General features: G+C 53.0%; 2 protein-coding genes and 1 long non-coding RNA gene across 3 annotated transcripts; 1 reads left to right on the top strand and 2 right to left on the bottom strand.

The window, feature by feature from the left end:
- Positions 1-7,940: 7,940 nt before the first annotated feature.
- LOC105495209 (matrilin 1) lies at positions 7,941-18,256 on the bottom strand. Its single transcript, XM_071097226.1, has 8 exons — positions 18,166-18,256; positions 16,109-16,455; positions 13,479-13,701; positions 11,558-11,683; positions 10,669-11,085; positions 9,930-10,082; positions 9,018-9,096; positions 7,941-8,407 (listed from the first exon to the last, which is right to left on the bottom strand). The coding sequence occupies exons 1-8, from the start codon at positions 18,254-18,256 to the stop codon at positions 8,356-8,358; spliced, it is 1,488 nt and encodes a 495-aa protein (XP_070953327.1). The 3' UTR covers positions 7,941-8,355.
- Positions 14,078-21,455, top strand: LOC139363439 (uncharacterized). Its single transcript, XR_011623829.1, has 4 exons — positions 14,078-15,798; positions 15,992-16,426; positions 20,287-20,768; positions 20,959-21,455. It is a non-coding gene; the product is annotated as an uncharacterized lncRNA (long non-coding RNA).
- Positions 21,456-29,672: 8,217 nt separating this feature from the next.
- Positions 29,673-55,710, bottom strand: LOC105494597 (lysosomal protein transmembrane 5). The gene is made up of 8 exons (XM_011763138.2): positions 55,560-55,710; positions 39,691-39,784; positions 38,875-38,951; positions 37,048-37,176; positions 36,192-36,314; positions 34,865-34,960; positions 32,437-32,529; positions 29,673-31,137 (listed from the first exon to the last, which is right to left on the bottom strand). Exons 1-8 carry the CDS (start codon positions 55,644-55,646, stop codon positions 31,048-31,050), a joined length of 789 nt encoding a protein of 262 aa, XP_011761440.1. The 5' UTR covers positions 55,647-55,710; the 3' UTR covers positions 29,673-31,047.
- Positions 55,711-69,967: the final 14,257 nt, after the last annotated feature.

The following is a 69,967-nucleotide window of genomic DNA, read 5'->3' as shown; positions in this document are numbered from 1 at the left end:
ATGGGACGGAATTCTCACTTTGCACCACTCACAGGAGAGTGGCTGAAAGGCACTTGCAGTCCTCAGGCGAAGGAATTCTGCCAGGAACGAGGTCAGGAGACTGCAAGGGAAAATCTGATACCAAGAAGAAGGGAAAATCCTTCTCGAATTGTGGCAACCTGCCCAAGCAGCCACTGCACCAGCCGTGGGAGGAGGAAGACGGCAGGCAGACAGGCCTCCAGGCAGGAGTGGAGGCTGCCGGACTGGGAAGGGGGTCTGTTCCAGCCTGTTCTGTAGCTGGGACTTGGCCACAGTGCAGCAGATCCACAAATGAAGCCAGCAGGGGCAAGACCCCAACCCGTGAACCAGAGGTGCCCCAGAGAACACCTGAGGCAACAAAGGGGTTTCCCCATGGAGGAAGGAACACCTAGGAGCCATGTGGGGTGGACAGGCCTGGGTCCCAGTGCCAGGCCCGATCTGCTGCTGCAGGTTCATCTGTCCTCTCAGCCTTGCTTTCCCCCACTGTGAACATGGAGTAGTCCTGAAACCAGCCCAATTGTCTGTTAGAACTGATGTTTTTGTTTCTTTTGAATAGACATAGAATTGACTCTCCCAGTCTTAAAACTTGAGAAGGTTACAATTGTCTTATCTAAGTTCCTTTCTCAGGAAACCAACCATCAGGGCCCCCAGATAGTATCAAGGAGCTGAAAGTCACGGATCACTGCATCGGGACAATGAGATGCCAGACCCCTCACCCATCATGATGGTCTCACTGACCACCTGCTTCCTGTTGACCAGTTTCTCTTCCTTATCCCTCCCTAATTCTTATTCTCCTGCATGTAGGTACATTTATTCCCCACTATTGAAACCCTCGACTTTAGTTGGTCGTGACAGATTTGAGACTAATCTCCCATCTCCCATCTCCTTGGCTACAGCACCCAGTTAAAGCCTTCTTCCCCAACGGTACTCATTGTCTCAGTGATTGACTTTCTGCACAGTGAGCAGCAGGACCTAGACCACAGGCATTTCAGTAACAGCCTTACCTCCCGCAAGAGGTGTGAGGAATAGAGGAAGTTGGTCTTTTATTGGAACAATGCTTGGCTCATCATAAGCACTAATACATGTTGGCTGTTTATAAATTTATATTTACTAATTACTAGTTAGGAAATATAATACACCACAAGTATGCTATTATAAAATAACATACATATTTTATATTTATATTTATATTTCTTTTTTTTTTTTTTGAGATGGAGTCTCGCTCTGTCTCCCAGGCTGGAGTGCAGTGGCGCATCTCAGCTCACTGCAACCTCCGACTCCCAGGTTCAAGTGATTCTCCTGCCTGTTTATTCTGTAATATACAAGTATTATATATAAGTATATATACTTGAATAGTATCTACTCTGTAGATACTATACTATAAATCACCACTTATAAATTATTTACTATTACTACCACGGAAGGGCTGTGGGAAGCAAGGAGAGCAGGTTCATGCTTTCCCTCATTCACTCACTACGTATCTTTATCAAGCCCCTGGGGAGCAAAGCTGCCTCAATCTGAGGAGAGGCTAAGTGCGACTCAGCGAACACTGGCTGGCGGAGTTCCCACAGCGGGTGCTGGAGTGTCAGCTCAGTCCACATGGACAAAACGCCTTCTGAGTGCCTGACACAGCCAGCGGTGCCATCAGTGGAACAGAGCTCAGAGAGGGGCAGAGACTTCCTGAGGTCACTCAGGGCCTGAGTTTAGAGCCACATGTCACACCCAGGTCTGGGCACAGTCCCCTGAAGACTCCTTAAATCAGGGGGCTGGGACTTTGCATTCGAAAGCCTCCTCAGGACAGCAGTCTGCACTGGGGAAACACAGAGGGAACTCCAGTTTCCAAGAAGAATCGGTGGCGGGACCTTCAACCTCCCCCGAATCTCTGAAAATCAGGCACCCAGCATGGAGCCAGGAGCTTGGCCCAGCCTCATGGATGGCTCGGCTAGCTGGCCACACAGTGATAATCAGACCCCATGCCCTGTGCTGAATAAGCCTCTCTGCTCCTTGAGTGCCCCCACCCCACCCCAGCTGCTCTCCCGTCCCTGGTCTGGGCGCTGGCACATGCCCACCGCCACCCACCTTCACATCACTCTCTGGACACTCCCTGGACCGTCCCCCGACTCCCCCGACAGCAGACTCCCCATCACCCTCACGGACAGGTGCTTGCACCTCACAAGGAAGGGGAAGGACAGAGAGAAGCCACATGAGACACCCTACACCCTGGAGGGGCGATGGGAAGGGAGACGCTTTGACCTGGTGTAGGTTTTCCAAGAGGGAGGAAAGACAGCTCTGAATTTGGAGGAGAGGCGGCCTCCTTGAAGCCCTGGTGTGAACCTGTGATCTGAGCCTCGAGCCTGGGCCCAGACCCTGCGCTGCTGTCGCCACAAAGGTGCAGCTTCGTCTTGAACAGCGAGGGCGCCCGGCCCGTGCTCGGTGCTTTGCAAACATCCCCTCGGCTCACAGTCTCCCCCAGCGAGGGGAAACCATTCTCGCCATCTCCCAGAGGAGCAAACTGAGCCCCAAAGCTGCAGTCGCATGACCATGGCCACAGGGCACGCCAGGGACGGAGCACACTCATGCCAGGGCTTTGGATGGCAGAGTCCGTGGTCTCTCCAAGGTGCCTGTGGTCTCTCCAAGCTCTCTTCGACACCTCTGTTTGGTGTCTGTAGTATCCCCCTCCCCCACCAGGCTGCAGCTATTTTTGGCTTGAAGACACTTACATTCTGACTTGGGGACAAAGGACTCAGCAATTTGCCCATAGGAATGAGGGAGGGTAGGGCACAGGAAAATACCTCCTTGGTGTGCTCCTGCCTGGCCCCCACTGTACCCCAATGCTCCAGATCTGAGCTGCCACCCCCTGCTCCAGCAAAGCCTCTGGACATGCCCCTCCAGGGCATCTCAGAGTGAGTGATGGGATAGCAAGGCAGGCTGCAGTTGGGGAAGATATAACCGTCCCCATGAGAGAAGTCACCACCCCCTCAGGTGCCTTTGGGAGGGATTTTGGGAAGGGGGGGATTAAAGAGATTAGATTAAGTGCGACAGGTGCCACAGTGACAGGGACTAGCCCAGCTCACAGCAATGAAGCCTGAGCCCCATCCCCCAGCAGGGCCTGGTCACCCCATTCCTGGGCCAATGGTGCCATCCTGTGGCCAGATTCCTCCCTAGCAGCCTCAAAGCCAGCCATTCCAGCCCCATTCAAATCACATAATTCCACTGCAGTCATCATTTCACTAAGTGTATGAAAACATCCCATTGTACACCTTCACTATAGACAAGACAAAATAAAGAAAGAATAAATAAATTTAAAAAATTTTTTTTCAATCTGTAATTCCAAGGTCCAAGGCAGTCCCTGAAATGATTTTGCCCCGTGTCAGGAGTCCATTTCACAGATGGGCAAACAGGCTCAGAAAGTATCAGCCAAGGCACAGTAAAGGGTGAACTTCGGAGTCCAACAGACTCAGCTTCGAATCCCAGTTCCACTATGCCATGACTCAGGTGAGTCTCTTCCCGTCTCCAAGCCTGTGTGTCATCTGTAAAATGGAGCTGATAACCATACTGGCTTCACCTCGTGCTTGTGAACTGTTAAATAGCACGCCGGTCTTTGCCATCATGACTGTGTAGGAATGTCCACCTCTCTGACTCCAGGCTGCACCCCACACTGTGCACAAGCTCAGAATCAAGTCTGAACCAGAGGCCTGGGCCATGTTCACACCGGGCTCCCCCAGGGTGAAGGCCAGGGCACCACCCCCACCACCACCCCACCCCCCTGCCAAATACGGCTTCATTGTATGTTGTTCCTCAGCATTTCTGTGTCTGCAATGCTCCCACACTTCCTTTGCCCCTTCCTTCACAGTCAGGCTCCTGTGAAAAAGCAGGGTCATGATTGCAGAAACAACCTGCTCGTTGCTGGGGCCCTGGGGCCTGAGCCAGTGCCTGGCACAGAGCAGGTGCTCAGTAAATCACTGTTGGATGAGTAAATCAATGAATGATTTACTTTTGGTCCCCGCTTTCACATGCAATTACATCATTGTTCCTTTTTAACATCATATTCAGTTGTCAATGCACGGCTGTATTATGTCAGCTCAGTTAGCACTGTGGCTGAGAGCACCTGACTCAGGAGTCTGTGAGATCTGTTTAGTCCCACTTCTATCACTCACTAGATGGGGCACACTGACATGCTACTGAAACCCTCCATGCCTCAGTTTCCTCATCTGTAAAATGGAACAATAAATAGTAAGTCCTTCATAGGATCACAGTGAGAAGTAATCAAATCTAGGTCTAGTCTATGAAAAGTGCCCAAAGCAGTGCCTGGCACATAGTAGGTGCTCAATAAACACTGGCCCTTATTACTGGTAACTGCATTTGGCCTCGATATCTCCAACTCTTTCCAGCATCTTCCCTCATTTGTGTCTTACCCTGTCTCTTGCTCGTTAGCCCTTCCCCCATCGTAATCACAGAGCAGGGGGAGCTCACTGCAGAAGACGGGGTTCAGCCTCTGAGGCACAACAATCCTCAGTTCAAACCCTGTTTGAGCAGCTTCTTGCTGTGCAGTTTTGGACAATCTATCTGACCTTTCCAAACCTGTTACTCCTCAGTGAGCAAGAACAGCAATGTGCACCCAGTGCAATATTTGCCATCAATAAAGGGAGGCTGTCATTTTATTACTATCATTGCTCAGGTGTTCCAGTCCCATCTGTATCTGTTGCATTGAATAGACCGGAAGCCACTTGAGATCAAGGACAGTAACTAGTTGATCACTGTCTCCCTGTCGTCAGCACATGTCTTGTGCCCTGCACACAGCAGGTTCTCAGGAAGCATTGGGAGAATTAAAAAACCACCTGAGGTTTCTCTATCTGACTTCCATGGCAATGCCTGGGACTCTTGGAGCACCATAGGGTGAGCAAGACCCTAGTGGAAAGATATCTATACCCCCTTACCCTAGTCCTCACCCTGTTTCACAGCCTAGAAAGTGCCATCCTTTCAGGACCTCCAGCCCTGGGAGTTCTATCTTGCACAAGTGACTTTAGCTCTCTGTGCCTGTCTCTCCATCTCCACAATGGGAGTATTGATGGCAATGTCATATAGTTCTACGTTTCTAGAATGCAGCCTCTGTGAGATCACAGTAAGATGAAGTGAGACGGAAGTAAACAGCAGCCAGACCATACAGCACTTAAGGTGTCAGGCTATGTTTGAATTTTATTCAGGAGGCAGTAGGGAGCCGAAGAAGGTTCTTGGGCAGAGGTTCTGATCAGATGGGCACGGTAAGATCATCACTCTGGTATCAGTGTGCAGAATGGACTAAAGAGCAAGAGCCCAAAGGCAGGAAGGCCAGTTAACCAGTGATGGCCCTCCTGTGGAGAAAGGAATAGGGCCCCCTTTCACCATGGTAAGCCTGAACCTCAGAGAGGTCGTGTTCTGGAAAGAGCCCTGATCTGGAAGGCAGAGACTTCAGGGTTTAAATCTCAGCCCAGCCACTTCCTGTCCACGTGACACTTTACAGCTGGCAGCCCTGGTGTCCCCATCTGTGAAATAAGTTTATTAAAAGGATCACTGAGAAGTGCGAATTGGAAATTGTGTATATATATCACCCGGCACATAATCATCCGAAAATGGTAACTCAATAGGTGACCCAAACTTGATTCTGACCCCAAATACTCCAAAGTTGCCAAGCCCCCAAGAGCAGAGTAGTCCCCTCCCCTTGTCAACATACTTTGATGCCAACCAGGGTTGAGTAGCAGGGCGCCCCAACCCCCGGCCTCACAGGCGGCTCTGAAGAGGATGCAGGCCCAGCCACAGGGATCAGGAAGTCCCTGAGCAGCTCCTGTCTACTCCTGGATTAATTGCATTCACATCTGGAACAGATGGAGCACTGGGACTCTTCACCCCCGCCCCCTTTCTTCAAAGAGCACTGGTCCAGGAGAAAACCATGTAATTAAAAGAGGAGAAATGCAAAACAATCCCCTTAGCGGACTATGCCATCTTCTCTCCCTTGTAAATCCATTAATGAACTGTAATTGCAAAGACAAACCCCTTATTGAAACCTGGTAACCAATGCACTACAGGGCCAAGAGACTCCCATTATAGCCCAAGGCCTGAGGAAAGAAAGAAAAGAACAATCCTAATTAGTTTAGTCCTGTTTATTTATACAAAATTCAAAAAAACAAAATTACAGGTTACAAAGTAACTTGCCATCTGTCAGTAGACCACGGCTGCCCGAGGGAGATGCTGGTTTTCGTTTACAACCTTCTGTTAATCAAACCTAGAGCAGAGAGGGGTGTGGGAAGTCCATGGAGAGAATGGATTTCAAAAGGACCTGGAGTAGCCGTGGGGAGAACTGCGATGAGTTACGGGCAAGAGTTTGGGATTGAAAGACCCCAAGAAGCTGGTCCCTGCCTTCCTCAGAGCCTGGTGACAAGGTCCTGCCACTACTCCACCCGCCGGGCAGGGAAGAACGAGGTCCTATTCCCAGGCAGGGCTTCCACCCCATCTGTCTCCACTCATCAGGGACATCTGTTGCTTCTGCCCACCAGCTCCCAGGCCATGGTGTCTGCTAATGAGCCCCTCTTCCTCCTTGGGGACACACTGCTGAGCCTTCTCAGTCCATATCAACATGGCTGCCTTTCCCCCACCCCACCTGTGTGGGGAGAGGGAGTGGATAATCTCAGAAGAAAGGAAGAATGGGCAGAGTCACTCCTACCCCAGGGACAGGCAGAGAGAAAGGGCTTGGTGAACCGTGTAGGAGATGGAGTCAGGTCACAGGGGCGAGGGTGGCTGTGTCCCGTTAAATCACTCTTGTGTAGTTGTGCTGTTGTACTGATGTGGCTCTTGGGTACTGTTCGTGTTGTTATTCTGCCTCTATGAACTGCCTCTGAGGAAGATCTTTCGGTGTGGTCTGAGCTTCTTGTAAAAGCCTTTTAGACATGCTCTCAAGTGTGAATCTAGTAGTAACACTAAAAATGCTCCATTAAACAAGAATAGGTTCAGAAAATCACCAAAGCTGCCCCTCTGAGAGGACAGAGATGGAGATTCCAGAGGGGTAGGTCCAATAGGGGCCTGGGGGAAATGGCCAAGATCTCAGGGTGTGACCTGCAGACCCCTCGTAGGGGCTGGAGGAAGGGAACATAGGGCCAGGAGTCTTTCTCTTATGCAGTCTCTGAGGTGGAGCTGCTGCCATCTGTGTTGGGGATTTTAGGTTGGGGGTGATGCCGCCTGTGCACAGGAAACAAACAACTCCAACAGGGCGTGTTGGGGGCAGGAGTGGAGAAGCACCTAGGGCAGCCCAGGCCCAGGCTGGAGCCCTTCCCATCATCTCATGCACACACTCATCCCGTGGGCTCCCAGGTATCAAGAGGAGGCACAAACCCCTGGTACAACCTAAACCCACTCTCTTTTCCTCTAGCTGGGGTGGGGGTGACATGAACACCCTGCTCAACTGTAAGTCCCTTAGGGCAGGAACTACGTCTGTCTCTTATGCCACCATCCCCCGCCCAGCTGCCGTGTAAGTACATGATACCTGAACGAATGAGTGAACGAACGAATGAATGAACAAATGAGTCCTGTCTGGTGTCATTTCCCTTTTTCTCTGACGCCTTTTTCTTTTGATGTTCTTCAGTCCTAGATTCAAGTCCTGTCTCTCCAGTCGACCCACTGCTGAGCAAGTCATTTTATCATTTAGACTCTCAGCTTTCCCATTGGTAATGGGGATAATTTGAGTCTTTTCTGGGTAGAGTTACTGGAAGTGAAATGAGGTCAAGTAAATGAATATGTAACTGAAAAGGCAGGACAAATACCAGCTGGTTTTGGTGTGGTCACCGTCATCACTGTCACCACCACTGTTACCATCCTTCCAACCATCGCCTCCCACCACATCTTCATCCATCCTTTGCCCTGGTCCCCAAATAACCACACTGCCTCCAGCCCCATTCAGTGCTTAAGTTAAATCACATTTAATTGTTTCTCACCAGAGAATAGAGAAATCAGTAAATAAATTCACAGCACTCAGAGTCAAGAAAGGGTTAACTAAAAAAATGGGAATATATTAAGCTTTTGATTATAAAAATGCAAACGCAGTCTCTCTCACACTCACCCCTGCATTATCACCCTCACACTCGCATTCTGGCTTTCACACTCACGCCCACCCTCAGGCACACGTGCACACGCACACACACACACACGCACACATAAACACACAAGCTCCCAAACACCATTACACACTCCCAATAGGCATACCCAGACACGCCCCCTCCCACTCCCAGGCTGGCTTCCCTCACTAAAATGGCAAAGCTACAGGGGACACGCGCAGGATGCTTGGAGAGGCCACAGTGGCGACAGGCAGCCTTAGACGACTGTGTTCTCCAGGATAGCCAGTCGCTTACTCACAGCTTCCAGTGGACTCAGAGTTAAGGAGAGGAGCAGGTTGGCCAGAGCAGGGCAGGGGTAGGTGTGGCCCTGCACTCAGGCCCCTGCAACACCCCACTACAGCATGCGTTCTCCCCTCTGTCAGAACTTATGCATCCACTGTCCTCAGAATGGTGCTTTCCAAAAAACACAGCCAGTTACTGTGAGCCCTGAGTGCCCAGCCCTGCTCAGTTGCAGGTTTAGCCCTGCTGGGTCCCCCACCTAGTCCTGGCTGAGCCAGGGGAACTGTCTGGGGCCCAGCCCCACCTCTGAGTGGGTACTGGGGTCAGGCATGTCACCATGAACCTGAGAAATGGGGTGTCCACGAGCTGCATGTTCTTCAGAGCATGTCCAGGACTCTGGTGTGTGTCCAGTCCCTAGATCCTGCTTTCTGCTTCAATTTCTCTATTTACCCTTTAGGAGTCTCCACTTTTGACAGGGTCTGCACTATCTTCAGCCTATTCTGCCAGAATGCAGCCCATCAGCAGAAAGCAGGCCAAGAGAAGGCTTCCCAATCGACTACACTTGAACCATGCCCCTGCCTCCCCCAACACTGCCCTGCACCCCTCCCCGGCCCCAGCCACCTCTGGGAAGGGATATGTTTCCTGGTCAGGGCCTGCAGCAGCCCCTCCACTTTGGCCTGGAATGTCACCAGGGACTCACAGGCACACGGATCTTCCTCTGCAGGGGACAGGGAGGAGGAAAAGAGAAAGAAAATCACTGTTGAGTGATTGCCCAGGGGGAGGGGGGACAGTCACTGCCCAGGGCCAGGACTCAGGAGTCTTGGGGGAGTGAGGGGCTCAGGGGACCTGAGAAGGCAGAAAGACATAGATAGTCCTTGAGACAGCACCCTTAGGAGTGATGGAGGGGTGACCCCTGAATGTCTTCCTGGTCCCTTGGAGCCCTGAGAGTGAACTACGAGAGCATCCCTGTACGTGCTGCATGAAGAACACTATTAGGGACCTCTATGTCACCTCAGTGAGTTCACCCCAGCCCTTTGGGTTTGAAGTCATTTATCCCATCTTACAAGTGAAGAATTCAAGAAGTGAAACAACTTGCCCATGGCCAACAGTGTCAGAGCAAAGACACAGGCCCAGGCATGGCTGGCTCTGAAGCCCACATGCCTTACCACTAAGAACCAGCTGGTGAGGTCACCAGGGAAGACCAGAGAGGCAGTAATGTTCAAATCCTGGGTCTCCCAGCTATTAACAGTTGTTCCGCCCCTTTGGCCTTGTTTATCCCATCTATAAAATGGGGGTAATGACATTCTTACCAGATAGGATCTGATGATTTAATATCCGGAGAGCACTGAGAACAGTGCCAGCCACGTAATAAGCATTCAACACGTTTGCTGGTAGTAAGAGCTGTACTTGCCAGCCCACTTTCTGGTTCTGCCAATTCCTAGTGCCACCTCGGCCCCTGCTTTTCCCCACCCACACTGAGTTCCAGGATGGCTCCACTCCCACAGTGCCCCACCTGCACATTCCATCAATGCCAGCCCTGGCCTCACTCACCCACACAGATCTTCTTCTGCAACTTCTTGCCTATCTGGTTGATGGTCTTGAAGTCAGCCGTGTAGAAGTAGTGCTCTGCCACAGGCTCCGAGGCTATTTCCCTCAGCTCATCCTCCACAGCATTGCCCACACCCACAGCAAACATCTTAAAGCCTGCCAGGAGGAACAAGAGAAGTAAGGCTGGACATGGGGACGGGCAACCATATGGCTGAGCCTCCTGGGGAAGGCTTAGGCAGCCAACACCAGACACCTCCTGCTGGCAGCTGCTGGAATTGCAAGCACAATGCCTGGAACAAGGACAATGAGAAATCAACATTTCCTGAGGTTCTACTCTGTGTCAGACCCTATAGTGACTTCCCGTACTGGAAGCTTTGTTCAGCAAGCTTCATTTAACCCTAATAATCATCCACCTGATGGTTATTTTTTCCTCATTTAATAGGTTGCAAAACTGAGACTCGGGCTTGTTCCAAAGTAGAGTTGCCTTCCAACAGTTGATGTGCTCTTGGGAATATCCGGCTGGAAAAGTTCCAAGCCTCACTTACAAAAGGACCATCTTACTTTTCTGGGGCCTCAATTTTGTCATTGGTATGAGAGAATTGGACTAACCAATCCTCCTCATTCAAATTCACCTGGGTTTAAGGCACTAAACAGAAGACAACAAGATAAACTACAGTTGGGCTGTACCCGTGTGTACCCCTGGACATCAGTGGTGTCCAAGGTCCAGGCAGGCAACACCTACCGAGGTCTTTGGCCTTCTTGGCAGCATCATTAATGTAGTCCTGGCTCCGGCCATCAGTGAAGACAATGCCCACCTTCTGGGCCCCAGGCCTAGCCCCACTGGACACAGTGAAGGAATTGTCAATGAGGTACTTGAGAGCAGCCCCCGTCATTGTGCCCTTCTCCATGTAGGACATATTCCGCACAGCCGCCTTGATGTCCTTCTTGGTGTGGAAGCGACCCAGGGGGAACTCCTGGCGCACAGAACTTGAGTACTGCACCAGCCCCACCTGGGCCAGCTTGTCTGACACATCCAGCGTATCCACGATCTGATTGATGAACTTCTTTACCAGCTCAAAGTTCTCTGGCCTCACACTCTTGGATCCATCGATGAGGAAGACCAGGTCAGTGGCCGAGCTGCCACCACCACCACTGCAGACTGGGGAGAGCAGGAAGGCAAGGAGATGAAGCTGAAGGACATAGTCATCCATCCTGTTCCCTGGCTGGGTACCCATCACACACCAAGAATTGTGCTGAGGATCATTCCACTGTGCCCTCAGAACTGCCTCTATAAAGCCAAGGTGACGGGTCCCACTGTACAGTATTGGAAACTGAAACTCCAACAGCTGTGAGATCACACAGCTCAGAAGTGGTAGCACCAGGATTTGATTTTGAGACTATGTGAGTCCTTCTACCACACTAAACCCACCACCTATTGTGTTGAAAACAGGGACAGAAGTCAGGCGAGAACTTCTGCAGATACCAAATTCTAAAAGGCGTCTGTCTGCTTTGAAGATTGGTTCAGAGGTAAGGTGCAGGGAGGCTCGAATGGGTTTCCTGGGGAGTTGCTGAGGCCCCATCACCGCCCCTCCACACCCTCTCCAGGGCGAGCCTGTGTCCACCCCACTCACCATTGCAGGTCTTGCCGTCGCTGTTCAGAGTGAAGCCCTCACGGCAGGCACAGGTGTAGGAACCCGGGGAGCTGATGCACACCTGCTCACAGTCATGGTCCCCTGTGGCGCACAGGTCTGACACCACTGCGGGGACAAGAGATAGCTCAGATCTCACAATCACAATGCCTTGGGCACTACAGACAGGTTGTCCCTCCCTGACTGTGGATACCAGGCCCCATCCAGACTCAGGGAAACTAAGGCCTCCAACGTACTGTGGCCCAGGTCCCTGACTCTCAGCCCAGGTCTGGAATCACTGCACCAGTGCCTAGATACCTGAAGAAGGTTATAATGCTGATGATAAGAATGAAAAGTTCCACTAAAAAGGTAAAGGCCAAGGGTTAGGGCCTTTAGTCTGTTTAGTTCACTGCTGTATCAAGACACCCAAGTGCCTAGAACAGCATACAATGAACACAGCACATATCCGTTAAATACCATAAAATGAGAGTTACACCTTGCATTATCTCACTGGATCCTCGGAATAACGTGCATGCTCGTCCTAGACCCATTTTGCAAATGGGTAAAGCCCCTGCCCTAACCCTGATCCAGTCCTACTGGACACCCCGCCCCTGCAGGTCACATCCCAAAGACCGCCACACACACCTCCCCTCCGAGAAGGGCTCTGAACCTTCTCCTGCCAGTGCCCAGGCCCCCTCAGACTCTCCCGCATCACAGAAAACTCTGGCACCCAAAACTCAAGACACAGAAACATGTGTAGGTTTTGTGGGAGCTCTCCTTCCTGGGCTCCGGGCCCTCCTTGGTCCCTGCCAGGATTCCACCACATAAAAGGGCGTTTTTTTTTTTTTTGAAACGGAGTCTCGCTCTGTCACCCAGGCTGGAGTGCAGTGGCCCGATCTCGGCTCATTGCAAGCTCCACCTCCCGGATTCACGCCATTCTCCTGCCTCAGCCTCCTGAGCAGCTGGGACTACAGGCGTCCGCCACCAAGCCCGGCTAATTTTTTGTATTTTTAGTAGAGACGGGGTTTCCCCATGTTGGCCAGGATGGTCTCGATCTCCTGACCTCGTGATCCGCCCGCCTTGGCCTCTCAAAGTGCTGAGATTACAGGCGTGAGCCACCGCGCCCGGCCATAAAAGGGCTCTTAACATCGCCTCTCCCAAACTGCCTTCACCTGGATCTGGAGACCCTCCTCCGTTATCAGGCTCCGCCCCAGCTACGGCCCCACCCCTGGTGCTGGCACCACCTCAGTCTAATCCAGGTTCCACCCCCAATCCACTTAGGCCCTGTCCCTAGCCCTGACCCCGCCCTGATGTTCCCGTGTAACTCAGTCCCCGCCCTTTTATAGGCTACCGCCCCAGCCAGGCCCCGCCCTCTGATGTGGCCCCGCCCCCGACTCTGAGTTTTTTGTGTGCACCTCCTCCCCGGCCCCGCCCCTAGCCTTGGCCCGCCTCAACGCGGACTCTCTGTCTAGGCGCCTGCCACGGTCTCGTCTCACTTAGCCCTGGCCCCGCCCCTGGCTCTGACTCTCTCCGTCTCCGCCTCCGCCTCCGCCCCGGCCCCGCCCCGGCACTGACTCTCTCGGTCTCCGCCCCTGCCCTGGCCCTGCCCCCAGCCCTGGCCGCGCCCCGCCGCGCTCTCCGTCTCCGCCCCTGCCCTGGCACCACCCTTGCCCCGCCCCGGCGCTGAGTCTCTCCGCCTCCGCCTCCGCCTCCGCCCCGGCTCTTCCCCGGCCCCGCCCAGGCATTGATACTCTCCGTCTCTCTCTCTCGGTCGCCGCCTCTGCCCCCCTGCCCCCGCCCCTTCCCCGCCCCGGCGCTGACTCCGTCTCCGCCTCGCCCTCGGTCCCGCCTCCAGCCCTGGCCCAGCGCCGCAGCTCTCCCCTTCTCCGCCCCGCCCTGGCTCTGCCCCCGCCTGCCAGCGCACCGCAGAAGGCCTCCTGGAACTTCCTGGAGAGCTTCTCGATGACGCTGTAGCTCTCCACGTAGTCGACGTGCTCGTCCTGCGGCTCGCTGGCGATCTGCCGCAGCGTGGCCTTGTCCACGCGGCCCACTCCGATGGCGAACAGCTCGACGCCGCTGGCCCGGGCCCGCGCAGACACGTCCTGCACGCTGTCCTGGGGCCTCCCGTCTGTCACCACGATGACCACCTGCGACACGCGGGGCGGTGTGACAGCGGGCTCCGGGAAGCCCACGGGACTGTTAGGAGAGGAGGCTGAGGCCCGGAGAGGCGGGGGGACTGCCGGGGTTGCACAGCCAGGCGGCACCCGGGGGAAGAGGACCTAGCTGGCCAAAGAGGAGACCCCGTTTCCTCTGACTGAAAGATGTGGCGGAGGGGCTTCCCATCTGCGTCGCCTCCCTCGGGCCCGGAGGGATGCGATGCCCCATCGCCAAACTGGGGCCTCTAAGGTCAGGGCCATGCCTTCCCCTCAGACTGAGGCGGCTGAGGGCAGGATCCTCAGACTGATGGCTGTGGGAGCCGTGCCACGCCCCTCGTGCCCCCGTGAGGCCGGGCCGGGGGTCCCGTGGCTTCACATGGTGCTGTTCTGGGCTTTGGCCACCAGATGGCAGCCGAGGCTAAGGGATGGGGCCACCGCTTCCCGTCCCGCTGTCCTTGTGCCTCTAAGCCCCGGGACCCTGGACCAGGAAACGGAGGGAGGGCCACTCAACCCAAGGAAGATGCCTCCCTTTTCTTCCTCCACTCCCCGGTATGATACATGCCCCTTCCAGAGAGGGAAAGAATCTGCCCGCTCCCCTCCCACTAGGCTCCTCTGGTCTGTACCCTGGAAGGAGAGGCGGCGGATTCTGAGACTCATCTTCGAGACCCCCTGCCTGCACCCGCCCTGAGGCTAGGGCGCTCCCAGCTCTGCCCAGTCTGGGTTAGGCGTCCAGCCCCCGTTTGCTGCTTCTCTGCTTCTGACTTGGGTCTGCATCTGATTCCTGGGTCCCATCCTTAGCCCCAGGCCCTGACCCCCTGTCCTGATGACAGGCAGTTTAGATAGGCCGTGGTTAGAAATGCAGCTCCACAGCCTACAGGTCACCTTCCTGAGCCTCGGTTTCTTCATCTGTAGAAAGGGATTGTGGTGAGGTTGAGTGAGATGACTCGTGGTTAGAAGCCAGAAAAAGCAACTCTTATTTTTACCGTCATTACCCTGGGCTCCCTGGGGAGTGATCTTGCACAATCTCTTCCTCTCCGGGGGCCTGGGCTCCTGGCTTTGAAAATCTAGCTGTGACTATTAGCTGCCATCCAGAGACCCACTGCCTCTTCGAGTCCCTACTCTCCCTGCTACCCGGCTTTCAGATTGTCCACCTTGTTGGGTCCTCCCACAGACGAACTCCAGGCTGAACACCTGGAGTCTGGCACCAGCTCCCCCAATGCCTCTGTGTCACCTGCTGGAGGACCTCACCACCCCAGGTCACCACCCCCATCTCCTTCACCCTCTCCACCACCTCAACCATCAGCTTCATCTGCAGCACCCCATGCTGAAACTAGTAGTTGGCCTCAAGACCGACAGGCTGCCTGATATGTCATTTCTTTGAGGGGTGGTCATGGCTGGGATGATTTGCTGTTGTCTCTGTGAACACTTTTCCCACTTATTGGCTAAGCAAGTTGCTTAAGCTCCCTATGCCTCAGTTTCACCATCTGTAAAATGGGGATACCACCGCTGAACAGGATCGTGCTCATTTATTCACTGCGTGCTACAGAGTGGGATATGAAGGGGGGATAAGAAAGAGAACCTCCCTGGGCTGGGGCCCTGGGCAGGGAAGTGGTGACTGGTGCTAACGAGGGCTGCGGTGGGGAAGCGCTGGAGCCTATGGGTGTGCCGCAGCAACAGAGGACACCTGGCTTAACCTCAGGTTCTGTGCTGAGCCCTGAACATGACAGTGAGGATACAAAGCCTGGGAAATGCTCAGCTCTCTGCCTGGAACCCTCGCTGACAGCGCAGGTGGCCGCACAACCTTTCCATTTCCGAGCCCCTGCCCTCAGAGGATTATGAAATTAAAAATTAGCAAATGCCATGACGAGGCTTATGTGGTGCCAGGCACCGTTTTGAGTGTCTTATGCTTATGAACTCAGTCCTTGTAGCAGCACGTGGGGAAGGTGTTATCATTACTCCCGTTTTACAGGTGAGGAAACCAAGGACCAGTGAGATGACATCACTTGCTCAGGGTGGCGCAGCTTGTATGGTGAAGCAGGGCGTGAAGCCAGACAGGCTGGTGGCGGAGTCCACACCTTCACTCCTCCCGTAAGCATCTGGTCTGTCTGCAATGTCTTCAAGGGGCTCAGACTGGTCGGGGAGCCAAGGTCAACTAAACTGAAATGATTGTGAGCTCCTAGGATGGAAAGGTTGGGTAAAGGTGGCTTCATATCCCACCTCTGTCACTTGCAGCTGGTGACCTCTGTCTAATGACCACCCCACTCTGACCCTGTTTCCCCAGCTATGAAATGGCCACCTCATGGGGCATCGTGGGAATTCAAGTGTCTGCAGGCAAAGCTCGTAACTCTGAGCGGGAGCCTCCAAACAACAGCATCCTAGCAGGGAGGTGTGCACGTACCTTGCTGATGTCAGGGGACCTGGAACGGCCACCCTCTGCATCGCTGAGGGCTTTGGTGATGGCAAACTGGATGGCCAGGCCAGTCATGGTGCCTGTGGACAGCGGCTGGATGCGGCGCACAGCCTGCAGCAGGGCGGCCTTGGAAACGTGAGCCCGCAGAGAGAACTCCTGCTTCACGGTGCTGGCATAGTTGACCATGCCCACCCGGGTGGCATTGGGCCCCACGTCCAGCGACTCAATGACCTGGGACAGGAATACCTTCACCTTCTCAAATTCTACAGGCCGCACACTGCGGGAGCTGTCGACAACAAACACCAGGTCTGTGGGCCGCGTCCGGCAGAGATGGCCTGGGAGTGGGGCAGGAGGGGTAAGCAGAGAGCAGGGACACAGGTCAGGGACTGGGCCTGAAGACACAGAATGCGGCTTCTTAGATCCAGTGCGAGGCCTCAGGCCCGGTAGGCTGCAGACTTCAGCTGGGCTGGCTGAACCCTTTTGTCAACGTGCAGACACCAGCAAGCAACTTGTCACAGGCCCCTGGCTCAGCCCATGGGGAACACAGAGGGCCAAGCCTGGCTTTGGGCCATTCGCTTCACTTCTCTGAGCCTCAGTTTCCTCATCTGAGCAGTAAGCTGGCAATCCTGCCTTACAGAATGTTCTGGGGAGCCAGGAGAGGGCTGGGCATGCAGTGAGTATTCCGGGGGTGGCAAAGGATCCCTTGGCCTTGAAAACATACTTAGGTTTCAGCCCAGACTTGCTGCCAGAAACAAGGGCAGCTATTTCTTCTAGCTGGGCAGGAGGGCACCAAGGATGGGCCCTCCGGGCATGGGTGCAGCCTTGAGAGCCAACGCAGTGCCCGTCAACATGGCCTTTTTCATCTGAGCATCAAAGCAAATCACCAAAGTGGAACCAGTTTCCCTCAGCCTGGCAGCACCTGCTGGCGGGTTGCGGAAGACAGGGGAAAGGAGCAGGAATTCCAGGTGGCCACCTCAGCAGCCTGATCAGGTGCACCCCCAAGACACACCCCCAAGGAGCAGTGTCCTCCAGAGACCCAAGAAGGCAGCGCTATGTGCTGGGAAATATGCAGGGTCAGAGTGAGTTCAGGCCTGGGTTCAAATCCTGGCTCAGCCACTCTGTCGGGCCCTGGGCAGATCATTGCACCTTTCTGAGCCTCAGTAATCTCATGTCCAGTGGCGAGAATGAGGCTACTGCATGACACTGTCACTGGCCTGGGCCTGCAGTCAGGAAGGGCTCACTACAAAGGCCCTTTCCTCCTCATCCCATGTGGAGTCTGAACTGAGCAGAGCCAATCCCAAAGAGGAAAGGAGAAACGTGCAGGGCCGTCCCAACCCCCAAGTCACAGTAACTCACAGTGCCCCAGACTGGAGCTCTGGACATCAGAGTTCCTCAGGAGACCTTAGACATCACCATGCAGCTGGCTCCCTGCTATCTACAAGCTAAGGCTACAAATGGGTGAACTGAGACCCAGAGAGGGAAAGGGAGTTGGCCACATCGTACAGCAGTAGATCAGTAGCTAGAGGCTCTGGGGCTATCTCACTGTGTGGTCTTAGGCCCTCGCTGACCTCAGTTTCCCCATCTGTACAGGAAGAATGGGCATTCCAGGACTCAGTGCCCAAACCTGAAACTCTGGGGGGTGGTGTTGCCCCCAGGGAGCCCACGGCTGGAAGGACCCGCAAAGGGGGAATGAGCTCTTGGCATCCCAGGTGTGCTCTCATCAAAGAGCTGTGGACTCAGCCCTAGGCTTGATGCAGCTCCAGATGTCAGCCAGCTCTGAGTAGCTTCTGCTCCCCAGAGACCTGGAAGACCAAGGTCCTTGCCGCATGCATGGTCCCTGAGGGCTGAGGGGCACCCCTGCCTGACCCTTATCAGCACCATGGTCCCTGTCTGCTCCTGCACCAGCCCACTGCCCACTGCTGCCACCCTGCTCCCTTTCCCAGCCTGGATCCCATTTGCTCCCTGCCATATCAGTACCCAACCCCCAGTGCTGACGGTCAGGGCCCACTCGCTCAGTATCCCCCACCTCACACAGGCCCCCTCACCTCTGGACTGGGGAACGAGGCCGGGGCTGCACGGGGCCTGGAGCAGCAGCAGGCTGCAGAGCACGAGGCTAGTGCCAGAGAGGACCCTCATAGTTCTGGCAGCACGGGCAGTAGCCGGCGCGGTTGTGGGGGCCAGTGGGGTCCAGGTCTTATCAACCTTGCTGCCCGCCCAGCCTCTGGGTCAGGTGGCCCCCAACTGACGACTGATGTGGGGGCAGCCCGCCCTGGCCCCTAGGCCCCCAGGGGCGGGGCTCGGGCTGAATGGAGGTGTGTGTGCCCTGAGAGGGCGGGAGCGCCTGGCCCGGGCTCCGGAGGCCCCTCTGACCACAAGGGCTCCTTTGCCTGCAGAAGCAACCAGAGCCGCAGCTGGAATTTGGGAAATCTCAGGTGGGTGGGGGGTGGCTCCTCCAGGGGCTGGAGCCCACACTGCCTTGAAGCTCCACCCCAAGCCCAGGCATACCTGAGTCCAACGGCCGAGCCCAGCCCTGCCCTGCACCTTCATCCCACACCCAAATCCTTTCCCCACCTACAACCCCAAGTTTCTCATTAAACGCACTTCCCCTTCCCTAGCCTCACTGCACTCTGCTCTCTGCACACACCCTGCTCTCCAGCTACCCCTGGATTCTCCTCGAAGGCCTCCAGGCCATCGCACATGCACAGCCATCTGCCCAGAATCCTTTCCTCTTGCTAACTCTCTGCCTTGCAGTATCTTTCAAGGTCATAATCAGGGCTAACATGTACCTTCACTCAGTATGGGCAGGGCAGTAGAGACCATGGTTAAGAGCACAGACTTGGGAGCCAGGTTACCTGGGTTTGCTATACCAGCAAACCACCTGTGTGACCATGGGCCAGTGACCTCACCTCTCGTGTCTCAGATTCCTCATCTGGAAACTAGGGATGGTAAGAGCGCCTGCCTCCTAGGGTTGACTCAAGGAGCAAAGGAGTTAGGTGTGGTTTCTCAGTTAATCCTCATGACAACTTTGTAAAGCAGCTACTGTTAAAGAACAGAGAGGTAAAGTAACTTGTCTGAAGTAACACAGCTAAGAAGTGTTATTGCCAGGATAGAGCCCCAGGCCCGGCTCTCGGCCATGCTGCTGTCTCAGTGCAGCATGATGGGGGTGCCTTCTCCATGCCCATCTCTTCCCGCTGTGGGTCCCTGCTTGTCCCACCTCACCTGTGAGCCAGTGGATTCAACTCTACATCAGGCCCAGCACAGAGAAGGCAAAGATAAAGCTTTCTAAACAAAGTGAAATCACCAGGAACGATCCCTTTCATTGCATTTGGGTCTAGTAGGTCATGAGATAGAGCGGAAAGAGCATGGGCTTGGCTACCTGAGAGATCCAGGTTCAAAGCCACTTCTGCTCCTATCTGGCTGTGTGACCTGGAGCTGGTGACTTAACCTCTCTGAGCCTCAGCTTGCCATGGTGCAGTGGGAATGGTCGTTCTTGATCTCCCTGCCCCATGTGAGGGGCAAGAGGGGGACAGAAGTGGAGATGGGGTTAAAAGATTGTCATTGCTCCCGGAGGCAGAATCCTAAGACTTGGGACCTATGCCCTTCACTCGGTGTAAATTATCCTTAATAAAAGGAAATGTACAGACAAAAAGTGATTGCCGGGTGCAGCAGACCCAACTCATGGCTACCACGCTCTCTGGCAATTATTATAATGATCCCGTCCACCCTTGACATGGCACAGTTACTCATTCTATCACTCTATCTCCTTTGCTCTCCCAACAAACCTGTGAGGTCAGCAGATCTGAGTGTGTTGGCCCATTTGTCAGATGGAGAAACTGAGGCCCAGAGAGGTTCACTGACTTACCCGAAGCCACCCAGCCAGTTTGGGGCAGAGCCAAGCCTAAAGCTCAGGCCTCACTCGCCTTTGCACCAGTGTTAGGGAAGGAGGATGTTAAGAGCATCGCCTTCTGACTTTCTCCTCTTACATTTTATGTGTGCCTGATTCACGGCCCTCCCCAATTCCAAAAACCACGTGAAGCTGCTGATTCCTTTTTCTGCTACAACTTTGAAGTCGAATTCTCCTCCAGAGGTGCTGCAGGGTGGGGCGATGGTGGTGCCTCTCCCTTCCCAAAATGGTGTAATAAAGATGTTACCTGTCTCCCCCACAGGACATGAGCTCCCGCTGAGCAGGGGACTTGCCTGTCTCAGTCACCACTGAATCCCTGGGACCCAGCGTGATGCCTGGCACAGGATCTCTGGTGAGCAAATGAAGGAAAGAATGAAAAGAACTAACTACGAACCGGTTCCATTTCCCTATAAACCACCCAGGGTCACACAAGGGCCATCGACGGTGACCAGGGATAAGAAATGTACAGTGCTGTCCTCGTGCCATGCTGGAGGTGAACGAGGAGAACGTGAGCTGGGGTGTCCTCGCCAACTACGCACGCCCCCCCCGCAACTCCCCTGATGGCCAGGGCTGTGTCTGGGGCTCAGGGCACAAGGCTCCATTAGCTGGGCAGCAGCTGGCCCATGAAACAGCCCTTTCAGCTCCACCTCTGAATGGCAGTTCTATGGGCTCGTCGGAGGAACACAGGCGCCTTCTCTGTGTCACTTCTGCGCTCATTAGCAGAGCTGTAGAAATACACTACAGGTAGGTTTTCAGGAAGAGAGATGGGTCCCCCACCGACCACCACCAAAAAAAAATAAGGGCAGCTTTGGCATTCTATAGCAGGGGCAAGGCCTGGGGGCGGTGGTGGAGAGGAGATCTGGAAGTTCAGCATATACATTAAGGAAAGAAAATCAATATTTGTGTTTTTTTAATGTGAAACATTTTTCCTTAGGACTCAAAATCGAGAACAGTGTGTCTGGTATGAGCCAGAAGAAAAAAAAAAAATTCACGGAGAGGCCTTCTGCGTAGTTGCTCACAAGGCAAACAGTGAAGGGCTCTGCTGTTCCCTCCTCCTGTTTTCACATCCCTCGGGCTTCCAGAAACTTAAAGCCGTTAGTGTTTAATGCAAGAGAGAGCATTTGTGATCCACGGAGAGGCCCCTGGGCAGTGTGGTTCAGTGGGAAGAACCCAGGACTCCCTCTCCAGTGCTCCCAGGATCAACTCTTTCCCTAAAGAGCAAACTGGTTAACTTGCAATAACCTAGCTAACCAGATGCAACATCAGACGGGGCAGGCTGCCGCCTTCACTCTTCGCTCACCATCATCAGTTTGGCAGTATCCACATACGCCTTTACCAGTACTTATTTAATCTTTTTGTATAATTCACTCTAAACCAACTCACTTCTTAAAAATTTCTCTGCCTTCTAAGAAATAATAGCCATGAAATCACTGGTTTGATGTATGGTTTATTTATTTATTCCAATAAACATTCATTCAATATAAAATTTAAATAAATTCAAAACTAATTAAGTTTAGCTTTTTCATCCACACATCACTGAAAATTTTGTTTTCTGCCGGTGGCATGCACGACAGACTTTGAGGAATGCTGTGAAGTGAAACGGCTTCAGAATCAAGGAGAGCTGGGCTTGAGTCCCCCTCAGCTGTGGCGATTTCCAGTAAATCCCTCCCTTTTCTTCCTGTTTCATGTCTGTAGCATTGGAATCTTAATGCTAATGCCACTGGAAGATTGTAAGGAAGCAATGCAGTGAATGCTACATCAATGCGTATTGGACTTTTTGTTTTAGTTTTTGGCTTTTTTTTGTTTTTTGTTTTTTGTTTTTAAGATGGGGTCTCACTCTGTCACCCAGGCTGGAGTACAGTGGCACAATCACAGCTCATTGCAGCCTCCACCTCTCTGCTTCAGGTGACCTTCCCACCTCAGCCTCCTAAGTAGGGGACTATAGGTGTCCACTACCATGCCCAGCGAATTTTTTTTTTTTTTTTTTTTTGGTAGAGACAGGGTTTCACCGTGTTGCCCAGGCTAGTCTTGAACTCTTGAGCTCAAGTGATCTGCCCACATCAGCCTCCCAAATTGCTGGGATTACAGGCGTGAGCTACCATGATGGGCCAATGCTTATTGTTCTTACAATGCCTTCTTGTATCAGTCAGGCTAGGACAGGCTATGTTGCAATAACAGACACGCCCCCCAAATCACAATGGCTTAATACAGGGTTTGCTTCTCTCTCCTGGCACCGTCCAGGGCGGGGCAGGTGCCCCCCACATAGGCCATCTCCAAAGTTGCCTCCACCATTTCCAAGTCCTTGTCTCTGGCCATGTGGACAAGAGAGAGATAGCAAGGGTCTCTCTTAACTGCCTCAGACAAGGAGTACACATTACCTGACTCTACTTGGATGCCCAGGGCCAGGATATGGCATTTAGTTAGCAATGACAGTCTCTGTCACCACTGCCAGAGGGGTAAGGCTTTGTTAGCCCTGTATCACCTCTAGATGGAAATTCAGACTTAGCTGGCGTTTAAAGTTCTTCACTGTCAGCTTCCTTCCACCTTCTGGGCCATTGTCAGTCTTTCTCTTTCTCCCCCTCTCCTTCCCTCCCGCCGTCTCCCTCTCTTCTCTAGCACAGAATGAGTCACTCCTTCTGTTTTCAGAGCCTCCCAGAGAGACTCCAGTCCTCATACTAACTCCCTATCAGAGTTTGCACTCAATCCATGGTGACCCATTTTATTTGTGGGGAAATGTCAAACCCTGAAGCTCAGGCTGTGAAGGAAACTCAAAGGTTATCTCCACCTGGCCACCCATGCTACTCACCTGTTGTTAAAACTACAAGCTCCACCACTGCTACGTGCCTTCTCGGGGCCAGAGGGTCAGCTGTCACCCCAGGAGCAGCTGTGAGAGCTTCCCAAGCGAATGGTTCCTGCAGTCAATCACAATGGAAGAAGAAATGAGCATCTGGAGGAGCGGGCTCAGATTTAGCACTGGGAACTCTAGCTGGCCCAGTTAATGCCCCGACCCATGGCCCTTCAGCCCACTGTGGGTCCAGCTCACCTACAGCTGCAGCAGGTAGTTCCCAGGGACGTGGGCAGTGGGCCAGGCAGCCTGGGATTTAACATCCCCAGGGGTAACCCACAACCCGTGGGGATCAGAAGACCCCAGCATCCCCATCCCCCACTGGACAGTTCTGAGACACGCTCCTCACCATTCCTCAGAAGGTCCCCAGCAGGAGTGAACCCCAGTTGCCCACAGAGGTGACCAGTTTATTCATGCACATTGTATTGGCTTTTATCCTGTCCCCACCTCACTTCCCCTCACTGTATTTCCTGGGATCACCTCCCAAATAAGCTACCTGCACCCAAGTCCTTTTCTCAGGATACCTGGTCACATCTCCAGGCCTTGGCCCAACTGTTTTCCAGCCTGGCATGTTTCCCCAGCAGGTAGAGCAGAGTAAGCAGCAGGCGAGTGTCCTGTTTGACCATCTAGGCCACTGAGATGGCAGCAAAATTGTTTCTCAGGTGGATGTTGTTTATTTATTTAGAACTGCGGCTCCCTCGTGCCAGCAGCTCTCTGCTGTGCCCACTGACCATCGGAGCGCTCTTCATGGCTGATTAGGGAGGCTTCCTCCCGGAGACCCAGGAGACAGACTGGAATGTGAGCACTGGTTCCCAGAGAGCCCATCCGGGAGGGCAATGGGCAAGGCCTGTGGCTGCAGAGACACACAGTGGCTGCTTCTTACACCCTCCGTGGAGGCCCTGCTGCCACCCAAAGACCCAAGGAGAACCCAAAGATGGGTCCTGCCCCTGACTTCCTTTAACCTGCAACTGCTTTTCTTGACACTTAAACAGTTTCATTGCATATTGGAGACACTGCCAGAGTATCGGATTGGGCATGAATCTCTGGTCTTCCCAAAAGTCAGGCAGAGACGTGGCGGGACCCACAGTCACAGGGCAGGTTCCTCATCTACAAGGTGGCCATGCTCATCCCGGCATCCAGGAGCCTGCAGTGCAGCTAGGCTGCTCCTCCTGCCCAGGCCCCATTCGGACCACAGTCCCCATGATCTGAGATGTCACATGTGGTTCATGACACCTCCCATGTGCTGTCTTGGTCTCAGGCCCCACGCCTGGTCAACCAAACTGGAATCCAGGGTGAGGAGGCATGTGCTTTCATCCGCGGGCCTGTCTGGGGAGGCTACGGTGCAGCAGCGCGTCCTGCTGATGGGTTAACACCTCTGTGAACTTGAGTGACACCCACCCAACCTGACATCCCACCCACACATCCACAAGTAGTGCTCACATCTCAGCCTGCCTCCTTCCTCGCTCTCCTGAACTCCAGACCTAGAGACCCAGCTGCCCCCTGAGCACCTCCCAGTGAATGTCCCCCAAGGTAGTGCAAATCCAGCACCACCGAAACTCGATGCGTCCTTTGCCATCCCCCACTCTGTGTCCTCTGCTCAGAGCTGGGCATCACTATCCAGGGGCCTGCAACATCCAAAAGCTCCCTGCCGCCTCCGAGGCCTCCCTCTTATGCCAGGGCCCTCCCAAGAGGGCTCAGAGCCTGGAATAGGAATTAAGTGAGGGCCTTGTGAGGTGGAAGTTCCCAGAGGAAGGGTGAGGTTACCCAGAAAGGTCTAGAAACACAAGCTCAGGTCCATTTGGGTGGACTGAAGTACAACCAGCTCTGCCCCTTGGCCGATGCATGACTGTGGGCAGAGGCAGCCCCTCCCTGAACCTCAGGAATGATCACCAGCCAGCACCTGCCGTGTGAGGCCACTGGGAGCTTCATGGAGCCAGCACACTGAAGGGCCTGCTCAATTATGGGGACCCTTCCTGCTACCGTTACAGCCCCTGAGAAACCTGAGGTTGCCCCACTTAGCACCCCAGGTTTAATTTTACCAGCTCTTTTTTCCCTCCAAGAGACAGCCACTCTAGGTTGCCCTCACCTGCCCAGGCCTGGGAGCAGCTCCCTCTATCCTGGGGCTGGCTCCTTTCCAGGCATGAAGCTCAAACAGGCGCCGTCAGTGGGTCCAAACCATCGCAGCCCCGTCAAAGGACCCCTGTGTGAGCCTCAAACGGGGCATTGATAGGGCCTGGGTGAGGGCTGCCCAGGCGATCATGGGCTCGCTTGGCTTGGCTGGTCATGCGGACTTCCCCAAACCCAGCTATTTCCTGTCCCTCGGGTGGCCCCCTCCCAGCTGCCTGGCCACAGGGTACAATCCCACTACACAGCTCAGCCTGTTCCTCGGCTCCAGGCCAGAGGTGGGAGCCGGGGAAGGCGGGAAGGACAGGAGAGTCACGCTGGCAAGTTCAGGGCCTCCTGGTCCTTGTGATACAGGCAGCCATGGCCCTTTGGTCTCCTTGTGAAAGGATGCAAGACTGGGCCAATGTCTCTCCTCCTGTGACCTCTGCTCTCAATCCACACTTCCTGGGGCTTCTCAGCAGGCCCTCTTCCCATGGGTCTTTGCAAGAAGCAACAACTCACACAGACTGGGGCTCCAGCCCCTCTAATAGCCTCCACTCGGAGTAGAAAAAAAAAGGTGCTTGGTCTCATCTCTGACCACTGTGTGGCCTCAGGAAAGTCACTTGATGTCTCTGGGTCTCTGCCCTCAAGTGTGAACAGGAGCTCGCTTTCCATTTCTGTGAGTTACACTGCACCGATTGCTTGGGGGTCTGATAAGGAGCAGATAACATCCATGAAGAAATCTGCCATTTCCCCAAAAAACTGACACCACCAGAAGGTTGACAATGCCTCTCAAACTCATCCCCGTCCCTACCTCCCCATAGGACGACTTCCCCAGCCTTTGTAGGAGTCCCTGCACTTGGGCTCTTCCTTCCTAAAACCCAAATCTTGTAACTCCTTGGCCCAAAATCCTTCAACGACACTTGTATCGGGTTAGTCCATGTTCCTCGGTGTGACATTCAAGGCTCTATGAGGGCTCTTTTGGTATTGGTGACAGATTCCAATTCAAACAGCCCTGGTCTCTTTATTAACTTTACTCTCAGGTGAGCCCTCAACAGCTCAGCTACACCAGGGGAGAAAAGATAAGAGATGGAGAAAGAGAAAGAGACATTAATAAAGAGTTGGAGTCCTGGATCCTGCCATACCTGAAGCCGAAAATCCCTGGATTTTTTATTTGTATGAGAGCCAAGAAACATCATGAACCACCTTCTGGTTTTTCATAATAAACTTGGTTCATAAGGCTTCTGTTACTTGCAACCATGTCCCTCCTGTAAATTCCCTCTTGGCTGAACTTAGCCAGGGCGAGCTTGCACCCAAAGAGCCCCACTGTCTGCAAACGCTCTTTCTCACCCAGACCCCCACAGCTGGCCCACAGCTGGCTGGCCTCCTCTCCCTCCCCACCCAACTTGCAGCCACGCTGAGCGTCTCGCCCGGGCTCCTCTCCCCAATGCCACAGAGTCCTTGCACGTCCTGCTACCTAGACCTAGAGCACCCTTCCCACTCTGCTTACTGCTGCCTTCTTATCCTTCAGACTCCACTTGGTGACACCCTTCAAGAGGCTTTCTCTGGCCCTCAGGCCACATCTGAGGTCCCCCAGGCTTTCCCTATTGTGGCAGCCCTTTTGTGGATCTGTCCCTCCTACCCAGACTGGGGGGAACTGGAGGCGAATCCTACCTGTTGAGGTCATCCCGAGTCCAGAGCAGGACCCGGCCCCAGGGGAGTGGAGTGCGCGCCCGATTAGGGAGACGTCAGAGTGCTTCATCTCGGGCTGTGGTTCATGATCAGTCAGCATCGGGTCAGGACCACCTCTCGCTCAGCATGGCTCATGGGAGGAGTTTCTGGATGGAACAACCAGGTGTGTGTGTATTTATGTGGGTGTGTGGAGGTGGGTGTGATTGTGTGAAGGGGTGTGGGGAGTGTGTGTGGGTATGTGGGGGGTGTTTGTAGGTGTGTGGGTGTGTGTGTGTGTGGAGGGGCATGGGGGGTGTGAGTGTGTGGGTATGTGGGGGGTGTGTGGGTGTGTGGGTGTATTTGTGGATATGTGGGTGTATTTGTGGGTGTGTGGAGGTGGGTGTGAGTGTGTGGGTATGTGGTGGGTGTTTGTAGGTGTGGGGGTGGGTGTATGTGGAGGGTTGTGGAGGGGTGTGTGTGGGTATGTGTGGGGTGTGTGGGTGTATTTGTGGGTGTGTGGGGTGGGTGTGAGTGTGTGGAGGGGTGTGGGGGGTGTGAGTGTGGGGTGTGTGCGGGGTGTGGAGGTGTGTTTGTGGGTGTGGTGGTGGGGGTGGGGGTGTGTATGTGGATGTGTGAGGGGGGTGGGGGGTGGGAATGTGTGGGTGTGTGTGGATGTGATTGCTTGATGGGTGTGGCTGTGTGTTGGATGTGTGTGGGTGTGTGGGGGTGTTGGTGTGTATGGTGGTGTGTGTGGGTGTGTGTGGCTCTGGAGAGTATTGTGTGTGGATGTGTCTGGGTGTGTGGAGGGTTGCTGTGTATGTGAGTGTGGGTATGGGAGGTATGTGTGAGTGTGTGGGAGGAGTGTGAGTGCATGGGTGTGTGTGGATGTGAGTGGGTGTGGATGTGTGTATCTGTGTGTGGGAGTTGGTGTGTATGTGGGTGTTTGTGGGTATATGGGTGTGTGGGTGTGGGGGGTGTTAATGTGTGTGGGTGTGTGTGGATGTGGGTTTGGCTGGGTGTGTGGGTGTGTGGGAGGTTGGTGTGTATGTAAGTGTGGGTGTGGGGGTATATGTGTAGGGGTGTGGGGTGGGAGTGTGTGGGTGTAGGTGTGGCTGTGTGTGGATGTGTGTGGGGGTGTGGGGGTGTTGGTGTGCATGTGGGTGTGTGGATGTGTGGCTGTGTGGGTGTTTGGATGTGTAGCTGTATGGGGGAGTGTGAGGGGGTAGGGGTGTGTGTGTGAATGTAGATGTGAGTGCATGGGGGTGTGTGTAGATGTGAGTGTGTGTGGGTGTGTGGAGGGTGTTGATGTGTATGTTTGTGTGAATATGTGTGTGTGGGTGTGAGGGGTGTGAATATGTGTGGATGTGTGTGTGGGTATGGGGCGTTGGTAAGTACATGGGTGTGTAGGTGTCGGTGTGGGGGTGTGGGGGTGAGGGTATGAGTGTGCATGGATGTATATGTGGGTGTAGGTGGGTGTGTGAGTTTAGGTGTGTGGATGTGTGAGGGGGTGGGGTGTGTATGTTGGTGGGTGTGGGTGTGGGGGGTGTGAGTGTGGGGGGCGTGTATGTGGGTGTGTGAGGGGGTAGGGGTGAGGGGGAGGGTGTGGTTGTGGGGTGTGTGTGTGAGGAGTGCATATGTGGATGTGGATGTAGGTGTAGGTGTGTGGGTGTGTGGGGGTGGGGGTGAGGGGTGGGTGTGGTTGTGTGTGGGGGTTGTGGGTATGTTGGTGGGTGTGTGTGCTGGGTGTTGGGATTGTGAGTGTGGGGGTGTGTATGTGTGGGGGGTGGGGGTGAGGGGGTGGGTGTTGGTGTGAGTGTGGGGGGTGGGGGATGTGTATGTTGGTGGGTGTGGTTGTGGGGGGTTTGTGAGAGGTGTGTATGTGGGTGTAGGAGTGGGAGTGGGGGTGAGGGGGTGGGTGTTGGTGTGAGTGTGGGGGCTGTGGGTGTGTACATTGGTCAGTGTGGTTGTGGGGGATGTGTGTGAGGGGTATGTATGTAGGTGTAGGTGTGGGTAGTTGGGGGTGAGGGGGTGGGGTGGGTGTGAGTGTAGGTATGTTGAGTGTGTACGTTGGTGGGTGTGGTTGTGGGGTATGTGTGTGAGGGGTGTGTATGTAGGTGTAGGAGTGGGAGTGGGGGTGGGGGATGAGGGTGGGTGTGAATGTGGGAGTGTGGTGTGTACGTTGGGTGTGGTTGTGGGGTGTGTGTGTGAGGGGTGTGTATGTAGGTGTAGGAGTGGGAGTGGGGGTGGGGGATGAGGGTGGGTGTGAATGTGGGAGTGTGGGTGTGTACATTGGGTGTGGTTGTGGGGAGTGTGTGTGAGGGGTGTGTGTGTAGGTGTAGGTGTGGGGTTGGGGGTGGGGGTGAGGGAGTGGGGGTGGGTGTGAGTGTGTGTATGTTGGGTAAGTTGGTGGGTGTGATTGTGGGGGGTGTGAGTGTGAGTGTGAGGGGTGCATATGTGGGTGTGTATGTAGGTGTAGGAGTGTGGGTGTGTGGGGGTGGGTGTGAGGGGGTGGGTGTGGTTGTGTGTGGGGGTTGCGGGTATGTTGGTGGGTGTGTATGTTGGTGAGTGTGGGTGTTGGGAGCGTGAGTGTGGGGGTGTGTATGTGTGGGGGATTGGGGGTAAGGGGGTGGGGGTGGGTGTGTGTGGGTATGTTGGGTGTGTATGTTGGTGGGTATGGTTGTGGGGGGTGAGTGTGTGACAGGTATCTATGTGGGTGTGTATGTAGGTGTTGGTGGGGTGGGGGTGATGGGGTGGGTGTTGGGGGTGTGAGTGTGGGGGTGTGGGGGTGTACTTTGGTGGGTGTGGTTGGGAGTGTGTGGGGGTGTGTATGTAGGTGTAGGTGTGGGGCTTAAGTGAGGGGGTGGGTGTTGGTGTGAGTGTGGGGGTTGGGTGTGTACGTTGGTGGGTGTGGTTGTGGGGGGTGTGTATGTGGGTGTGGGGGAGTGTGGGTGAGTCCTGGGGGTGGTGGAGGTAGAAGGCTGGTCTCCGCCCTCTCTACACTGTATTTCCAGAAACACATCAGCCAGAGAGAAGCTTGTTGCTGCTTTATTGAAACTTCCTCCCTGTCGCACACAAAGCAATTACACAAGGGGGTATTGCCAGGAAGCTTTTGCAGAGCCTTCTCCCTCTGTAGCCCCCGACAGTCCCCAGAGACCCTGCCTCTGTGGTCTCCACCTCTGAGTCCGCTCCCTGGAGGACCCCGACACACAGGGAAGCAGGCACAGGAGGGCTGTGGGGGCCAAACCTCCCTGGTTGTCACAACCACCATGACCCCAGTGGCAAGGTCTGTGCCCACAAGGGGGTTGCCTGCTTTGACTGAACTAACCGGTGGGTTTAGTCCAACGAACAGATGTGCCCGACTTCAGGGCTGAATTTTTGCTTGATCACAAGCCTCAGGCAGAACTGACTCGTCTATGACTGAATCGACTGAATGGATGGCCAGCAACGGCCTGGCCTGGGAATGGACTGGCAGCTCGTCACTAAAATGACTGTGATTGAGCTGACTCCTTTCATGGAATCAACCACTATGCAGCCACACTGACCACAGAGCAACTGAATAGGTGAGCATTGGACTGTTGATGACAACTCTTCCGCAGAACAATTGTGTGTTTGAAGAGACGGTTTTATGATGAAATAACTGTTATTTCCTGGAGCTAATTATTGAATGACAGTCTGTCAACTGTTTAAATTAATCTCATTTGAATTAACAATTATACAGTCACTCAGAGGTCCTACATTCACCAGAGTTGGCATCCAGTTGATGGGTTCATTTGAATAAAATGGTTTGGAGGCTAACTTGGTTTTTTAAATTGAATTTCGTCACTATTCTATGTATTCTATTTATCACTATTCTAAACGACTCATGGTTGGCTAACTGATTATCATTTAAGCAAGCTAGTTGAAGAAATTGATTACATATATATTTATATATGGGGGTAGCTAATTGATGACTACTTGATTAAATTGCTATGTGAAGTGACAACTATTTATAAATCAATGCAATAGACTGTTGTTTTGACCAAATTATGTTACTGAACTGACAAGTGGGTTTTTGATGCGTCAGTTGCTTGGCTGAACTGATCAAGTCGATAGTTGCTTAACAAACTCACCAACTTTAGAATGACCGATGGTCTAAACAAGTGTCGGAGCTGATTGACATAAACCAAGCATTGTTGGGCTGAATTTTTGAGAGACCTGAGGAGTGATTCAGCCTAAAGCGTTGACCCAATTGTGAGCAGCTCACAGGCCCTGCAGGAGGAGCAGGCCAGCGAGGGAGACACAAGCAGATTGTCCTGCTGGGGGGGGCAGGAGGGTCCACCCAGGCCGCAGGGGCCACCAAAGCAAAAAAGCAAATTATGAGGCAGCTCCACCCCTCCCAGCACTGGGGCTGGGGCCAGGCGAGGGTCACACTTCTGAGTATGGGGGTGGTGCTGGGTCGCCCTCTGGGGTCTTCGATGGCAAAGACAGGGCTTCCTCGTAGGACGGAAGGACCACCTGGGAGAGACACAGAGATGAGGGTTGAGTATGATCAAAAACGACCTGCAATTCCAACCCGGGGTCATGGGACCCAAACCCCCACCTCTGGCAAAATGATGCTGGTGCTGCTGCTGCTGCTGATGATGATGATGATGATAATGACTGGCAGGTCTTGGATGTTTGCTATGTGCTAGACACTGCCTGCATGAGATAGGTGCAGTCCCCAGCCCGGTAGTGGACATACTTGCCTTTGCCTATTCAGCATCAAGTCCCCCTTATTTTGAATACAGTGCACCATTTTCCTTGGGAAAACATTCTCTGTCCATATACCTCCAAAAGAACTCGTCCCATCCCTCAGATCCAGCGGGGTGGCTGGACTTGGCCACTCAAAGTAGAATTCCATCCTCCTGGCTATCGTCCTTGGTTTGGGGATAGGCACGTGGCCCAAGTTGGTCCAATCAGACATACTACTGGGACCTTCTTTTTCTGTTGGGATTACTGAGAGGGTGGGATATCGCCTAGGGGTTTTGGCAGTCATTTTGCCACCACAAGGGACGGGCTTCCTGAAAATGAAGCCAACATCAAGGAAAGTAGAGTCAAGAGATGGAGAGGATGAGATCGTATCCTGATGTCGTAATTCAGCCAGGCCCAAGCCAGACCTACATTTGGCTGCTAAGTTCTATGAGCTAGTAAATTCCTTAAGTCAGATTGAGTTGGGTTTTTGCCACTTGCAACCAAAAATGCCTTAACTAATACAATCTCCACCTTACCGGGGAGGAAAGTAAGTTACCAGGAATTTAAACCATCACTTTCCAATAAGCTACTTCTAAGTACACCCCATCCTCTCTTCCCCGAAAGCCTCCTTCTCCTTTCCCAGCTATCTCATATCCATTGTCCCTCCAAGACCAGTCAACTATCACCTCCTCCAGGAAGCCTTCCCTGATATCCAAAAAGAGGCCAGGTCTTTCCTCTGTGCTTACTGTCCCTGTGCTTCACACCAAGTTGTAATTGTATCTATGTGTCTGAACTATACACTCCTCTAAGGCAGAGGTGGCATCTTAGTTTTCTCTGCGCCCCCTGGGATTGATATGAGACTAGCAAAGAGTGAGAGGTAGTAAATACTGAATAAATGAATGAGTGAGTGAATGAGTGAGTGAATGAATCTTAGACTACCAGAACTGAAAGAGACCACATTTCTTCTGTTCCAACCCTCGTCTTACAAACAGAGAAACCAAGGTCCAGAGAGGGAAGGAGACTTGACCCAAATGGCACAGGCAGTGAATGGCAAGGCTGGCACCCACCTGCAGCCAAACTCACCTTCTGGAACATCTTGGAGTTGCTCCTCTCCTCAATCGAGTTCAAGCACTTGATGAATCTGTAGCACCGCCACACACACTTGAACATGTAGACCTGGAAAAAGGCCCAGGTCAGGCTGTGCTCTGCTGAGCGTCCTTCTCACACTCCAGCAGGCCTAGGACGTATGCCAGGCAGGAGCCACCACTCTCCCCAGAAGCCAGCATCCAGCCGCTCCTGCTCAGACCTCTCATTCTGGTTGGAGGTTCCTCACCAGCCAGTCCAGAATATTCCAGGTACTGCCCTTTTCGTTGCCCCATAGACACCACATAGCAAGCGGATTTTGGTGGCTTCTGGCCCACCCTCCAATTTCCCCGGCAATAGACCCACAGCTCCTGCTTGACTGCCCACACTGACCGGGAGCTCACTACCTCCCGAGACAGCCCTGGCCATCTGGAAACAGAGCTGATGGTGGGACATGTTTTCTTCAAAATTGCTTCTGATATGTTGTTTTCTAAAGCAGATTACAAAACAGCATGTGCAGTATTGGTCCATGTTTATAAAGGAGGAACAATTGGTATATATCCATCAGCTGATGCAAGTTGATGTAAGAATTGGGCAGAAGCTTTCCAGAGTGGGGCGTACAATCCCAAGGGGCGAGCTCAAGAAACAACAGAAAACCCCCAGGATGCCCCCTGAGTAGGAGGAGAGGGTCCTGTATACTGGAAGGTCTTGTTTGATGGATTCCCTGGTTGGGCACATAGGTGGGGCAAGGAGACATGTGGAGGTACTGAGTGACAAAGAATGAGGCATGAAGGCCCAGGGAAAATCAAGTCGGTGGAGGGGGCCAGCAAGGCAGAATGAGGGTCAAAGAGGGAAACCCCTCATTCTGGAAGATCAAAAACAGAAGGGGAGCTGGGGGACGGAGCTGTGTGGTGGGATCTGGGGAGGGGTCCTGCAGTAGAGAGTGCCGTGGAAACCCCACACTGACTTCCCGCATGAAGCCTTTGGAGCGTTCTCACTGCACACTCACTAGTGCTTTTGTGCTAGGTCAGTCCTTGGAGAAGATGTTAAAAGGGGCAAGGTTCTGTTTCTAGGTTGGCATTAGGTGACGGCAGAGACTGCCCAGGGCCTCAGATGGAAGCAGGAGCTGGAGTCCGCAGACGCCCACCCACCAGCACAGAAAGGCTGGGGGGAAATGCCCCAAGTTAGCAGTGATGTTCTCTGTGTGGGGTGGGGATGGTGGAGTGCTTGTCTTCTTTCTACTTATCTGGAGTTTTTTGTTTTTTGTTTGAGAGGGAGATTCTCACTCTGTCGCCCAGGCTGGAGTACAGTGGCACGATTATGGCCCACTGCAGCCTCAACTTCCCAGGCTCAAGCAATCCTTCTGCCTCAGCCTCCCTAGTAGCTGGGACTACAGGCACGTGCCACCACATGCGTCTAATTTTTTTTTTTAATGTTTTGTAGAGACAGAATCTTGCTATGTTGCCCAGGTTGGTTTTGAACTCCTGGTCTCAAGCAATCCTCCCAACTTGGCCTCTCAAAGCACTGAGATTACAGGTGTGAGCCATCACACCCAGCTCACCTGTAGTTTTTTAATTTCTACAATGACCTATGTTACTTTTATGATCAGAAAAGAACACTTCTTAAAAGCCCTTCCTTCTGTTCTGTGGTCATCAGCATCCCTGTGGCTTCAGGCCACAGGCCCCCATTGTGGCCTCTAGGATCCCACAAAATTCCCCACGAGAGTTCTTCAGGTGTTAAGAAACAGCAGTCGTGTCCCCCTTGAGTCCTCTATTTTCCATGCAGAATAGCACTCAGGTCTTCGTTGGGTTTTGTGGGGGGTTTTTTGACTTCCTAAGATGGTATGTTTTCTTGTCTCTTCACATTGCTGGTTGCACTGCTGTGAACACACTCTGGTGCTTCACCATCACTCAGACCTGGGTCCTGAAGCTGGACCCTATCCCTGGGCCTGACCACCCCAGAGAAGAATGAGACCATTCCCCTCCCTCCTTCTCATCAACAAACCTCTATTAACATGATCTCAGGCACATGTGGATGCCTGAATTACACAAAACTGTAACATAGGCAAAGTAAGACTCATGCCCCTGAGGCCCAGAGAGAAGTGACTTGCTGAAGACCAAGCACACAGCTAATGACAGTGGGGCTGGGATTCAAACGCCGGCCAGTCCAAATCTAATTCCGGACAGCTGGAATTAGACATCTGAACGCAGGTGGCCTTCATGGATTCACATCCCCTAAACGGGCTGTCTCGGAAGATCCCAAGTAAAGTCAGAGGAGCTGGCATGGGATAGCAAGAGAAAGGAGCTAAAAGCAGGAGAGGAGGCATGGAGGACACGTGTCCCTGCCTTCTAACAGCTTGGCACGGGCAGGCCTGGGCCCAGCACGCCTCACCACCCCTCCCAGAGCCACAGGGCAGGGGTCCACTCACCTTGAAGATAAGGACAGTGATGAAGGCGATGGAAAAGATGATCATCATCTTGATGAACTGGTTATACGGCATATCCTCCTGGCTGGGGAGGTAATTCTGCAACAGATTTGGGAGCCACATCAATGTCTCTGGACATAAGGAATTCCAACAGCACCCACACATCCAGGACTAATGATCCCACCCTCCACACACACAGGAGCACAGTGTGGCACAGCCGTCACCTTGGTCGACTGCCACAGCAGCCTTAGGAAGCAGGTGCTACCCTCAGCCCCATCCCACTGACGGGCAAACCAAGAAAAGCCAAGTGGCTACTACCTCCAGATCCGCGTCCCAGGCTGGTGCACCCGCCCATCCCCAACTGGCAGGTGTCAGCTGCCCATGGGCCACACCTATGCCCTTCTCTAGAAGATCATTTTGGCCGATAGGGACCACCTAATCCACTAGTACCCGGGAGGTTACATTCGCTCCTCTAGGGGCAGCTTGAAACCAATGACTGATGCAGAGGAACTCGCCCTAGGTGAGACTGCCTCTGTGGTCATTTGCAAATATTACCACACATTCTTTGAGACTCCTCCCTTCTAAAGGTAGTGTTTATTTCCTGTCCCCGTGAGTGTGGGCTGGACTTAGCAACTCACTTCTAACTAACAGAGTGTAACAGAAGTGATGGAAGTCGTAAAAGACACTGCCTTTCCTCCTTGCTTGTCTCTTACATCGCTCCCGCAGAGGAAGCCAGCAGCCATGTCAGGAGAGCACTCAAGCATCACTACTACAAGTCCACACGATGAGGAATTAGACAAAGAGCCCACATCCTGTGAGTGAGCCACTGGGAGTGCATCCTTCAGATCCAGTCAAGCCCTCAGTTGTCCACAAGCCCAGGGACCATCTTGGGTGCAGCCCACCAGAGTCCCTGGGTCAGAAGAACCCAGCTAAGCCACTCCCAAGCTCCTGATCCTCAGAAACTGTGTGAAATAATAAACGTTTATTGCTCTAAGCCATAGTGTTTAGAAATAATTCATTAGACAGCAATAAAAACGGATATTATGTCTGTGTTGCAATTCACACACCAAGGCCCTCTCTGGGATCATGCAGGGCTGCTCCTATAGTCGTGTCTTTGCTTGGTTTCCTCCTTTTCTCGAACCTGCCTTCCTCACTCCTGACAAGTTTCCTCCTGAGAGGGCTCCCTCAATACATCACCAACACAAGAATCTTCCTCCCAGGTTCCAGCTCCAGGGAACCTGGCCTAAACCACAGACACACAGAGACATGAAGTAACTTGTTCAAGGCCACACAGCCAACAAATGGGCATGGACCCCTGCCCCAGACTCACCATGTGGTTCATGGACTTGAAGTTGAGATAGGTGGGCACTTCCATGTAGGAGCTGCAGAGGGTCAGGATGCTCAGGCAGAAGTCCAGCAGCTGCAGCGTCATCAGGGGGAACTTGGAGGGGCTCTGGGGAGGACAAATACAAGGAGGAAGAATAAGGAGCAGCAATTAAAGTCCCAGTTACTGAGCAGCACATAATATGCCCTCACTTGAGAGAGCATCTCAGCTACAGACATCATCGACTCATCCCCTGTGCACAGAGAGACGTGAACACACAGATGTTCATACCAAGAGCTGGTGGCAAACCTGGGACTAGAACCAGGGTCTCCAGACTCCTAGGCCAGGGCCCTTTCACGATGTAGTCCCTCGGTCTCTTCAAGGACAACAGTTGGGGAAAGTGAGAAAAGCAACTTTGGGTGACTGTGTCCTTGACTGGTAGCAGCCCTCAAGCCACTCCACAGTGGACACTCACTGGCATGAATCATCCTTCTCTTCCTTTCTTCAACTTGGAATAACACTGGGGGCTGGGGGCCTGAAAGCACACGTGCCCTTTCCTCAGGTGTCAATTCACTCCCAGCGGCACTGACCAAATGCTGACCATGGGCTACACCCCCCAGTGTGCGTGTTCCTCATTTAACCTTCATAAAGCAGGCTGGTGAGATGTGATTGCAGGTACATTCCACAGAGGAAGAAACTTGGGGCAATGTGGAGGGACTCAGAGACTGGGTCAAGACCCCAGCCAGGAAGAGGGCTCCTACCCTCCCCAGCCTGAGCCCAGGGCCCGTGTCTGGCCCCCTCCCATCTCCCATGCCAGGCCTGGGGTCTGCTGTCCAGTGAGAGGTGGGGGCTGGGTACTCACAGCACGGCTCCGGGAGGCCAACTTGAGGTAGGCAGGCAGCTCAATGTAGGAGCCCAGCAGGGTGAGCAGGCACAGGAGATAGTCCATGATTTGCAGGGACAGGAAGGGCAGCAGGTACTTCTCCCGGTTCTGAAAGGTAGGCCCAACACCATCAAGTGTCCCCTGCATGCAGCCAACACTCCCCCACCCAGCCTGATGTCCTCATGCATCCCCTGCCCACCCTCTCCCAAATCTTCCCTGCCCTCCTCAGTTGAGGTCGCCTTCCTCTGAGTGACACTCTGGGGACAGGGAGTGGACAAAACCCAGGCCCTGAATGAGAGGAGTCTTGGTGTCCCAGGAGACGTAAGGGAACCGTCCCCATCTATCAGGGCTCAAAGAGCAGGATTTGACTCAATTTGCTCACAAGAACCCAGCAAGGAAGGGCTTTGTGCACTTTTTACAGAGGAGAGGGGATCGGAGAGGACTTGCTGGAGTTGGGGACACCAGGGCTAGATCGGGGAAGGAGACTAGGAGCGAGCAGGAGGGAGGGGTGGGGCACTGGAGGCAGAAGGACCGACATGAGCGAAGGCCCAGAGGCAGCAGAGAGCCCTGGCCCCCCACCCCCTCCATCTCCCCCACCACCACCCCACATACAGTTGGACCTCCCTCCGAGGGCCACTCCCAGGGGTCCAAAGTCACAGTAAGGGGCCCTGCCAGGAAGAGGCTGAAGTCCCTCTCCTTCAATTGAAAGCAAGTGACCACCGTGACCAGTATTCATTCATATGCTCTCACAGCTGGGGACAAAATCACGGAAACAGGGGTTTCCTGGTGTCTCATGTGGTCATTTAAAATCACTCAGGAGGCAACCAGAACAACCTTGACTGATCTCAGAGTCAAGGACCACTTGCTCCATTTCTCCATTTCCCTAGCTGAACCATTTGAGTTTCTGCACAAGCACCCAGAGCCACCCTGCACAATGCAAACGGCCTCCCCGGGGAACATGGGTTCCAAGACACAGTGGATGTTAGCAAGGGGAGAGGGTGTTGGCATTTTAGGCAGGGTGGGTGCATTCCAAACCAGCACCAAATCATCGCCCCACTCCTCCGGCCCTGCAAGTGCCAGGCCCCTGTCTGCTCAGGAAGGACTCTCTTTCTGGATCCTACTCTCATGGCCATGTGATGAGGCCCTGGCTTCCTGCCTTTCTGGGGACCAAGGGACAGCGGCTTCCTCTTCTGCAGGGGGTTGAGCTGCAGCCCATCTCAATCCTCCCACCAGATTTGCCTCGGGCCCAGGAGCCCCTCGTTGTCACACTAGACTGTCCCTGTCTCTCTGAGGGCCCATCTTCCCCAGTTAAATCATGAGCTCTCTGGGGGCCTTCCAGGGCGTAGGTCCCCCTCAGGGTGCTGGCACCTGTCACTGCACAGATAGAGCTGCATGCATCCTACGTTCCTCCTGCTTCGGCTCCTCTCATCCATTACAAAATCCAGTGCTTTCTCCCCTCCCTCACCCCCAGAAACACTTCCTCTTCTCACTCTCCAAATTCCCTGCTTCCACCTGCCATTTAAAAGGATGTGGGTCATCAGCTAGTTCTCACCGAAATGTCGGTGACCAGCATGGCCCACCAGGCCCGGCCCCATGGAGGCTCATGTTACCAGGGAACCGAGGTCACCAGCCCAGGGAATCTCAGGGAGAAACATGGTTCGCCAAAAGGTAAATGTGAAGATCTCCAGCGTGCAGGTGGGACCTCCGAACACACCCGCCTTCCCCCCGTCTCGGCACCCAGCACTGCCCATCAGCGGGTGTGAATAACAGGAAGGGGCAGGGGCAGCGGGGCTCCCGAGCCCTCACCTTGACCACACCGATCAGCAGGCTCAGGCTGATGACGAAGAGCATGGCGATGAGCATGAAGCTGGAGATCAGGTCGGCTGAAAGGCAAGGAGAGCAGTGAGGTGCTCAGGGGTACCCCCGGCACCCAGCCAGGCTCCCAGGAAGACACTTCGGGAACCACTGGTTTGGGGACACGAGGGTGCACAGGAAAGCCCAGGCCCTGCCCTCACGCAGTCCTCAGTCTGGAGTGGGTACAACAACTAAAGCAGAACATCACGCGTAGCACAAGGTGGATGCGACAGAGGGTGTTGGGCTGGAGGTGCAGGCTGCGGTCCACTTCAGCCAGGGTGAGGCCGAGGAAGGCATCCCTGGGGAGTGGCCTGAGAGCAATGAGGAGTCGGCCTGAGACAGGGACAAGGTTGCTGAGGTCAGTGTGGCTGAAGCAAGGTGTGGGCTGAAGAATTGCAGGGAGATGCTGTCAGAGAAGTGGGCAGGGGCTGGGTCCCATGGTGAGGAGTTTCCATTTTATTCTAGTGTGATGAGCAGCCACTGACAGCTTTAAGCAGAAGAGTGAGGCTGTCACCTTTACCAGCTGGTGGGGGTTTGCAAAGTGCCATTCCATCTGCTCTCACCACCTGCATATGTGGGTGGGGTCAGGTGGAACATCCCCATTTGCAGATGAAACAGCCGAGGCCCCAAGAAAGGAAGACACTTGCCAGAGGTCATCCATCGTCCATGGAGAGGTGACAGGGCCTCCAACCCCAGCCTGGCTATCCCCAGCCAGGGCCCTCCCTGTCCTCCTCCCGCCGCCACTCCACCGGCGTCCCCTGGACCTACCGATCCTGAGGTAGCCCATCTTCGAGAGCTTGCAGGACGCCTTGCCATGGGCAACCTCTATGGAGTGCTCGATGAACAACAAGACGCTCATGATCTGGAGGCAGAGCAAAGCGTCAGTCAGCTGAGCCTGCATCACGGCCCCCCGACCAGCTCTTCCCACCTTAGTGGTGTACAGCAGGGAAGCCAGTAGTGAGGATCCTGGAGTGGATGGCATGCCAGGTCAGTAGGGCATCCCAGACAAAAGAGTGGCCTTTACATAGAAAGCCCATGCTCAGAATCCTGGGTCTTCCTCTCTCCAGCTGTGTGACCCTGGACAAGCTACTTGACTTCTATATGCCTTGGTTTGCCCATCTGCAAGATGGGGATAATACTAGTAACTTCCTTAGGAGGCTGCCGTGAGAAGTAAATGAGACTATCCCAGGAGAGCCCTTGGGCCCGGCTCTCAGTAAGAGTGGTAACTGTTACTACTGAAGGTCAGGCTTAAAGGGGTGGGGTGGGGGGTAGAAGTTGAAGGCCCCTCCACTGCACCCCCTTCTCTAACAACAGGCTCTGGGGATCAGAGAGCATCATAGAGCTTCAGGTTCCCGGAATCATCAACACAGGCCCGGGAGGGCCCTGGAGAGCATCTAACCCTGAATCCCTGTCTCCCATGGCCCCTCAGGGAATAATAACATCTTCCTCATAGGATTGTGGTGGAGCCAGATGGGATAATTCACTTAAAGTACCTGGCAGATAGTAAGCACTCCATCTGTGCTATTATTATTACCGTTATCCCCACTCGACTGTAGGTTCCAGGCAGGGAAAGCTTGTGTGTGTCTTTGTTCATCCCCCTAGCTGTTGTATTTGTTGAATGAATGAATGAATGAATGAATGAATGAACAAATGAACCCCACGCTCTCAGAGGACCGTTGCTAAGAATGATGGGGAAGGGGCGAATCTGATAGGCCAGAGTGTTGGGGTGGACCTAGAAACCACTGAAATTCAGCCACAAAACTGCAGTCTGAAAGAACCTTGGAGATCACCTTGTCCATGCCTTCCACCAGCCAGTGCAGGAATCCTGTGCCATGCAGCCTCTGCTGAAGTGCTTCCAGCCATGGGGAACTCACAACCTTACGTGTGTCCATGTCCTTGCAGCAAGCCCTCCACCCTTCCCCTACGACACACATGCAGTTCTCCTCTGCCCATATAAAGAACAAGAAGACTCTCCCCTCCCTTCTAGTGGGTGCCCTATCTCTATTAATATGGCCCTAAGTTTACATTGGCTTTCTAGGCAGCCCTGCACTGGTAACTTATGCTCAGCTGACAGGCAACCAGCTACCCACCATCTGTTTCCCCCTTGCTGACTGTGTGGGTTTGTTTTTTTTTTTTTTTTTTTTTTTTTTTTAGCTCAGACACAGGTCTCAACTTGTCTTCCTGCCACATTACATCCTGTTTATGGGCGTGGAAAGGGACTGAACAGAAGAGTGATGAAGAGCTGGGCTCCAGATCAAGAGGGATTTGAATCCAGATCACTGTGTGACCTTGGGCAAGTCTCTTAACCTCTCTGAGTTGCCTCATCTGGAAAATTGCAATCGCTGGATTCAGTGAAGATTAAATTGCATTATACTTACAAAACCCTGAGCTCAGGGACTGGCAGGGGGTGCCCAGCAAACAGAATCTGCTTTTGGCTGGGGCAAGCTTACGTGGTTGGGCAGTAGTACCAGGAGCATGGTGCATGCTCTAACTGCCCCCTCTAGCTGCTGGAGAGTGAGCTGGAAAGGCTTTGTCTCATCATGAAAGTCGAGAGCACCCTGAGCAGAAGGCAGGTGTGGTGAGGGCTATGGCTAACACTCAGAGGAAACAGCCCTGAGAGAAAAACTCCTTCCTCAGTCCCTAAAGGCCAAGCCGCAGCCCCTCTCCTCTCAGTTTCACCTTGAACGAGAGAAAGAGAAAGGGAGGCAGATGACAGCTCCATCCAGCACAGAACGGGGTGTCCTGTGAAGTGGTGAGCTCCCCGTTCCTGGGAGTATGTAAGCAGATCACAGATGAGTCACAGCTGGGCTTAGAGAAGGACCATGAGCATCAACCAGCTGTGAAACGAGAAGACTTTCAAAGTGTCAAGATTCCAGGAGTATCTGAGATCTGGAACAAAGCCTAGAATCAGATCATCTCAACCCCCCCTTGCTAGAAGGAGCCTACCTCTACTTGTTTTATAAGCTCCCTCTGCTTGTTTTATAAACTCAGAGAGATTAGGTGGCTTGCCCAAGGACACACAGCAAGTTGAGTGGGGGATCCCAAGTCTCCCAGTGCTATTCTGATGCCTTCCCATTCCCCTGACCCCCAAAATGCCTCAGAGCCCTGCTAGCCTGAACCCTGGGGAGGACTTAGATGTTTTCATCATGCACCTATGTCAGTAAAACCTTTTGAACACACGCCTCTATCTTCCTTTCTTTCTAAATTACATGAATGTGTTACTGTCCTAGTTTATCATGAACATCATAAAACAGCTACTAAAAAATTTCCAGAAATTAAAAAATTGTATGATTGAACAATTTAGAATTTTAATATTGTCATCCTGAGGCCATGAGGTCACCCTGAACATTACCCGACTTTAGAGACCTCTACTAATCCTCAACTCCCCTCTCAACTCCTCTGTTCTCCTCCAAGCATCCCTCACTGCCCTGCAACCCCTCCAACCACCCCAGGGGAAGAAGGGGACATTTGTATAGCCTAACCCCACGCCACGTGATCTTCCCCTCTACTCAGCAGAGGGATTATTAATACTTTCACTCCCATTTCACAGATGAAGAAAGTGCAGCTCAGGGAGGTCCAGGGCCTTGCCCAAGGCCTCCCAGCTGGTCATATGTAGGGTTAAGGTTCAAATCTTGGCCAATTCCCTCCACTGCCCAGCATCTCCCAGCCACCCTGCTCTGCCTGAGGCCTGACCCTTCCCTGTGCCTCAGTGGAGGCAGAGAGGTGCCCCCATCCCCTCTCCCTCTGTAGTCCCCCTCCCTCCCCTCAGCCTGAGCACCAGACACCAGAGGTATTTCTACTTTTGTGAAAACCACGTGCACTTAAAACCCAGGTCACCCTCCCCCTATTTCACCTTCTCAACAACCCTGAGGCAGGGGACGGGGGAGGACTTTGTCCCTATTGCCGGATGGCCCACGAGGCTCGTAGAGAGCAGGGACCGGCCCACGGTCACGGAGCGAGGCAACCTCAGAGCCTGACTCAAACTCTGCGGGGCCCCGACCTTCCACGAAGATGCCAGTCCCTGACCCGGTAGAAAGGGAGGAAGCTCGGCTCCAGGCGCCCATGCTGCTCTCTAGGACATAGAATGGAGAAGAACTCATATTTATTCAGCAGCTACTGTATGCTCAGACCCGCACACAGAGGCTTGCACTGCAATCTCCCAAAACTTCACAAAAGAGGCAACATTTTCCTGTTTTGCAGATGAGGAAATGGAGGCTGAGACAGAACTCATGTCCTGTGTCACGTGGCCCGGCTGGGTTGTGAACCCTGTTGCCTCTCTCCTGGGGTCCGGGGCTCCCCACAAGGCTGGGCTGGCTCCCCTGGGACTCCAGAATCTCTCCAGCCATCTGCCCACTCTTCCCTGGCAGCCAGGCCCCAGCCCCTCAGAGCTCAGGAGACCAGAGCTGGGGAGCAGGAGGCCTCCGCCACTGCCTCACTGCTGTGTGGCCCGGGCCAGGTTCTGGCTTCTCCCCGGCCTCAGTGTTCGCCTTTGGTCAATGAGAAGAGACCCTCATTTTCCCCTGGGGCCATGGGGATGACAGAGCGCAGGAGGGTCAGTGGGGTGGAGCTCCTACACACTGCAGGACATCTCACCCAGGCTGCCCACAGTCCTCCACCCCCAGCCACCCCAGGGCCAGCACCCTACCCCTCAGAAGGCCCTCACTGCCCCACCCATGTCCCTAACCAACAGGTATTGGTAATTCCTGGAAAGTACCTGGACGACCTACAGAGTATGCAAAGAGTCAAAATTTCCAAGCTGGCCAGGCACGGTGGCTCAGGCCTGTAACCCCAGCACTTTGGGAGGCCGAGACGGGTGGATCACAAGGTCAGGAGATCGAGACCATCCTGGCTAACAAGGTGAAATCCTGTCTCTACTAAAAAATACAAAAAACTAGCCGGGCGAGGTGGCGGGCGCCTGTAGTCCCAGCTACTCAGGAGGCTGAGGCAGGAGAATGGCGTGAACCCGGAAGGCGGAGCTTGCAGTGAGCCAAGATCGCACCACTGCACTCCAGCCTGGGCAACAGAGCAAGACTCCCTCTCAAAAAAAAGAAAAAAAAAATTTCCAAGCCCCCAGCCCTTGCTTTCCCTTCATGCCCCTGGTTTCCACCTGAACATAGCGCTGGCTTCTCCCTAAGCTCTGAGAGCCCAGCTGGGCTGTGACCTTGGAACCCAAGTCTTCCCACGACAGGCACAAGGCTTCTCTCCTCCAACAATGCCCAGGCAGATAGCATGCCTTCACCCACCTGTTCCCCCATTACAGCATCTTTTAACCCACTGTCCCTTCATTCTATGCTGGTGAGATCATGAAGATAAGAGTTGGGGTGCTGGAGTCAGATGGCCCCAGGCCCCATCTGAGCTCTGCACCCTTGAGCCAGCCACTAACCTCTCTGGGCCTCGGCTCCTCATCTGAGGAATGGGGTTAATCACTGACCTGCCTCACAGGATTGCTGAGGTCAAATGGCATCATGCGGTGCACAGAGCCAGGCACACAGCGGGTGCGCCACAAGCAAGCACAGTTGGGTGGTGGTTTTTGCTACCTCTGGGCATTCACTGACTCTCAGTAAACACCCGCTGAGCACCCACCACCTCCAAACTCTGTCTAGACAAGCCACTGACTCTGACGTGCTGGTGTCTCAGTCTCCAGGGAACTCAGTGCGTGAATGGTGTGCTCAGAGTCATGACAGAGGACACGCATGGGGCTTGGGGTCCTTGATGAGGGATAATGCATTGCTATTTAAAAAACTTAAGGAGAGTTTCACCAACAGGAAACCCACGAGCATGGCTTTGAAGGATAAGTAGGAGTTTTCCAACACAGAAGAGAAGAAAGCATTCCAAAAGAGGGGACATCGTGTGCAAGGCTACAGGCCTGTCAGTGCAGGTGTGTTTCAGTCTCTCCAGGGAATCTCAGAAGGTGCGGGAGTGTCTCTTCCCTGAGAGGAGGATGTTACCAGTGGGGAAGTATGGCCCAGAGAGAGACAGCGACCAGCCCAAGGTCACACACGAAAACTGTCGCAGGGTCAAAATCAGCTCTGTCCTCCTGCCTCCAAGCCGGGCTCAGGCTGCGGTCCCAGCCATGCTCAGCCACCGTTCCCACCCCCACTCTCCTTTCCCGCTTTTCACCTCTTCCTTCTGCCCCTCTTTGGTTTCAGTTCTTATTCCTGTCTGCATGCAGTACTTCTTTCTTAATGACAAACACAGCTTCCCCAAGCTGGCCACTGGGGAAGTGGCCAGGGCGCAGGGGTATTTGTTTCTTTTCCTGGTGGCTCTGAGGAGCAAGCAACAGGTTGAGCTAAAAGAATGGGGGCAGGGGCTGGAGGAGGGAAATCAGGGAAGGTGGGGACAATGGGGTCAGTACTGAACATGGCTGGGCAATAAGGATGGCGGTGCCAGAGGGGATGCCGTGTAAACAGTGCACCAGATGTCACCTGGGAGGCACTGGCCATGGTGACCATGTGAGATGGGGAGTGGCTGTTGGGATGTTGTTGGAGTTGGCGTGGTGATGACAGTGATGATCAGAGATGCTGCTGGTGATGCTGGTGACAGTGATTGGGGTGACGGCAGTGGGGACATCAGGATAGGATGGTGATAAGGAAGATCATGTGGATGGTGGTGATGACACCAGAACCCCCAATTCTGGGGTTCAAAGACCAGTCCCTTCTGCAGAAGAACAGGCCCACTCTCTCACACTCTCTGATGCCCAGGACCCACCATCTCAGAAGCAGACAGGCAGAGACCCACCCTCTGAGATTTTCAGGGAGGTGAAGGTTACAGAGAAAGAACCCAGCCTTCAGTGAGCACCCATCGTGTGCCAGCCGGAGTGTGGACACTTTCCTGTCTGTTTACTTCATTGGCTCCTCCTACCAATTGTGCGAGCCCAGGACAGAGGCTGCACAAGAAGACATGCCCGGGCTTGTCCTCAACCCTTCCCAACAGACAATGCAGTTTGCCAAATGGGTTCCAAGTGCCACAGCCTTCCCTTGCCCCTCCCGCTCAGGGCTGCTCCACCCTGACCTTGTGTCCTATGGCCTCACACTTCTGCCATCATCGTTATCATTATGGCCCGTCCCTGAAGCTCAGTCCCCTCAACCTCACCTGCCCACCCTGATTTCCCCGGGTTGTCTGGGAGGAGGATGTCAGAAGGGAGTCAGATGTATCACTGTCAAGAGGAAGCTCCCCTCCCCCACCCTGTGCTTCTGGTCAGAGCTTATGGGGGGCTCAGTGGGGGCCAGCCCCCCAAGAGCTCTATCTCCCCAACCACCTCTCCAGCCAGCCCAGATACCACCAGACGCCCCCATTCCTGGGGCCACGCACTCTGCAGCAGCCCCGCCTGGCTGCCTACAGCTCCCCAGAGCCTTGCTTCTCTCTCTTCTTCACTCTTCTGCAGTCCTCGTCCTCCCTCCCACTTCCACCTCATTCCCTCCTCCCTCCACTGGGCTCTGGGGCTCACAGACTTCAGTGAGAACCACAGTGCTGATCCCCTGTGGGATCCTGGCCTGGCCACATTACTTCATCTGTAACATTTCCTCATCTGTAGAAGGGAGGGAAGAATCCATCCACCTCCCGGAGTGGGTGTGAGAAGTAAATCACTGAAGACAGTGATTCAGAAAGATCAGCGGAGCTGCAGAGGTGGCTGTGTGTGGACACCCAGCACGGAGCCTGCTGGCCGTGGCTGCCTTATTTGTAACAGCCCCAAGCTGGAATCAATCCAAATGTTCTTTTGCAGGAAAACAGGCAAACGCATTGTGGTAGATTTATACAATGGAGTATACACAGCAATGGAAAAAATGAGTTAGCTACCCGCAACCACACAGATGACACTCCCAAACATATCGTTGGGAGAAGGAAGTGCTCGCAAAAGAACACACGCTACAGAATTTCATTTCTACGTAGTTCTACAGCTGTATGTGATATAGAACTACATAGATGGGTAGAAGTCAGTGGGGGTGGGGCAGTGGCGAGGGGGGGCTCTAGGGGCCTCTGGGTGCTGGTCCTGTCTGATTTCTTAGTTTGGGTGGGGGTCACATGGATGTGTTCACCTTGTAGAAACTCACCAAGATATGCGCTTACGATAACTGTGCTTTTCTATAGGTAAATTACACATCAAGAAAAGGTTTGCAAAAATAAAATAAAATAACATAGAGATGGGCTGACACCTACTGTGCCAGGTTCCACAGGATCATGAAGATGAATCAGGCTGGGTCAAGACCCAAACGAGCATCCAGGCCAGAGGGCACGACTCCCAGGGACCCAGCACACAGGGCTCTGGGTCAACACCCAAAGCTTAGGGTCCAATGGTGGGGGTCAAGGAGGGCTTCTCAGAGGAGGTGAATATTGAAGAAGATTCCCCCAAAGAGCAATGGGAAAAGTGTTCCAGGCAGAGGAAAGGGCATGAGCAGAGGCCAGTGTGTGTGAGTTTCACTCAGGAAGCCGCAAGACGTTTCTCTTAGTGAATTGTGATTTGGCGTCATCCATGTGCTGAATACGCAGCAGGCCTCAGTAAATGGCAGCAGTTGGCTGGGAGAACACACGGATCCACTGGTTTGGCAGGGGTGGGGCCTCTGGGGTTAGAGAGAAAGGGGAAAGAGCATGCAGGAGACATGACGGCTCATGCAAAAGCCTAGAGAACCTAGACTCAGATGGCTCAGATGGCACTGGAGGAGGCTGTCACAGGCAGCACAGGAAGTGCTGTGACTGGGCGCTAGCAGCTAACTTTGCCCCAAAAACAAACAGTGCCAGTGAATCCCAGCAGCAGAGGTATGCTGGCTGGTGGTAGCTTATCAAATCTCCCTTTAGGAGCAGCCAGTTGGGGGCTCAGAGTTGGCCTCTAGGTATGACACAAGGCCCTGTCATCCTCCACTTCCTAGATATCTGGGGAAGCGCCCTCCACTCCCCCAACGATTCTCTCAAACCATCGCTTCTCCCTTTATCTTCAGAACAAAGACCCACGACAGTGATAATAAGTATTGATACTATTATTATTCTGCATTTATTAGACGCCAGGTCCTCTTCTGAACATATACAGTCGGCCCTCTGTATCACGGGCTCTGCATCTGAGTATTTTCAATCTGCAATCCAAGATGCGGAACCTGCGGGTAGGGAGGGCCGACCAACCACACGCTCTCTCACGTCATCCTCGCACCAGTCTTGAGGGACAGGTTCTGACATGAGTCCCACGTTTTTCTGATTTTGCAGGTAGAGTTGAAATCAGCTCTTCACACATGGGCTCTGTGCTTCTCAGAACAAGGCTCTGGGGATGGCAGAACTGACCCCCCACCCCATCCCATGGCTGCCAGGAAGCCTGCCCTCCCTGCCTCCGCCTGGAGCAGACACTTGGGCTCGGATTCTTTATCTAACACAGGCTTCAGAGTCACTCGCCCTCCTGAGCCTCAGTTTCCTCATCTGTAAACTGGCGGCCCCGGTGGCAGCTGCCATTTGTCCGGTGCCACAAATGGGAGTTACTGATCCCCATTTGACTGGGGAGGAAATTGAGGCCGGGGGAGGGGTGCCTTGTCCCAAGCAGCCCCTGCGCAGGGCTGAGGCGGTGCAGCTCATGGCTCTGCTTCCTGCCTCATTAGGGGGTGCTTTGCGCCACTTCCCCTGGCAGGGTGGGGTCCCCTGGGAGACCAACGCTCGCCTCACAGTGAGCTCAGAGCGAAGTCCTGGTTTCAGGCCGGTGCTCTAGGCTCAAAATAAAAGCCTCATTTCCTGGAGGCCTCGGGGCCAGGTTGGAAACAGAGAAGTCTCGGCCAGGCCAGGCTAGAACCTTCAGCCACTCTCTCGATGGGATGGGCCACGGGGCCCTCCTGCTTTTAGAAGCTGGGGTTCACGCCCCTGAGGTGAGGAGAACAACTCAGTTCTGACACTGAGGAGGGGCTACAACTCCCACCCTGCCCCCACCGGCCTCCTCACCCCTCCATGAAGGGCACAGAGCTGCAGTGGCAGAGAACGCAGCCTCTCTGTCCAGCCCAGGGGCATCGGGCGTAAAGGTAGCAAGTTCTAACAGATTCTCATCCAGGGTTTTCCCCACCTGGCAGTTTGGACCCATTTTTCAACCCCAAACAGATGAACTTTCAAGAGGGGAGCAGGGCCAGGCACAATGGCCCACGCCTGTAATCCCAGCACTTTGGGAGGCTGAGGCGGGTGGATCACTTGAGGTCAGAAGTTTGAGACCAGCCTGGCCAACATGGTGAAACCCCGTCTCTCCTAACGATACAAAACTTAGCCAGGCGTGGTGGCACACACCTGTGATTCCAGCTACTTGGGAGGCTGAGGCACAAGAATCACTTGAACCCAGGAGGCAGAGGTTGCAGTGAGCCAAGATCACACCACTGCACTCCGGTCTGTATGACAGAGTGAGATTCAGTCTCAAAAAAAAGCGGGAGGCCTTGTGTTCTTCTTCCATAGCCCACTTCAGGGACTCGCCTGCTAGCCCCCGACCCGGCTTCGCTAGGGCCTCCTCCAAATGATCACTTTTGAGGCAGGGACCACTGGCCCCATTTACAGATGAGGAAGGCAAGGCTCAGATAACAAAGGTGCCTGCCTGCTCAAGTCGCATTGCCGGTGAGTAATGGAGATGGGCTTGTGTTCCTTTCAATCACAAATCACTGTCCCCGAAGTGGAGCAGAGAAAAGAGCCCCAGGAGTTCTAAGGAGGTCAAATCAGGAGAGCTTCCTGGAGGAGGAAGCTTCCCGTGAACTGGACCATAAAGAAGAAATGAATGGTGGGAGGCTGGATGAGGGCAGGGCCTCCCAGACAGACACACCACTCCAGCCATGGGCCAGGGAAGGAACTCATTTGCCCACTTTCTGGATCATTCCACACACCTGTGTGCCAGCAGTGGGGCCTGAAGGAAGCTCCTGCCCCACCTCTCCATGTGTCCTGGAGCAAGTAAGGGGCCCTGCTGGACCTGTTTTCCCATCTGCAAAATGAGCTGACGGACCGAGCAGAGATCCATCCTCTTAGCTCTGAAGCTTGTAAAAGCAAAGGACTCGGGCAGGTCCCACCCCTGGGGACCTCTCCACCCTACTCCCCCACACACCTCGTGGCCACCCCTCCTAACCCAGCTTAACAAACCTCCTAGGTCTCTGAAGCACGGCGGGGTCCTTGCCCTTCAAGCCTGTGTTCATGCTACTCCCCCCGCCCAGCATGGCCTCTTTTCCAAGGTGCCCAAGCAAAGCCCTACTCATCCTTAGGACTCAGACGTCCTCCAAGAAGCTATTCCAGAATCCCAACCTCCAGCCCTGCGTCTGTGCCCCCATCATAGCCAGCAATGTCATCTGTTGTCCTTGTCACAGTTTTTCCTTGGCAGACTGGCCCCTCTAGGGCAGAGGCCATGAATGAGTCAGGGCTGTATCACGGCCTGGGACTGGGCACAGAAAGACATGGGGGGATTTACCTGCACGAGGTCAGGGCAATAGACACTCCTTCTTCAAATACTATGATTTGAATGCTTTACCTTTTTTTTTTTTTTTTTTTGGTGGAGACAGAGTCTCGCTGTGTCGCCCAGGCTGGAGTGCAGTGGCATGATCTTGGCTCACTGCAAGCTCTGCCTTCCGGGTTCACACCATTCTCCTGCCTCAGCCTCCCTAGTAGCTGGGGCTACAGGCGCCGCCACCACGCCTGGCTGACTTTTTTGTATTTTTAGTAAAGACGAGATTTCACTGTGTTAGCCAGGATGGTCTCAATCTCCTCACCTCGTGATTCACCCGCCTTGGCCTCCCAGAGTGCTGGGATTAAAGGTGTGAGCCACCATGGCCGGCCCTTTTTTTTTTTTTTTTAAACAGAGTCTCACTCTGTCAGGCTAGAGTGCAGTGGTGCGATCTCGGCTCACTGCAACCTCCGCCTCCCAGGTTCAAGCAATTCTCCTGCCTCAGCCTCCCGAGTAGCTTGGATTACAGGCTCCCACCATCATGAATAGCTAATATTTGTATTTTTAGTAAAGACGGGGTTTTGTGCTGACGTCAAGTGATCCACCCGCCTCAACTTCCCAAAATGCTGGGATTACAGGCATGAGCCCCCACACCCGGCCTTATTTTATTTTATTTTTTTAATTTTTCTCGATTTAAAAGTAGTATACTTGAGCCACAAAGTAAAGTAGCATTGGGTTATAACCCAAAGCATACAGTAAAGATCCTGGGGTCCCTGTGATACAAATACATCATTTATTTATATAATAAATCAGGAGTACAGACAAATCTCCTTGAGAAATTCTAAGTAATTTATGTAGCTACTCTGCCCTCAAGGAGGTGGGGCGGAACTCCCCATTCATCAAACTTGGGCTGCACGGAACAGCACAGTGATTTCCTTCTAAAACATACAGCATGGAAAGGAGAGAAAAAAGAATAACTTTACAAGGGAGCAACCTCAGCCGGGGGCTCAACGTCACCAGCAACAGTGGTGAGTCAAGTTGGCAGAACCTTTTCTTAGTACGATGTTCTGAGACTGGCACGTCACCTCCGTGGGCTTCCTCCCAAAAGCACATTCCCAGTTTACTCATGAGAAAATCACCAGAGACCCCAGCTGAAGAACATTTGACAAAATGCCTGACAAATACTCCTCGAACTGTCAAGGTTTTCAAAAACAAGAAAAATCTGAGAAACCATCATACCAAGAGGAACCTAAGGAAGCATGAAGACTAAATGGGACGTGGCATCCTGGATGCAATCTTGGAACAGAAAAAGGATATAAGAGGAAATCTGGGGAAATACGGGTAAAGCGTGGATTTTAGTTCATAACAGCTCACGAATATTCATTCACCCATTGCAACAAACACACCACGCTAACTGTGCTCTATTGCTAATATTGAGACGTTAGCAATAGCGGAACTAGGCACAGGGGACGCATGAACTATCTGTACTGTGTTTGCAATTTTTTCGTAAATCTAAAACCGTTCTGAGTACGTGCTCATTGTACCAAATATGGAAAATACAGAAAAGTAGAAAAAATAGAGTCTTCACCATCCTAGAACCCAGACACATTTCCTCCTCGCCCTGTTTTGACGTATCCTGTTTCGATACTGTTGAAATCATAGCAGGTGCTAAGTTTTTTAACCCAGACAATGCATTTCTAAGAGTGGAATTCTGGGCACCCTGGGGAAGAGGGGTCAGGAAAGGAAGAGATTTCTGGACAAATGCGTCTTCTGGGGGTGCCCACTTTCTCCCATTGACTTAGGACATGCTTCAGGTTGACAAAAAGCCAGGACCCAAGGGATCAATTTAAGAAATTTATCTAGGCTGGGCTCAGTGGCTCATGCCTGTTATCCCAGAGTGTTGGGAGGCTAAGGCAGAAAATCACTTGAGGCCTAGAGTTTGAGACCAGCCTGGGCAACACAGTGGGACACTGTATCTACAAATAGATATATAGTAAAAATTAGCTGGGCATGGTGGCATGCACCTGTGATCCTAGCTACTCAGGAAACTGAAGCGGGAGGATCACTTGAATCCAGGAGTTCAAGGCTGCAGTGAGCTGTGATGGCACCACTGCATTCCAGCCTGGGTGACAGAGCAAGACCCCATCTCTTAAAAACAAAAACAAAACAAAACAAAACAAAACAAACAACAAAAGATGGGCAAGTTACTGAACTTTGGAAAAAAGAATAAATTTTAAAAAGAAAGAAAGAAAGTTTGTTGGCTTCCTAAAGTGTGCAAGTTTGGGTGACCCAGAGAATCCTCTACACAAACCCAGTGACATCCTGAGGAAGACGCCCGAGCCCAAAGCCACGGACCAGGCTTCCCTCATGTAATAACGCCCTCATGACTCAATAGAGCATGGCACTGTCTCAGGATGGCAAGGGCCCAATTTAACCCTCCCCAGAGGGGCCAAGTCCACAAATAGCTCATGATGTGTAGAGTCGTCACCCATGGCTGGGTCCAGATGACAGCCGGCATGGGCTATTGACACATCTGGACCACAGCTTCTCTTTTTCCATTCAGATGCTCAAGGTCCTATCAGCACACCTGCTAGCCTATGGGAAAGCCCCCAGGCCCTGCCCTTTCTGGGAAGGAGAGAAGACTCTTTCGGGGTGCAGGAAGATAACCCCCCACTGGAGTCAACTGAGGACCACAGCCTGGAGACAACCTGGGCCGAACGCACAGCTTCCAGGACACCCCTCTGTTCTTATGCCTGCTCCTGCTCTAGAGCATCTCATCACTCATAGGCATTGGCTCTCAACTGGAAGAGACTGGGCCCCATAACTAGAGACATTTTTTGTTATCACAAGAGGCAGGGTAGGGAGAGGGGCAGTGCTACTGGTATGTAGTGGGTAGAGATCAAGGATGCTGCTGAACTTCCTCTAACGCACAATTCACTCCCCCATGACAAAGAATTATCCAGCCCAAAATATCAACGGTGCACTGCAGGGAAGATCCAAAGTCTTAGCTTGTCACTCAAAACCTTTATCACCTCCTCCCCAAACTCCAGGTTGGTCTCTATTGTGTCCCTGTAGAAGCCAAACATATACGCCATTGCTCACCCATTTCTCCTCCCCTTCCATACTGCCCACAACCAAACTCTCCCTCTTGCCAATGGCACCACCTCCAAGAAGTCTTCCATGATTGCTTGGGCCCACACATTCTTCAGCTCTGTGAGCAGGGACCGTATATCACACCACCATTTACAGGTGAGGACATCGGATCAACATTTCTTGATCAACAAGAAATCTTAACAGCCCCACAGTCCCGGGTTTGCAGGGCAGCCTCTGGGCCCACACAGCCTGCAGATGGATTCCACTTGGCCGGCACAGAGATTTTTTTCTACCGTGCATCAATCACTAGCATTGAAACATCAGAAGATGTGACACAAAAGCCTGCTCCCTATTCTCCAAACATCAGAAGAGTGGCCACCAGGGCCCACAATCTTTTGTGGAAACAACCAGCAAAAACAGAGAGCAGCTTCAGGGTGGGACAAGCAAGGCCTCCCCAGGTCACCGCAGGCCCATCTGCCCCCTGCTGTCACTCACATGGCCTGCCCAGACCCTGGAGGCATCAGAGTTGGAGACCTCTGAGCCAGTCAACATCACCTTACCCCTGACTTTATAAAAAGGAAACTGAGGCCCGGAGAAAGGCTTGTCTGAGTCCACACAGCCAGTTAGTGGCAGGGCTGGGGTGAGGACCCAGGGACTTGCTACCTGTGAGATGCCCCTGCATGCCACACTGTCCTTCCAAGAACGCTGCATAGTCTCAGAGCTTGAAGGCCTAAAAGACAGGGTACAGGGACACCCAAAGAGTGATATGCTTCTCTCAGCTCTTGCATTGGCAGGAGCTGGGCAGGACAACCTCTGAGTTCCTGCTCCCAAAACTAGAGTCCTTGAATCTGACAGCTTGACTCCAAGGATGCTCACAACAGGTGCCATGTCTGATGCACAATGAATGATAAGGCACTCACCTGTGCGTCAGGCATGGTTCTGCAAGCTTTGTATATATCAGCTCCCTGAGCCTCACAACAAACCCTATCAGATGGGTACGATAACTCACATCCCCATTTTTTTAAATGAGAAAACTGAGGTTCAGAGAGGTTAAGTAAATCACCCAAGGCTGCACAGCTGGGAAGCAGGGAAGCCAGAATTTGCACGCAGAAGTCCGCATCCAGAGGCCGCGCGCTAACCACTGAACAGCATCGCCCCCCTGAAGGCTGGGCTCTTGCCACAGCTCCGCCTGCCCTGCCTGTGACAGGAAGCAGATGCAGGCAGGTCTAAGTGTGCAGCAGCCCACCGCAGCATGTGGATCTAGGCTAATTTTGAGGAAGCCCTTCCAGACTCATGAGAAAACTGTCAACCAACCACAGGCCCTGAGTCACCCCAGGAGGAAGTTGCCTGGGTCTAGGGGAGATGGGTGTGGCCAGGAGTTTGGGGGTGAGGTGGGTCTAGGCAGGACAGTACAAGGACCCTGACCCTCAGCCACCCCAGGCAGAGGGGGAGCCTTGGCCCCCGGGCACTGTGACTTGCCCGAGATCACACTGTGAGTTACCAGGAAAGGAGGAACCAGGGACAGCTGTGACTTCACAAGTTGCCCAACAGGAGCTTGGGCCGGGCAAGTTACCCTAATTATTAGCACAGGTCGCAATTCTCTTTGGTAGGCAGAAGGCTGTGGTTTGACTGAGCTGGAAGCTAAGAGGACTCGGCCCCTCCCTTCCCACTGGAAGCACAAAGGGGTGATGCCCACTTCTTTTCCCCTTGAGTGGCCCAGGCTCCATTCGGGCCCCAGGGGAAGAATCGGGGCTGTGTCTGTGGCCGACCTCACATCCTGGTCAAACAATCCCAGCCCACGTTCCTTCCAAGATCCCTGACTTCCAAAGCACTTTCACATCTGCTGTTGGCTTTGTGCACAAATAACCTTCCGGCCGCTGCTGTGCCCCATCTCACAGAGGCAGAAACAGAGCCAGCCTCGGAGTGAACGTCAGTTACATTTGCCTGGAAAGTGGATTCCTGCTCCCTTACTCCTCACTCCTGCGGGTCCCCCCAGCCATTTGACAGAGGAGGAAACTGAGGCCCAGAGCAGGACAGGGATTTGCCCAGGATCCCCCCAAGAGGTGGAGAGCAGGAGCTCTTTCATTTGCGGGGGGCTCCGTAGATGAGGGGTCACCGCAGACACGCACACTCACGCACGCACACACACACGCACACCCGGGGCCCCCACACTCACCACATGGTAGATGGCCAGGGCGGTGGTGGCGATGCGGACATTGAAGCAGCAGCAGGTCTGGCGGACGGTGGACAAGCGGGGATCCATGGTGCTGCTGTCCCCTCCTCTGAGGCACTGAAGGGGAAAGAGCCCGGTCCCTGGAGCAGGGCAGAAAAGGGGAAGCTGCTGGCTGCCCTCCTCACTTCCTTCCTGCCCCTTAGACAGGCAGGGACAAGGTCGTCACAGCTAGGGTGGGGCAGCTGGGGAGGGGGAGCGGGGGCAGGGCAGCAGCCTGCCTCAGAGCACCCCACCACCCTCTGCCATTCCCAGGAAGGGGTTCCGGGGAGGACAGACCCTAACACCGTCATCAGGCCCTGCTCTGCACCAGGGCCAGGGTTCTGCCATTTCACACACCTTGCTTACTAGAAGCACACTACCAACTTTGGAAGCCAGGACTGTTACCAAACCCGTTTCCAGATGAGGAAACAGCTGTCCAGAGAGGTCAAGGCACTTGCCCCAAATCACATAGTAGTTAGCACTGGTGGCAGGATTCAAACCTAGATCTGTCTGGCTGCAAAACTAGCTGTTGTGTAGGAGGCATTTCCTGCCTCTTCCAGGCATGCTCCTGGATTCACTCCTTTCATCCTCACCTCAACCCTTTGAGGGAGGTACTATGATGATCCCCATTTTACAGATGAAGAAACTGAGGCACAGAGGGGAAATGATTTGTGCAAGGTCACACAGCTAGTCAATGAAGGTACAAGGATTTTAACTGAGGCTGACTGGTGCTAAAAGCCTCCCTGGAGCTGGCATTCTCTCCCACTTCCTCACCCTGAGCCACAGGGAGAAGCCTGTTCTTCCTAAGCTATGAAGAGGCATGCAGGGCTCCAGACAAGAACGGAAGAATAACCACTAAGCAAACCCATCAACTGTGGGCCAGGCCCTGAGCTAGGCTTCTCTTCTAGCTGGGTCAATAACTCTTCACAGCAATCTGCGAGACCCAAACCTCATTTTCAGGACCTCGAGACCCCCCCCCATACTCACACAAAATCAGGGATTGCTTTTCCCCTTGATCTTGGGAAAAGTTGGAATTAATAAGCACAACTATTCGGCAAACTACCTTGGGATCTCTACTCCCTCCTCAGATGATAAGTTATCCATATTTCAATAAAGAAAGGGAATAGGAAGTAGATGCAACTTTTCTGGAAGAAGCCCTGCTTTGTCCCACAACTGAGCCCCTTTGCAATGCCAAGCTTCTAGTGGAGAGCAGACAGGAACTGCCATGAAGCCCTGCCCTCCCAGGAGATCGTGGAGTTAGGATTGGACACTGCTGCAGCCCATCATGTCTGCCCCAGGAGAGGTTATAAAAAGTCCCTAAGCTCCTCCCACTTGGCAGAAGTTGCACTGTTAGACCCACAAAACTTGGTTGGTGGACTTGATCAAACCATTCTCCTTGTGCCAATGAGACCAAGGGGACTCCACAAGCTTGGGGCTCCTGGGAGGCCTGGCCTATCCCTTCCCAACTTCATTTCCTTTTTTTTTTTTTTTTTTTTTTTTTTTTTGAGACAGAGTCTCACTCTGTCACCCAGGCTGGAGTGCAGTGGTGTGATCTCAGCTCACTGCAAGCTCTGCCTCCCCAGTTCATGCCATTCTCCTGCCTCAGCCTCCCAAGTAACTGGGACTACAGGCACCCACCACCACACCCGGCTAATTTTTTGTATTTTTAGTAGAGACGGGATTTCACTGTGTTAGCCAGGATGGTCTCGATCTTCTGACCTCGTGATCCACCCGCCTCGGCCTCCCAAAGTGCTGGGATTACAGGCGTGAGCCACCGCACCCAGCCCCCAACTTCATTTTCAAGTCTGTTTCTGTTCCTTCATAAGCCTTGCTGAGGCCGGACATCATAGAAAGGTGACACAGTGCAGTGGTTAAGAACTTTGGCTCCACAGGCCCATGACCTGGGATCTTCTGGCTGAGTAGGCAGAAAAACAAGAGAAGTCCTCCTTTGTCTAAGAGTAGCAAGGCCAGAGGAACTGGAGATCAGGAAACCAGGGGCCAGGAGGGCCCTGAGACCATGCTGGGGAGTCTGCATTTGATTGTGCACAGAAGCCATTTGACGATTTCATATCATAATAAATGATAGCCATTCATAACATTGTGATTTGGTGAAACTAGGACAGGTGCGAAGCCGACTCCCAAAGAGAGGGATGAAACACACTGATGGCATGTGGAATAATTGTACATGGTCTATGGATGAACATTTCTCATTTTTACGGTGATAAATTCATTTTAATGTGCATTATAAAAATATACATAACTAGCCCATGAATCCTGTGATTTTCCATTTATAGGAGTAATATAAAGTCTCATTTTAAAAGAACGCATTCAAATAAAAAAGGCAGTAAGTCGATTTAAAGAACATATTAAGGAAGCCACAGCCTAGTAGGAAGCAGATGTGGCAGACAGCCCTGGAGGTGGAGTGGGTGGCATCCGTTTGGGAATCCTGGGGCATGGGGAATCCCAGCTCCCCACTTGGTAGCTGTGTGATCTCAGACAAGGCACTTGATCTCTCTGAGCTGTTGTTTCCACCTCTGCGAAATGGCGGGGGGGTTGGGAGGGAACAGAAGTTTGCCTGGCAGGGCTGCGGTGAAGGTGAAATGAGGTCACATGAATGCATCTGTTTGTTTTCTCCCTTCTAGCCCCTCCCTGCTCCCCGATTTCACCCATACTCAGGCTGCTAGGAGGAGGCAGAGCTGGGATTGAACCCCTGATCTGTCTGATTCTGGGTCCCCTCAGGCACTGCCTCCCTCGCAGAAGCAGGAGTTCTGATGGAATCATTTGTCCATCACCGGGTCACCAGGCTCCAGCACACACTGGCCCCTTGGCAGGTGCTTCAGTCACTCCCTGTGGAATACAAGTCTGAATCACCTTATTTTAATTCCCACCAAACTCCCTATGGAGAGGATAGCTATTATCCCAAAGGTCAGACCTTTTGGCCAAAGCCACTGCGATAGGCAGAATAATGCCTCTCACCCCCCCAAAAAAAATCCGCCTTGATCTCTGGAACCTGTGCATACATGGCCTGGCATGGCAAAGGAACTCCACAAGCGCCAGGAAATTCAGGATCTTGAGGTGGGTGGGGAGATTATCCTGGATTATCTGGATGGCCCTGAGGTCATCAGATGGGACCCCATAAGTGAAGGAAGATCAGAGAGAGACTGAAAGTTGCCACGCGCCTGGCTCTGAAGTTGGAGGAAGGGCCATGAGCCAAGGAGTGCAGGCTGCATCTGGAATCTGGAAAAGGCGAGGGAATCGCTTCTCTAGAGGCTCGAAAGGGAATCACTTTGATTTTAGCTCAGCGAAGCCCATTCCTGACTTCTGGCCTCCAGAACTGTAAGACAATAAATGTGTGTTGTTGTAGTCACTGTGTTTCTGGTCTTTTATTACAGCAGCCACAGGGAACAAATACAGCTGCTCAGTGGAGGCCACAGCCAAGCCTGGGCCCCCTGTCGCTGGAGCCCAACGCACTCCACCAAGACCACAGTCCCCATCTGCACGAGTACAGCCCTTACTTCCTTGCTGTGTGACCCCGGCCAAGTCGTGAACTTCCCTGAGCCTCCGCTTCCTCCTGCACCAAGTGTGGATAATGGTAATGTCCATCTCATTGTCTGTACGTGCAGGTGGCAGCACTCTACATAAGCTCACTATTTATATTCTGCTGTTTTCCGTTACGAATGATACGTTTTGAGTTTCTTCAAGTTGCTTTTCATACCTTCTTTGCAGACAGGTGGAACCCTTGAAAACTTCAGGCCCTCTGAATTCATCAAGATAAGGACAAGGAAATGCTCCATGCTGCCACGGCCGCAGCAGGGCAAATACAAATCTGCTTGTCAAACTGCCCTTGTCAATGTTATTTCTGACAGAGGAATCTTCTAAGACCCCCCTGACTTCAGAGATGGTCCCCAGACCCTAGAGAGTCGTCTCTAATCCTGAAAAGTTCTGTGATTCTGGCTGGTTATCCTGCTTAATAATTTGCTGCCGTGGTATATTAATATTTAAACAGACAACTCTGTTTCCTCAAAGGCAGAATTACTTGTAAGCTTTCTTTATTAAGTCAGAACATCACTAGAACTTCCCTCTTCACCCACATGCCTGGAGGTAAAAATAAAACCCACGGCTCTGCCAGCTTTCATATTTAAACAAAGACTTTGGGAGTCTTGCGTCCTTTCCATTAACCTAGATGAAGCACTTAGGAGGGGCTGGGTCATGGTAAGGACTGCACACAGTGGGAAGCATTTTGATCACGATTATCACTGTGATTCTTCTTCCTGTCCTTTAAACCCTTTCTCAGCCGAGCCTCCCCCAGCCCCGGCCAGCAGAGGAAGGCAGCAGAGAGGCACAGTTCAGCTCCCGTAGACCCAAGGGGCCAGTGATCTGCTGCAAGACACACAGCTGGTCAGGAGCAGAGCCAGGACCCAGGTCCTCCTTGGGGACAGCTGCGTGGGCGGCATGTGAGTGGTGGCAGCCAAGGTAGCTCCAGGGCTGTCTTCTCCTGAGGGGCTCCTGGGTGCCCCCTGCAGCTCACCCAGGCTGAAGGTCAGCTTCCTGCCAGACCACTGGCCTGTGACTCCCTCCTGGCTGCGAGCCCCACCTCACTTCTACCTTTGAGGTTTGGGTCTGGAACCTGTACGGCCAAAGCCAAAGGCCTGAAAAATGTGAGAAATGGCACAACATTCTCTCCTGTCTCCTGCTCCGAACCCAGCACGATCACCAGGGGTCAGGGCCTGCACGTGCAACCCACAGGGTCCCTCCCTTACTCCCCTGCCTGTGGAAGGGGTCCAGGCCTTGAAGTCAGCCTGGAGAGTCAGCCTGGCAAGGGCAGCCCACAGGCCTGCGGCCTGGGGACAATCAGACCTTCCAAAGACCAGCCGCTCAGTCCAGTGGGCAGGCAGGGGACCCCAACTGTCTGCCAGACACGCCAAGGAGGCCTTCCCTCAGCCAGGCGGCCCAGGGGTCCCTGGCTGCACCCAGGGGCACAATGACACCATATCCTAGTCTGTTGCTGCCACAGGCTCTGCAGGCAGGAGGCTCCAGGGAGATGGGAAGAGCAGGCAGAAGGGGCACTGGCTGTGAAGTCTACATAGCCAAGCCAGCACCCTCCAGCTGAATATCAGCTCTGGGCACACCCCAAGATGGAACATTTTAGATCATGGTGCAGCCAATGCTGTCCGTGCAGAGCTGGGAAACCCGGCTCACTCCTGGCCCTGGTCTCCACCCAGCCTTGGCCTCACTCTGAGTTGTAGAGTGGGGATTGTCATAGCACATCCAGGGTGCCGCAAGGACTAGGTAATTCCCTCCTAAGCACCGGCTTCTGCCAGAGCCACCTCCTCCCTGCTGCTGACCCCATCCTCAGGAAAAACCTCAGAGATCGAGGCACCTTAAGAAGTTGGTGGCTAAAATAGCACAACTGCCATTAACACCACAGTAGGAGTTACCTCATTAGGGGATTCTCCCAGCTAGGGGATTTTTATTTTAAAAAATAAAACAACAACCACCTGCAAACAACAAAAGTGACAGGTCCCACTGAGGACCAAGTCTGGGGCTAGGCTCTAGATAGTTTAAAAAAAAAAAAAAAAAAGAAGCGAGGTAGAGAACTACTACACACGGTGTGCGATTTAGTCACTTCTAAGAAAGCTGCAACTTTCCTGATTTGAAAGGGACAGATTTCATAAGCACATGACTTCTACCCATTGTCCTAACTACCTTCTACCTTCTGGAAATGCAGGTGCAATGCCTAGAGGCACGGCAGCCATTTGGGGATCATGAGGACAAAAACCATACCCTAATGCGGAGAGCAGAGAGAGAGCCAGGATCCCGGATGCCATCATGAAGCCTCTGTACCAGCCCCGAACCTCCTTTCTCTGGACATCTTGTAATATAAGGGAAAAAACCTCACCAGGCCTTCTGACTTCATCCCTTCAACAAGAGCCTTGTTTTGTGTGCTCAGGACATAGCAGTGAACAAGGCAGACAAGGTCCCTGGTCTCAGGGAGCAAACATTCTAGTAGGAGAGGTGGTGAACAAGGACACACAGGAACAAGAGCATCTCAGCCAGTGACAGCTCTCCATCACTTCCTCCTGCTGCCCTCTAGACAGGCTTCTGGTCTTGACTGGAGCACCAAATTGCTGTGGGGCTTTGGGATGGCCACTTCCCCACTCCAGCCTGTTTTCCTGTCTATAACATCAAGGAGGGGTCCAAATCCATGCTCTCTGAGGCCTGGCCCCTCTCAGCCAGGCCCTGGCACCAGGCAAGTTACTCCGAGCAGCTGTACCCAGAGGCTGGACCCACTCCAAAGTTACTGGGCTGTTGCTGCCCTCAAATTCCTCGGCACTGAGTAAACAGCTGGGCAGCTCTGGTCAGCCAGCCAGGCCTCCTGACTGCATCCTTCTCAGGGACATCCACAAATCTTCAGCCAGCTGCAGGCTGAAGAGCCTAACTGCAACTCAGGCTCCCCCTGCCAGTGCCTGGCACAGAGCAGCCTGAAGGGCCAGGCCATGAGGGGGCCACCCCTGCTGTTCTAGGGCCACCATCCCTACTCTGGCGACTCCAGCTGTGGCTAATGCCTGCCCAGATCAGTCACTGAGTCTCAGCACCCCTGTATGGCACACACACACACACACACACACACACCCCCCACAGCCATCGTGCACTCCATACATCTCAAACTGGCCCGTCTGAGTGTTGGCCCCTCCAGTCTCCCCACTGCCCAGCCAGAGACTGCAGCACAGCCTCCTCTGTCTCCTCACTCTCACTTCCACCTCCTCCCAACCTTCAAGCCCTGTGGATTCTGCTTCCCTCCCACCTCCCAAATCTTTCTGGTTTCCTCCACCCCCACTGCCCAGATCCAACCCACCACGCCACCCCACACCTGAGACTTTGCTGTGGCAAAAGGCGGGGAGCAGAAGAAGAGGCCTGACCTGAACCAACCAGGCTCCAGGGGCTGCTGCCTGGGCCAGCCGCACTGCTCCACCCAGCATGGCAGGGTTTCTTTGGCCAAGGGGCTTGGAGGGCTGGGATCTATCAGGCCTGGGGCTCCAGGCCACTGTCCAGAAAGTGGCTAAAGAGCAGGAGGTTTAGGCCACCAACAAATTCAGAATATATATACACATATTCTTTTTTCTTTTTTCTGAGTCAAGGTCCTGCTGTGTCACCCAGGCTGAAGTGCAGTGCTGCCCACAGCTCACTGAAGCCTTGAGCTCCCAGGCTTAAGCAATCCTCCCACCTCCGCTTCCCAAGTAGCTGGAACCACAGGCATGCACCACCATGCCCAGCTAACTTTTTTATCTTTTGTAGAAATGGGGTCTCACTTTGATGACCAGGCTGGTCTCGAACTCCTGGGCTAAGAGATGCCCCTACCTCAGCCTCCCGAGGTTCTGGGATGACAGGCGTGAGCCACCACACCTGGCTACATGTATACTTGAACAATTAAAACCTTTTGTCAAACGAGGAGATCAATTAGGGCACGCATCCAACTGAAAGGTCGCACTTCCCACAGAATAGCTCTGCCGTGGCTCCTGGAGCCCATGACCTGTGCTTGTGAGGATGCCCCCATTAGGACGCATGTGAGGAGACCATGTGGCCCCGCACACACCGGCCTTGTCATGAAGAGAACTTGGGTCTGTTCTGACATCCTCCAGGGGGACAGTGTGAATATGCTAATCTGGCAGGCGACTGTATCATTCATTTATCCAAGCAGCGTCGGGTATCTCTTGAATGCCTGCTATGTGCCAGGCACTGCATTAGGCCCTAGAGCGGTGACCAAGACAGCCCTGGCTGCAGGGGCTGCCGTCTACTCAGGGTGCCCGCCAGATCCCAGCCCCACTCACAGAAGCCCTCCCACCACACTTCCTCCCCAGTCCAGGCTGCCTGGGGGCTGGGTGAGGCTGGGGCCGCAGATGGCAGCCCCAAGGACTCCAGGTGGGGAAGGCAGAGGTCAGTAATAGTCACAACGTGAGTGACAGCATCACGAGACAAGCCGGGTAACAATGCCATCTCTTAGTCAAAGGCACAATCGAGATGACACCAGTGGGCTAAAAATAGCAAGCCCCTCTTTAGAGAGGTATCGGGTGTAGGGGAAGTCCACAGACCCTGAAGGGACAAACCTGGTCAACATACCGGCTTTGCCCCCGGCACGCTGTGTGACCAAGAGTCAATCTCACCACCTCTCAGCTGCTCCTGTTTTCTCAACTGTAGAATGGAGGTAACAATATGTCGGCCCCTCTTTGAAGAATTACTTCAAAGAATAGGACAGGTGGTCCCCAACCTGTCACCTTCCCCTTTGCCACCTGTACTTCCTAAAGGCTCATTCAGAACAAGCCTGCCTGGCTCAAGAACTTTCAATGGCTCCCTGTTGCCTGCAGAGTCATAGCCAGACAACTGAGCCTTGGAATGTTCCCCCTAATCAGGTGCTGCCTCTCTGTCTGAAGCTTTCCACAGAAGCCAAGGCCTTCTTGGAAGCAGAGCCCACATGCAGCACCTCTCCTGGGTCCCAGAGCAGGGCAGCCAAGAGGGCTAAGGCCCCTGCTAGTGCACGCTCCACCACCCAAGGATGCCTTGGCCAAGAAAGCTTAGGGGTACAAGGCCTGAAGGTGTACAAGGCCTCACCAGCCTCAGCCCCACCCCACTCCCCTAAATACTGGAGGGAAACGTGGGGGCGTTTGTGGTTGGAGAAGCACGCCATTTCCCATGGTGCTATCTGATGTTGACATTTTCCACTCCACCCTCAGCTGCTTTGCTAAGCAATGTGGCTCTGTCTCCTGCCTGGGGAGGGGAGCAGAGAGGGAGCCTGCCCCAGAGGGAGTTCCCAGAGGGTGGCAGAGGGTCATGGTGATGTCCGGGAACGCCGAAGGGGCAGCATCGCAGAGCACAAGTGTAACCCTGTGAATGAGGCGCTGTGTTGCCCCCATTTTACAGACTTAAGAAACTGAGGATTGTGGAATGAAGCGGTTTACTGGAAGTACATTTGGACTTCGGGCTCAGGCATGAAATCCTGTATACTTACCACCACCCCACATGATCTCCTGATGCTGCTTAGGACTGAAAAGAATTCTGAGATATGTACAAGGTATAGATCTTCTTCATCTCCCCTCCCTCTCCATCAGCCCCTCAGTGATGTGTGAGATGTTGGCATTAGCCCTTCTCCTTGTGGGTAAAATAATACCCCTGCTGCCCACTTTTGAAAATTTATGTTTTAATAGATAGCAAATGCACATGGTACAAAGTTGAAAATATACAAAAGGATATACAGTGAAAAATAAGTACTCATCTAGCCCCTCCCATCTACCCTGTTATTCTTACTAGGACAAACATGATTACCTACTTTGTGGTGTTTCCTTCCAGAGATTTCTATGCGTATGCAAACACATTCAAATACACACCAGCATCACAAATAGTAGTATAACTTACCATGTTCTGAACCAGCTGTTCAACACTTAATGTGTTTGGAGATTGTTCCGTTTAAATTTTTTTTTTTTTTTTTTTTTTTTTTTTTGAGGAAGGAGAGAGTTTCACTCTTGTTGCCAGGCTGGAGCACAGTGGCACAATCTCAGCTCACTGCAACCTCTGCCTCCCGAGTTCAAGCAATTCTCCTGCCTCAGCCTCCCAAGTAGCTGAGATTACAGGCACCTGCCACCACGCCCAGCTAATTTTTGCATTTTTAGTAGAGACCATGTTGGTCAGGCTGGTCTTGAACTCCTAACCTCAGGTGATCCACCAGCCTCAGCCTCCCAAAGTACTGGGATTACAGGCGTGAGCCACCGGGCCCAGCCTTTTCCATTTAATTACATGAAGAGTGCGCCCAGTCTTTATTTTGGCTGCATACTATTCCTTTGGGTGACTATCTCATCATTAAATAAATTTTAACCCACAGACATAAGATTGTTTCCAGCCTTTTGCAATTACACACGCTATAGCAATAAGCACTTATTGTACACGTATCATTTTCACATGTGTGAATACAATACATGTGGAAGTTAGGTTCCTGAAAACGGAATTACTAGATTAAAGGGTACCATCATTCCAGTGTTTTTCAGTATCAGCAAATTGCCCTTCGCAGAGGTTGTACCAATTCGTACTCCCACCAGCAAGGTGAAAGAGTGGCCACTCCCCATAGCCTCACCAACACAGTGAGGAATCAGACTTCTTAATCTTCACTAATATGATTGATAAAAAACGGTTTGCATTGCAGTTCAACTCTTTTTAGAAGGTTAAGAATATTTTCACATATTTAGGAACCATTCGTATTTCCTCTTTTAGAAACTGCCCCAATCCTCTGCCCACTTTTTTTTCTGGTTGTTGGTCCAGTTCTTATTGATTTGCAGGTATTCTTTTGATGTTAAGGAAATTCTTCTTTTACCTGTAATGTAAGTCGCAAGAATCCCTGGATTTGCTTATGGAATTTTTCACCTTTTTTTTTTTTTTTTCTTGTTTGAGACAGAGTCTTGCTCTGTCACCAGGCTGGAGTGCAGTGACACGATCTCGGCTCACTACAACCTCCACCTCCCAGGTTCAAGCGATTCTCCTGCCTCAGCCTCCCGAGTAGCTGGGATTACAGGCACGCGCCACCACGCCTGGCTAATTTTTGTATTTTTAGTAGAGACGAGGTTTCACCATGTTGGCCAGGCTGGTCTCAAACTCCTGACCTCAAGTGATCCACCTGCCTCGGCCTCCCAAAGTGCTGGGATTACAGGCGTCAGCCACCGTGCCCGGCCTTTCACCATTTTTAAAAGGAACTTGAATGTGTTGATAATGTAATTTATAGTATCTGTTAAAATGAAAACTTTCCTCCACGGTTTTTGCTAGCACTTTCATGCTGCTGCTTTTACATCAGTCCCTCTTCTGAGTCACTTGTGTGTCCTGGCTTGCACCATGCTTCAGGCCCGGACATGCTGTGTCCTCATCCTGTCTGTGTTAGTCTGGAGCGGAGGTTCGAGCAGGCAGAGGTGAGCCTGGGCACAGAAGTGAGCATCCATAGTGTTTGTCCACCGAGTGGCACAGGCCACTGTCCGGGGTTGCTGGAAGGGAAGGGCTGTGAATCACAAGGCCAGGTGTTGTGGCGGGAAGAGCACTGAGCCGGAAGTCAGTTGTTTTACTTGCTTCGTGTACAGACTGACTCTGTGTGCCTCAGTTTACCCCTTTGTCAAATAAGTTCCCCTCATGAACTTCAAAATGCGAATTATGTACTAGCTGCACACTAAAGCTCCTTCCTGCTCCTCTCTCTCTCCCCCACTTTGGAGCTATTTTATTCTTTGGGAGTTCCACCTGGGCTTTAGCAAGCAGGGAAGGCTTCCAGGAGGAGGTAGGCCCTGGTATGCTGAGACCTGAGTTTCTGATCCAGTCTGGGAGCCAAAGCTGCAAGGAGGAATGTGTGTTGAGCAGCAGCTCTGGACCTCACTCTCTTACCTTACCTGGTTCAATCCTCACAACAGCGCAACCCAGTGATCCAGCAAGGCCAGATGACCTTTCGTTTTACAGATGAGAAAACCAAGGTTCTGAGACGTTGAGCCATTTGCCCAAGATCCTAGAGCCCAGGGTCCTAAGTGGCAGACTGGAACTCAAATGCTGGCCTTGGATGAGCAGAAGCAGGTTCTCAGCTTCTCCAAGGGTTGGAGGGGTCTGGGGAGGTTGGGTCAGGGTGTGGGCAGCAGTTGGTGGTCAGTGACTTTCCCTTGTGGCAGGAAGAAGAGGTGGGGGAAGCAGCTGGAGTTGGGAGATAGGAGGCTGAGGCAGCAGGGCCTACAGATAAAGCAGGAGGTGGACAGGGGCGGGTGTGCACATCCCGGCAGCTGGAGTGTAGATGAAATCTCAGAGAGCCCGGAAGAAGGGCTGGACCAGGGACCACGTCACTCCCAGGCCTGACCAATCCCTGCTTCTCAAGGCCACGTCTCACCCCTGAGCCTCACAGCAGCCATTAGGGTACTTTCCCAGGCCTGGACACTGCAGCCCCAGCCAGGCCTCCCTCTTCTCCAGGGTCAGGTGCGGAGGGACATGGTGCGAGAGTCGGGGCTCTGTCCTTCTGCTCTGCCTCAGCCCTGCTACACCTGAAAGTCATCGGCCGGGCCTGTAGATGCTCCGGGCTTCTCGCGATCAATGTGGTCCTACCACCTTGTTGTTTTACTTTGAATGTCTTCATGACAGGCGCACACCTTCCAGCTCTCCACTGTCCCTGCCTCTCCCTGTTGTCCCAGAACCGGTCGCACCCCACATTTACCTTCTCTACCTGGCCTCTAAAGAATTTCCATTTTGAGGACCTGAATTAGTTGAGCAGATGCACTGAAGGTCAAAGTTTGTAATTTTCAGGGAGAAGGAACCTTTGAGATAAAAGGACCCAGAATGAAGCAGTAACATCCCCAGAGTCCCACCGCAGAGCTGGACAGAAATGGGGCCAGAACTCCCAACTCCCAGTCCAGTGCTCGCTGACCTGACTTCTGCTGCTTCCCAGAAACACCTGAAGGAAAAGAATGGAGAATACACAGTTCGGGAGGCTGAGGCGAGAGGATCACGTGAGACCACGAGTTCAAAACCAGCCTGGGCAACATAGCAATACTCCATCTCAAAAAAAAAAAAAAAAAAATTAAGTCAGCCAGTATGGAAGTGTGCACCCGTAGACCCACCTACTCCAGAGGCTGATGCAGGAGGATCCCATGAGCCCAGGAGATCAAGCTTTCAGTGAGCTATAATTGCACCACTGCACTCCAGCCTGGATGACAGAGCAAGGCCATCTCAAAAAAAAAAAAAAAAAAAAAAAAAAGAAAGTAGAATAGAAAGTAGAATACAAAAGAGTGTTGTTCTGAGCACTGTGACCCAAGGCAAGTCCCTGCCCTGCCACATCTGAGCCTCAGTTTCCCCATCCACACAGAATGAGGCTGGCCCAACAATAGTAAGCGCTGCTGTGAGCGCCTGAGTCCACCTCTCCCTCCCAGAGGCCGAGCAGGACAAACCACACGTTCCTCAGGCCTGTTTCGCACGAGCTAATATTGACCCAACGTTGTTTCCCTTGGCCCTGCACAGGGGCTATATTTGCTCTGCAGGACTCCAGCCTCGCCTGTGCCCCTCTGGGCTTCAGATGTGCTGGCCCAGGCGGGAGAGGCCAGGTCAGGGGCGTGCGCCTCACAGGCTAATGGGCGAGAGAGAAACCACAAGAGGCCCAGGACACCATCCCAGGCCCCCCTTAAAGCTTCTAGTGTATTTATATATTTTTTTAAAAAAAAGAACTGCCCAACCTCAGTTTTAGAATCTCTGATCTTTTTTAATGTTATATTTCATAAATACACTTTTTTAACACACATCTAACATGCATGCATACACACACACACACACACACGAGATGTTAACTAAATGTTCAGCCTCATCTGGGAGTCTGGTAGAAAGCTTAAAATTAGCCCCTGCATTGGAGAAATGGCTGATTCCAGGGTTACGCCAGGGAAAGAACAAGAGGAGCCTGAAACACCTTTTGTGCCAGAAAGTAAGGAAGAAATCAAGGAATGACAGGGCCGTCACTGGGGACATGATGGAGGTCCCTCCGGGTTCTTCTGAGCATCAAAATAAACACGCACAGTAACACATCATCATCCACTGAAAAAAACAGGGAACTGTGAGTTCAGGCTGATGTGAATTAATGAATGCATGACAAAAGTTTGGTGTGGAGTTGGCTACCCACAGCATCTCAGCGTCCCAACCCAACAAAATCCTTTTCCACAATGAAGGGAAAAGAGTCACTCTACAGTGGAGAAGCCAACCAAGGGAGCCCAGTGGATTTCATCGGTACCAGGGCAAATGAGAACCACGAGCCACCTGCAGGGATGCAGGAGGAGACGCAGCATCTCTCTGAGATCAGCCCTCTGAAGATGCCCGGCCTGATATAACCAAGAGGAGACAAACCCAACATAAGGAACGTTCTCCAACACCAGCCTGGAATCTCCAACAATGTCAAGGGTGCAAAACCAAGACTCGATGAGGAGTTGTTCCAGGCTAAAGAGACAGGACGACTCAATGGCTAGGACATTCCTGGAACAACAGGGGGACCTAGGATACAGTGTGAGGATTGCTTTGGGATTTTCAGGTGGCATCGTGTTTGTGTAGGAGAACGTCCTTGTTAATAGGAAACAGACACAAGTATTCAGCAGGGATAGCGCACAATGACAGCAACTTAGTCTCAGATGGCCAGGGAGAAAAATAGCTTTCCCTACTGTACTTGGGATGTCCTTACATGTTTGAGATTGTTAAAAAATCAGAAAGGAGATGGGGGCTTCAGAAATCTCAGGTCACAGCCAAGATTGTCAGACAGGAGACAGGAAGAAGGAGCCTGCCTTGAAACACATCCCTCACTTTTTTTTTCTTTCCTTTGGAGACAGGGTCTCGCTCTGTCACCC

Source organism: Macaca nemestrina, chromosome 1 (assembly GCF_043159975.1).
Source record: "Macaca nemestrina isolate mMacNem1 chromosome 1, mMacNem.hap1, whole genome shotgun sequence".
Lineage (NCBI taxonomy): Eukaryota > Metazoa > Chordata > Mammalia > Primates > Cercopithecidae > Macaca > Macaca nemestrina.
Note: the sequence above shows the minus strand (reverse complement) of the source record. Positions and strands in the feature narration are given on the sequence as shown.

Excerpts from the sequence above, each read along its gene's own strand:
- LOC105495209 (XM_071097226.1), bottom strand. The coding sequence starts at position 18,256 with ATGAGGGTCCTCTCTGGCACTAGCCTCGTGCTCTGCAGCCTGCTGCTG. Across the intron at positions 10,083-10,668 it reads CAAGAAGGCCAAAGACCTCG|GCTTTAAGATGTTTGCTGTG; the intron begins GTAGGTGTTGCC and ends TCCTCCTGGCAG. Across the intron at positions 8,408-9,017 it reads CTGCAGGCCCTGACCAGGAA|ACTGGAAGCTGTGAGTAAGC; the intron begins ACATATCCCTTC and ends AACTCTGAGTCC.
- LOC105494597 (XM_011763138.2), bottom strand. The coding sequence starts at position 55,646 with ATGGATCCCCGCTTGTCCACCGTCCGCCAGACCTGCTGCTGCTTCAAT. Across the intron at positions 37,177-38,874 it reads TGCTGATCGGTGTGGTCAAG|AACCGGGAGAAGTACCTGCT; the intron begins GTGAGGGCTCGG and ends CCTACCTTTCAG. Across the intron at positions 32,530-34,864 it reads TCACTGTCCTTATCTTCAAG|GTCTACATGTTCAAGTGTGT; the intron begins GTGAGTGGACCC and ends GCCTTTTTCCAG.